We start from the raw sequence: 72,089 nt of genomic DNA on the forward strand, positions 1-72,089 counted from the left end.
CGATTCCTTGTCCAGCCTTTTGCAGCCCCTGGCCGCCCTGCTGCTCCTCCTCAAAGTGTGCCCAGTGGCTGCTGCAAGGCTGGGGGAAGGCTCCTGAGGGGCACATGGCGTGACGGCAGATGCCCTTGGGGGTCGGCCTAGACGAGCTCTGGCCCCCGAGGGGCCGGCTGGTGACTGCTGCAGCTGTGGCTGGGCCGCATCAGTCTCTCCAGCAGCTCGTTGCAGCTCCACTGGGGGAGTGGCAGTGGCGGTTGCAGGAATGGGGGCAAGCTGGCTGATGGCAGGCGCTCGCTGCTCGCCTGAGACACTGGTACTCACCCGGGCCAGCACTGCAGCATGCGCAGCAATCTGCTGAAGGACAGACCGCTGTGCTGCTGCAGCGCGGCGGGTGCCCTGGCGATGCCTGGCTGACACAGCGAGTGTGGCAGCAGTGAGTGCCCGTACTGCCCTGGTCTGTGCCCGCATCAGACCAGCCAGTGACTGCACGGCACCACTGATCACCTGGCCACTCGCTGCGTGAGCTGCCCCGAATTCCGCCCAACTCGCTGCCTGTGCTGCCCCGAATTCGGCCCGACTCGCGGCGTGTGCTGCTTCGAATTGCTCGAAACTCCTGGCCTGTGAGGCGCCGAAATCGGCCACACTATGAGCCAGGGACTCGATGGCCTCAGGCAACCGTGCCACAACCCCCATGAACTCGGTGTGCCGGCGATCCGAGTCCACGGACATTTGATCGAGGAGGCGCACCTCCTTGGCGAGGACCGTCTCCGGACTGGAGGCCGGACTCTCCCTCTGGGGAGAAGGCCGCTGAGCTGCCCGACCCTTCCCGCGTTGCTGGATGCCACTGGGCCCAGCAACTACACTCCCCTGCGACCCTTCCCCCCTCTGGGAAGAAGGCCGCCGAGCTGCCTGACCCTTCCCGCGTTGCTGCACGCCACTGGGCACAGGAGCTACACTCCCCTCCGACACTTCCCCCTGGCTCTCCTCCAGGGAAGACGTGTCCCCTCCATTGGCATCCCCTGGCGCGGCTGAGGGTTCCCCTGATGGGCCGCCTTCCTCTTCCTCTTCCTCCTCCTCCTCCTCCTCTTCCGAGGGGCTGTCACTGGCAGCTTCAGGGACCTCCTCCTCACCATCTGAAAGCAGGAAGGCACAAGAGTAGCTTTAGAGTGAGGAGAGGGCGTCAGCGAGGGAGGCATGAGTGGTGGCATTCAGCGCATTGGTCGGACAGTTGCAAAGGATGTAGATCTGAAGCGCAAGTGGGACGAGAGAGGTCCAAAAGGTGATGTCCTTACCATTGGTGCCCAGAACAGGGTCGGCATCTCCAGATGCAACGGGGCCAATCACCCGGGCACCCATGAAGCTACCCACGTGCTCTTCCAGGGCACTGAGCTGCTGGATCTGGGGACGGCCTCCCCCGGTCACAGTCTGGCTCTTCTGATTGTGTGCCAGCTTGGCCTGCAAGAGAAAGGACGGCCTCAAAGTACAGTGTGGTGCCCTGATCTTGTGTGCACTGCCACCCATGGTAGAATAGCTTGGCCAGTGTGGTGCCCTGATCTTGTGTGCACTGCCTCCCATGGTCGAATAGCTTGGCCAGTGTGGTGCCCTGATCTTGTGTGCACTGCCTCCCATGGTCGAATAGCTTGGCCAGTGTGTAAAGTGCAGAATGTGCAATTGATGTTCATGCCAGTGCCATAGCTGCTGGATGAGGGCTGGCCATTAGGGCTTTTAGGTCCCTTTGCCCATAATGTGAGGTGCACATGCAAGGATGAGGAGGACACTGGAAAGGGCACTCACCCTGACAATCCTTGTGAGGTCATTGAACTTTTTCCGGCATTGGACAGCGTTCCTGGGGACCTCGCTGTTGGATGTGACCCTGTGGGCGACCTCCCTCCAGGCTTTCCTGTAGACGCTGGTCGCAGGCTTCTTGCCACTGTTCGGGAACAAGAGTTTGCGTCTCCTCTCCAAAGCCCTAACCAGCACCCTCAAATCATGGCCAGTGAAGCGCTGCGCTCGTTCACGGGCCTTCTGCATCTTTCCCGGCACTATTTCTGTTCAGCAGCAGTGTTTAGGCCTAGCTGGAGGGCTGCAGTGTCCAGGGCGTGGCAGCAGACGAACTCGACCCTTCCCCCTTTAAGAGCTGGCCGGCGCCAGGGTGTCTGCTGTCAATCAAGAAATGACCGCACCTGCGCTGCGCCCGGCCTCGGCGGTTTAGCTCAGCACCGCCGGCTTTGCGCCTAAAGATAGTTGTGTAACGCCAGTTTTAGCGCTCGAGCAAACTCTTCGGGCGAAGCTACTGAATATCGGCGAAGTGGCCTCGACTTTGCGCCGGGCGCAAACTTTAGCGGCCGCCCGACTTTTCCGCCCCAAAAGTGGCTATACTGAATTTCTAGGCCTGAATCTATAAATGGACTATTTCAGGTAATGTGCATGTTAAAAGTGTTAATTGTTATTTGAATGTTATGGTACTGTTAATCTAAAAGGGGAGGAATTGTAGTGTATGTACCTTTAAGAGAGAACTACTTTTACAGCTCCTGTATACTGTAGTACCGGCAGTGACCACACCTGTATATATGCCTTGAGCAGGCGTCTGTACTGTTCGTTTTTAGACTACCCTCATCCAGTAAACACCTGTTGATTGTTGATCTGCAGTCTCCGTCTATTTATTGAAGAACACCATACCTTAAGATTCACGGATTCAACAGGGAGAACAGTGTTTGCCATGGAGAATATGTAAATGGAGAGCCAAGCCTGAGAATAGAAGCGTTTAATGGCAAAGACCATTAGGATTGGTGTCTAAAACACTCACAGATACACACACATGCGTTGAAACTAAGACTGAATATGCTGTAAAATCAGTGATATCCTCCAGCTTGGATGAAGGACCCTCATCTGGAACATTAAACACTTCGGTGGCAAAAAACAGGAAGGCAGATTATTTTCTGAACGGCAATAGATTGGGAAAAGGGGAAGTGCAACGAGACCTGGGTGTCATTGTGCACCAGTCGCTGAAGGTAAGCATGCAGGTGCAGCAGGCAGTTAAGAAGGCAAATGGTATGTTAGCCTTCGTAGCAAGAGGGTTTGAGTACAGGAACAAGGATGTCTTGCTGCAGTTGTACAGGGCCTTGGTGAGACCACACCTTGAGTATTGTGTGCAGTTTTGGTTGCCTTATCTGAGGAAGGATGTTCTTGCCATGGAAGGAGTGCAGCGAAGATTCACCAGACTGATACCTGGGATGGCAGGAATGACGTATGAGGAGAGATTGAGTCGATTAGGCTTATATTCGCTAGAGTTTAGAAGAATGAGAGGGGATCTCATTGAAACTTATAAAATTCTAACAGGACCAGGCAGACTAGATGCAGGAAGGATGTTCCCGATGGCGGGGGAGTCCAGAACCAGGGGTCACAGTCTAAGGATAAAGGGGTAAGCCATTTAGGATAGAAATGAAGAGGAATTTTTTCACCCAGAGAGTGGTGAACCTGTGGAATTCTCTACCACACAAGGCAGTTGAGGCCAATTCATTAAATATATTCAAGAAGGAGTTAGATATATTCCTTAAGGCTAAAGGGATCAAGGGATACGGAGAGAAGGCAGGAACAGGGTACTGAATTTGGATGATCAACCATGATCTCATTAAATGGCAGAACAGGCTCGAGGGGCCGAATGGCCTACTCCTGCTCCTATCTTCTATGTTTCTATGTTTCTATGGGTCCTCTCCACCGAGGCTGCCTGACCTGCTGAGCTTCCAGCATTCTGTGTTTTTGTTTCAGATTTCCCAGAATCTGGAGTTGTTTGCTTTTAATTTTATTGTTTAATTCACTGCCACTTCTCTTCCAGGTATTCCTACCACTGTTCAATGTGATTTATGTCTGTATCTCGTAACCTGTTCACCTTCCATGCTATCCCTGGTGCCAGGGTAAAGGGTATCTCGGAGTAACTGGAGAGGAACTTGGAAAGGGAGGGGGAAGATCAAGTTGCCGTGGTCAGTGTTGGGACCAATGACAGAAGGAAGAACAGGGAGGAGGTCCTGCTAAGGGAGTATCAGAAGCTAGGAACCAAATTAAAAAGCAGGATCCCACAGGTGGTAATCTCGGGATTACCACCCGAGCCACGAGCTAATTGGCACAAGAATAAGGAGATCAGGATGGTGAATGCATGGCTGAAAGACTGATGTGGGAAGGAAGGTTTCCATTTCATGGGGCACTGGCATCAGTCCTGGGTCAGGAAGGAGCTGAAATGCTGGGACTGGCTCCACCTGAACCGGAGTAGGACCAGCGTTCTGGCAGACAGGATAAATAGGGCTGTCAATAGGACTTTAATCTAGTAAGAAGGGGGAAGGATCTGATGGAAATATCAGAAGCCTGAAGATAAAAGATATAGATCAGAGTAAAATCAGACTCAGGTAAGGAACAGGGGTAACATAAACGGTCAGGGAACAGACACAGTTATTTAGAACATAAAGAAGAGGACTGGCAGTTGAATATTGCAAGGCATAATGTATTTAGAAAGGATCGGGAAGGAAGAAGGGGTGTGGGGCAGCTGTGCTAATTAGAGATAACATAACGGCAGTAGGAAAAGGGACATAACTAACATCAAGATAGAAACAGAATCCATAGAATTTGAGATAAAGGATAAGAAGGGGTGAAAACGCTAATCAGGGTATTCTCCAGACAACCTAATAGTGGGAGAAGTATGTAAGCGAATTTTTGAAATAAGCAAAATACATAGAATAATAATCATGGGAGATTTCAACTACCCCGAAATAAACTGGCAAGGTGAGGTAGGGAAAGGAGAAAGGGATTGGAGATTTTACAGTGGGTACAGTGTGAGGTAGGGAAAGGGGAAAGGGATTGAAGTTTTTACATTGTGTACAAGGTGAGGTAGGGAAAGGGGAAAGGGATTGGAGTTTTTACAGTGGGTACAGGGTGAGGTAGGGAAAGGGGAAAGGGATTGGAGTTTTTACATTGTGTACAAGGTGAGGTAGGGAAAGGGGAAAAGGGATTGGAGTTTTTACATTGTGTACAGTGTGAGGTAGGGAAAGGGGAAAAGGGAATGGAGATTTTACAGTGGGTACAGGGTGAGGTAGGGAAAGGGGAAAAGGGAATGGAGATTTTACAGTGGGTACAGGGTGAGGTAGGGAAAGGGGAAAGGGAATGGAGATTTTACAGTGGGTACAAGGTGAGGTAGGGAAAGGGGAAAAGGGAATGGAGATTTTACAGTGGGTACAGGGTGAGGTAGGGAAAGGGGAAAGGGATTGGAGTTTTTACAGTGGGTACAGGGTGAGGTAGGGAAAGGGGAAAAGGGAATGGAGATTTTACAGTGGGTACAGGGTGAGGTAGGGAAAGGGGAAAGGGAATGGAGATTTTACAGTGGGTACAGTGTGAGGTAGGGAAAGGGGAAAAGGGATTGGAGATTTTACAGTGGGTACAGGACTCCTTTCTTACTTGATAAGAGACCCAACAAGAGAACAGAGAATAAGAGTTAACGGTAATTACTCAGACTGACAAAAGGTGGGAAGTGGAGTTCCACAAGGATCGGTTCTGGGACCGTTCACCCTTTACATAAACGATTTGGACTCGGGAACCGGAAGTACAATTTCAAAATTTACAGATGACACCAAATTGATGGGTGGTACATTAAATACTGAGGAAGACTGCGACAAATTACAGGACAATGTTAATAAACTCGCAGAATGGGTGCGTAAATGGCCAATTAATTTCAATATTGATAAATGTGAGGCGATGCATTTTGGTAGAAGGAATAAGGAGGCCACATACACCTTGGAAAATAAAAGTCTGTGAATGGGGTAGATCAGCAAAGGGATTGGGGGTTACAGAGTCACAAATCACTAAAGGTAGCGACGCAGGTTAACAAGGCCATGAAAATGCAAAGAAAGCCCTGGGTTCATTTCTAGAGGGATAGAATTGAAAAGCAGAGAAGTTGACCCAACATTTGCGATTGGAGGCTTCCTGCGGGCGGATGCCTCCGACCTGTAAAAAATCTACGCATTTACCTGGTGGCCTGCGACATATGGAGGTTTGCGATCCTGGGCGTCTCTGGGTAGGCGCGGGCAGAGGCCCACATATCCCGGGGGCGCAGGCAGTTTGCAAGTGCCCCTGGGATCACGTGGGACGGCCCAGCCAATAAAAGAAGGGAATCCCCATTCGTACTAATGGGAGTTCCGTACGTTCGGAAACCCCATCAGCATGAATGGGAATCACTTAAAACATAGACAAACACAGGAAATAAATGTTTAAAAAATTACATATTTAAAATTAATTAAAATGCCGTTTCATTAAATATTTTAAACAAAAATGTAATTTTTTGAAAAGAAAATGTATATGTTTTAATGGGGCTAAAAATAAACTTACCTTATTGGACAGGGTTTTTAATGTATAAATGAGTGATAAAATTTTATTTTTCTATTTATTAAAACTCTTATGCTGGTAAAAGCAGGCGTAAGAATTTGACGGGCATTCAGCGGGCGGAAGTTGGGCAAATAGCGCCACTCTCCCCCCGCGGAGGCCCGTCTCCCGGGATGTGAAGGATCTGTCAAGAAGATTCTTGACAGATTGCAAGTTTCGGGTTTTAGCGCATGCGCTTCGCTCGCCTAAACCCGGAACCTGCGCGGCCCCTACAGGCACGTGCTCACCTCGTACGCACCTGTAGCGGCCGGAATATATGGCCCATGATGTTTAACTTGTATCGAACCTTGGTTAGACCACACTTGGAGCACTGTGAACAGTTCTGGTCTCCATATTACAAAAAGGATATCGAGGCACTGGAGAAAACGCAAAAAATATATTTACAAGGATGATACCAGAACTGAGAGGTTGTACCTATCAGGAAAGACTGAAAAGAATGGGGCTCTTTTCTCTAGAAAAGAGAAAAACTGAAAATAAAGTGTAGTTCAGAAATAGGAGGGATCAGACAGGGGGAAATGTGAGGCAGACTAAGTGGGGTTTATCGTGCCTGTATGTAATTGCATGGAACCTGGTAAATAATGCTGGTGAGCTGCAGGCACATGGGATTATGATATAGTGGCAATAATGAGGGGAGCAATGGGTGCTTAATATTCCTGGCTACAATGAATTCAGGAAAGATAGGGAAGGAAAAAAAATGAGGGGCTTGGCAGTATTGATCAAAGATGCTGTTACAGCACTAGAAAGGGATAATGTGCTTGAGAGTTCAAAGGCAGAAGCTATTTGGTTAGAATTAAGGAATAATAGAGGAGCTATTATGTTATTGGATGGAAGCTATAGGCCACCAAATAGCGGGAAGGAGATAGAGGAGCAAATTAGCAGGCAAATTACGGAAAGATGTAGTGGATTAGTGATAATGGGGGACTTTAATTATTTTTATATTTGTTCCTGGGATGTGGGCGTCGCTGGCAAGGCCAGCATTTATTGCCCATCCCTAGTTGCCCTTGAGAAGGTGGTGGTGAGCCGCCTTCTTGAACCGCTGCAGTCCGTGTGGTGAAGGTGCTCCCACAGTGCTGTTAGGGAGGGAGTTCCAGGATTTTGACCCAGCGACGATGAAGGAACGGCTGATATATTTCCAAGTCAGGATGATGTGTGTGACTTGGAGGAACTTGGAGGTGGTGGTGTTCCCATGCGCCTGCTGCCCTTGTCCTTCGAGGTGGTTGAGGTTGCGGGTTTGGGAGGTGCTGCCGAAGAAGCCTTGGCGAGTTGCTGCAGTGCATCTTGTAGATGGTGCACACTGCAGCCATGGTGCGCCGGTGGTGGAGGGAGTGAATGTTGAAGGTGGTGGATGGGGTGCCAATCAAGCGGGCTGCTTTGTCCTGGATGGTGTCGAGCTTCTTAAGTGTTGTTGGAGCTGCACTCATCCAGGTAAGTGGAGAGTATTCCATCACACTCCTGACTTGTGCCTTGTAGATGGTGGAAAGGCTTTGGGGAGTCAGGAGGTGAGACACTCGCCGCAGAATACCCAGCCTCTGACCTGCTCTTGTAGCCACAGTATTTATGTGGCTGGTCCAGTTAAGTTTCTGGTCAATGGTAATGCCCAGGATGTTGATGGTGGGGGGTTCATAGGATTACACAGGGTATACGGCACAGAAACAGGCCATTCAGCCCAACCAGTCCATGCCGGTGTTTATGCTCCACTCGAGCCTCCTCCCATCTTTCCTCATCTAAATCTATCAGCGTAACCCTCTATTCCCTTCTCCCTCAGATGCTTGTCCAGCCTCCCCTTAAATGCATCTATACTATTCGCTTCAACCACTCGCTGTGGTAGCGAGTTCCACATCCTCACCACTCTCTGGGTAAGAAATTTCTTCTGAATTCCCTATTTGATTTCTTGGTGACTATCTTATATTGACGGCCTCTAGTTATGCTCTTCCCCACAAGTGGAAACATTCTCTCTGTATCCACTCTATCAAAACCTTTCATAATTTTAAAGACCTCTATTAGGTCACCCCTCAGCCTTTTTTTTTCAAGAGAAAAGAGGCCCAGCCTGTTCATCCTTTCCTGATATGTATACCCTCGCATTTCTGGTATCATCTTTGTAAATCTTTGCACCCTCTCCAGTGCCTCTATATCCTTTTTATTCAGCGATGGTAATGCCGTTGAATGTCAAGGGGAGGTGGTTAGACCTTCGATTGTTGGAGAGAGTCATTGCCTGGCACTTTTGTGGCGCGAATGTTATTTGCCACTTATCAGCCCAAGCCTGAATGACATCCCGGTCATGCTGCATTATCCCAATGTAGACTGGGATAGTAACAGTGTAAAGGGCAAAGAGGGGGGGGAATTCCTGAAATGTGTACAAGAGAACTTTTTTGATCAGCATGTTTCTTGCCCAATGAGGAAGGAAGCAGCGCTGGATCTAGTTCCTGGGAATGAAGTGGGGCAAGTGGAGCATGTTTCAGGGGGAGCATTTTGGAAACTGAACATAATATCATTACGTTTAGATTAGTTATGGAAAAGGACAAAGAAAAATTAAATGTGAAAAACTCAACTGGACGAGGACTAATTTCAGTTGAAGTGCGATCTGGCCCAGATGGACTGGAATCAAAGCTTGGCAAGTAAAACAGTAAAGGGGCAATGGGAAGCTTTCAAAGAGGAGATAGTTCGGCTACATACTAGACACATTCCAATGAGGGGGAAAGGAAGGGTATCCAAATCTAAAGCTCCTTGGATGACTAAAGATAGAGAGATTAAAATGAAACAGAAAGAGAAGGCTCATAACAAATGTTGGGTTCATAATAGAGTAGAGAACCAAGCTGAATATAGAAAGTACAGAGGAGATTTAAAAAAGGGAATGGGAGGAGCAAAGAGAGTGCATGAGAATAGATTAACAGCTAACATAAAAAGGAACCCAAAAGGCTTTTATAAATATACAAATAGTAAAAGGTTAGTCAAAGGAAGGGTAGGGCCGATTAAGGACCAAAACAAGATTTTCTTGTGGACAGAGTTACCCAGTGATTTCAGTGTAATCGGAGTGTGACGGAGTTACCCAGTGATTTCAGTGTAATTGGAGTGTGACGGAGTTACCCAGTGATTTCAGTGTAATCGGAGTGTGACGGAGTTACCCAGTGATTTCAGTGTAATCAGAGTGTGACAGAGTTACCCAGTGATTTCAGTGTAATCGGAGTGTGACGGAGTTGCCCAGTGATTTCAGTGTAATCGGAGTGTGACGGAGTTACCCAGTGATTTCAGTGTAATCAGAGTGTGACAGAGTTACCCAGTGATTTCAGTGTAATCAGTGTGTGACGGAGTTACCCAGTGATTTCAGTGTAATCGGAGTGTGACAGAGTTACCCAGTGATTTCAGTGCAATCGGAGTGTGACAGAGTTACCCAGTGATTTCAGTGTAATCGGAGTGTGACGGAGTTACCCAGTGATTTCAGTGTAATCAGAGTGTGACAGAGTTACCCAGTGATTTCAGTGTAATCGGAGAGTGACAGAGTTACCCAGTGATTTCAGTGTAATGGGAGTGTGACAGAGTTACCCAGTGATTTCAGTGTAATCGGAGTGTGACAGACTTACCCAGTGATTTCAGTGTAATCAGAGTGTGACAGAGTTACCCAGTGATTTCAGTGTAATGGGAGTGTGATGGAGTTACCCAGTGATTTCAGTGTAATCGGAGTGTGACAGAGTTACCCAGTGATTTCAGTGTAATCGGAGTGTGACAGAGTTACCCAGTGATTTCAGTGTAATCGGAGTGTGACGGAGTTACCCAGTGATTTCAGTGTAATGGGAGTGTGACAGAGTTACCCAGTGATTTCAGTGTAATCGGGGTGTGACGGAGTTACCCAGTGATTACAGTGTAATCGGGGTGTGACGGAGTTACCCAGTGATTTCAGTGTAATCAGAGTGTGACGGAGTTACCCAGTGATTTCAGTGTAATCGGGGTGTGACGGAGTTACCCAGTGATTTCAGTGTAATCGGAGTGTGACAGAGTTACCCAGTGATTTCAGTGTAATGGGAGTGTGATGGGGTTACCCAGTGATTTCAGTGTAATCGGGGTGTGATGGAGTTACCCAGTGATTTCAGTGTAATCGGGGTGTGACGGAGTTACCCAGTGATTTCAGTGTAATGGGAGTGTGACGGAGTTACCCAGTGATTTCAGTGTAATGGGAGTGTGACAGAGTTACCCAGTGATTTCAGTGTAATGGGAGTGTGATGGGGTTACCCAGTGATTTCAGTGTAATCGGGGTGTGACGGAGTTACCCAGTGATTTCAGTGTAATCGGGGTGTGACGGAGTTACCCAGTGATTTCAGTGTAATCAGAGTGTGACGGAGTTACCCAGTGATTTCAGTGTAATCGGGGTGTGACAGAGTTACCCAGTGATTTCAGTGTAATCGGGGTGTGACGGAGTTACCCAGTGATTTCAGTGTAATCGGAGTGTGACAGAGTTACCCAGTGATTTCAGTGTAATCGGAGTGTGATGGAGTTACCCAGTGATTTCAGTGTAATCGGGGTGTGACGGAGTTACCCAGTGATTTCAGTGTAATCAGAGTGTGACAGAGTTACCCAGTGATTTCAGTGTAATCAGGGTGTGACGGAGTTACCCAGTGATTTCAGTGTAATAAGAGTGTGACAGAGTTACCCAGTGATTTCAGTGTAATCGGGGTGTGACGGAGTTACCAAGTGATTTCAGTGTAATCGGGGTGTGACAGAGTTACCCAGTGATTTCAGTGTAATGGGAGTGTGACAGAGTTACCCAGTGATTTCAGTGTAATCGGAGAGTGACAGAGTTACCCAGTGATTTCAGTGTAATCAGAGTGTGACAGAGTTACCCAGTGATTTCAGTGTAATGGGAGTGTGATGGAGTTACCCAGTGATTTCAGTGTAATGGGAGTGTGATGGAGTTACCCAGTAATTTCAGTGTAATGGGAGTGTGACGGAGTTACCCAGTGATTTCAGTGTAATCGGGGTGTGACGGAGTTACCCAGTGATTTCAGTGTAATCGGGGTGTGACGGAGTTACCCAGTGATTTCAGTGTAATCGGGGTGTGACAGAGTTACCCAGTGATTTCAGTGTAATGGGAGTGTGATGGGGTTACCCAGTGATTTCAGTGTAATCAGAGTGTGACAGACTTACCCAGTGATTTCAGTGTAATCAGAGTGTGACAGAGTTACCCAGTGATTTCAGTGTAATCAGAGTGTGATGGAGTTACCCAGTGATTTCAGTGTAATCAGAGTGTGACGGAGTTACCCAGTGATTTCAGTGTAATCGGAGTGTGACAGAGTTACCCTGTGATTTCAGTGTAATCAGGGTGTGACGGAGTTACCCAGTGATTTCAGTGTAATCGGAGTGTGACAGAGTTACCCAGTGATTTCAGTGTAATCGGAGTGTGACAGAGTTACCCAGTGATTTCAGTGTAATCGGAGTGTGACAGAGTTACCCAGTGATTTCAGTGTAATCAGGGTGTGACGGAGTTACCCAGTGATTTCAGTGTAATCAGAGTGTGACAGAGTTACCCAGTGATTTCAGTGTAATCGGGGTGTGACAGAGTTACCCAGTGATTTCAGTGTAATTGGAGTGTGATGGAGTTACCCAGTGATTTCAGTGTAATGGGAGTGTGATGGAGTTACCCAGTGATTTCAGTGTAATGGGAGTGTGATGGGGTTACCCAGTGATTTCAGTGTAATCAGAGTGTGACAGACTTACCCAGTGATTTCAGTGTAATCAGAGTGTGACAGAGTTACCCAGTGATTTCAGTGTAATCGGAGTGTGACAGAGTTACCCAGTGATTTCAGTGTAATCAGAGTGTGACGGAGTTACCCAGTGATTTCAGTGTAATCGGAGTGTGACAGAGTTACCCAGTGATTTCAGTGTAATCAGGGTGTGACGGAGTTACCCAGTGATTTCAGTGTAATCGGAGTGTGACAGAGTTACCCAGTGATTTCAGTGTAATCGGAGTGTGACAGAGTTACCCAGTGATTTCAGTGTAATCGGGGTGTGACAGAGTTACCCAGTGATTTCAGTGTAATCGGGGTGTGACGGAGTTACCCAGTGATTTCAGTGTAATGGGAGTGTGACGGAGTTACCCAGTGATTTCAGTGTAATGGGAGTGTGACGGAGTTACCCAGTGATTTCAGTGTAATCGGAGTGTGACGGAGTTACCCAGTGATTTCAGTGTAATGGGAGTGTGACGGAGTTACCAAATCCTGGTTTTTAATATATTGTTAGTCCATATGCTGTTGATGTTGCTGATTCCGTATCTGTCTCTCCTCCTCTGCTTCCATTTCTTATTTCCTTCCCTTCCGCTTCTCCATCCCTAAGTTTTATTGTTCTTTCTTTCACTGCCCTCTTCTGTCTATCCTTCTATCTTTCTCTTTGATTTACTTTAGGGTGGGAGCTGGCGAGTGGTATTGTGTCCTGGTCAGACCAGATGCTGTTAATAGCTCCCTTCCCATTCTCTCCCTAAGTTACTCATGCTTCCCCACACCCCTAACTCCCAAATGTCCCCGAAACCTTCACCTCCCTACTACCCATTCCTCCTCCTATCAGCCTCCGCCTCTTCTCCTTTTGAACTAGCCTCTAAACTCCTGTAAATCTTCCCTCTCCTCACTGTGCTGTTGTTCGCCTCACCCTTACTCCCCCGTCTGCTTCCAATCACACTCTCCCTCCCACTCACTCCTCCCAAGGGCAGATGGTGACAGTCCAGAGGCCTTCTCATCCTCAACATGTTTTCCTCCGCCTTCCTAACTGCTTCTTTCAAAGAGGACTCATTTGCTTTACGAAATTTTCTTTTAAGGAATCAAATTGGAATAAGAAAGAAACTCTGTCTGCTCTCTCTTTACATGTGTATGCAACTCTATTGCTCCTTTGTCTCTCTATTCATCTTTTCTAATTCCAACATGTCACAGGTAACATCATTATTTACCTCCAAGATTCAACTGATTTCTTTTTCATTGAGTTAAAATTAGCATGACGAATTATATTCTCTCTCTCTCAGTTTAATGTACTTTCTAAAATTTATTGAATACAAATCAAAAGGCTGCAACAGGCCTGTCATATCTCTCTCTCTCTTACAAACACACACAGCCTCGATTTTAAAAAGGATATTTCTATAAACTTTACCTCAGTAAAGCATTTGAAGTTTGTCCTCTAGCTTTCCTTTAAATATTTTTGTAAAATAATTAAGCAGAAATTGGTAGAGGCTTAAGAAAAATATTCCATCAGTACAGCTGACTGAATGGCACTGATTTGTCTTGACTCAGGGCACAATCCAACTTCAAATGACAGCATCTCAGCTCTGAGCAAAGTGACAGGTTCTCAGGAGAGGCCGAAGCCTTCAAGTAAAAACTTTAATGAAGACATTAAAAGAAAAAAAAAATGGATGAATTTAGTCATACTATTAGGAAATGTCTAATCTGATTTTTTTAAATTTAGTTTAAACCCTTATTTGTGAAATTTCAGTTACAGGAAAAAAAAATGGCAGCTCAAAAATTTTCTGATGAAGAATTTTCAGAAATTGGTTGGAGTCATTTGCGAAATTTAAATAACATGGCTCCACTCAGTGGCTGGATCGTGCAATTACAGGGTAACAATAGGTAGTTTCAGTTAATGTGGACATAGGAATTCATAATGGAAAGTTGACCCAAAAGAGTTTTTTGATCTTTTTTCATGGACAAGATTTGGGAATGAGTTATGTTTAAGGGTTGTGTTTTAAAACAAAGCGAATACACACAGGTTCAAAGGGACATAGGCTGTAGACTCTGAGTCACAGCTGGGAAATGTAGATTAGGATTCAGGTGGTGTCTGCTACGTGAATTCTGGGCTTCAAACACTCCCAGGGCAGGTACAGCACGGGTTAGAGACAGAGTAAAGCTCCCTCTACACTGTCCCATCAAACACTCCCAGGGCAGGTACAGCACGGGTTAGAGACAGAGTAAAGCTCCCTCTACACTGTCCCATCAAACACTCCCAGGGCAGGTACAGCACGGGCTAGATACAGAGTAAAGCTCCCTCTACACTGTCCCATCAAACACTCCCAGGGCAGGTACAGCACGGGTTAGAGACAGAGTAAAGCTCCCTCTACACTGTCCCATCAAACACTCCCAGGGCAGGTACAGCACGGGCTAGATACAGAGTAAAGCTCCCTCTACACTGTCCCATCAAACACTCCCAGGGCAGGTACAGCACGGGCTAGATACAGAGTAAAGCTCCCTCTACACTGTCCCATCAAACACTCCCAGGGCAGGTACAGCACGGGCTAGATACAGAGTAAAGCTCCCTCTACACTGTCCCATCAAACACTCCCAGGGCAGGTGCAGCACGGGTTAGATACAGAGTAAAGCTCCCTCTACATTGTCCCATCAAACACTCCCAGGGCAGGTACAGCACGGGGTTAGATACAGAGTAAAGCTCCCTCTACACTGTCCCATCAAACACTCCCAGGGCAGGTACAGCACGGGTTAGAGACAGAGTAAAGCTCCCTCTACACTGTCCCATCAAACACTCCCAGGGCAGGTACAGCACGGGCTAGATACAGAGTAAAGCTCCCTCTACACTGTCCCATCAAACACTCCCAGGGCAGGTGCAGCATGGGTTAGATACAGAGTAAAGCTCCCTCTACATTGTCCCATCAAACACTCCCAGGGCAGGTACAGCACGGGTTAGATACAGAGTAAAGCTCCCTCTACACTGTCCCATCAAACACTCTCAGGGCAGGTTAGCTACAGAGTAAAGCTCCTTCTACACTGCCCCATCAAACACTCCCAGGGCAGTGTCAGCATCGGTTAGATACAGAGTAAAGCTCCCTCTACACTGCCCCATCAAACACTCCCAGGGCAGGTACAGCACAGGTTAGATACAGAGTAAAGCTCCCTCTACACTGCCCCATCAAACACTCCCAGGGCAGGTACAGCACGGATTAGATACAGAGTAAAGCTCCCTCTACACTGCCCCATCAAACACTCCCAGGGCAGGTGCAGCACAGGTTAGATACAGAGTAAAGCTCCCTCTACACTGTCCCATCAAACACTCCCAGGACAGGTACAGCACGGGTTAGATACAGAGTAAAGCTCCCTCTACACTGCCCCATCAAACACTCCCAGGGCAGGTACAGCACGGGTTAGATACAGAGTAAAGCTCCCTCTACACTGCCCCATCAAACACTCCCAGGGCAGGTGCAGCACAGGTTAGATACAGAGTAAAGCTCCCTCTACACTGTCCCATCAAACACTCCCAGGACAGGTACAGCACGGGTTAGATACAGAGTAAAGCTCCCTCTACACTGCCCCATCAAACACTCCCAGGGCAGGTACAGCACGGGTTAGATACAGAGTAAAGCTCCCTCTACACTGTCCCATCAAACACTCCCAGGGCAGGTACAGCATGGGTTAGATACAGAGTAAAGCTCCCTCTACACTGTCCCATCAAACACTCCCAGGGCAGGTACAGCACGGGTTAGATACAGAGTAAAGCTCCCTCTACACTGTCCCATCAAACACTCCCAGGGCATGTACAGCACGGGTTAGATACAGAGTAAAGCTCCCTCTACACTGTTCCATCAAACACTCCCAGGGCAGGTACAGCACAGGTTAGATACAGAGTAAAGCTCCCTCTGCACTGTCCCATCAAACACTCCCAGGACAGGTACAGCACGGGTTAGATACAGAGTAAAGCTCCCTCTACACTGTCCCATCAAACACTCCCAGGGCAGGTACAGCACGGGTTAGATACAGAGTAAAGCTCCCTCTACACTGTCCCATCAAACACTCCCAGGGCAGGTACAGCACGGGTTAGATACAGAGTAAAGCTCCCTCTACACTGTCCCATCAAACACTCCCAGGTCAGGTACAGCACGGGTTAGATACAGAGTAAAGCTCCCTCTACACTGTCCCATCAAACACTCCCAGGGCAGGTACAGCACGGGTTAGATACAGAGTAAAACGCCCTCTACCATTGGTTTAGGTTTCCAATAGTGCTAGGTTTAGGCTATTTGTCCTTTGGGTCTCTCTACTCTGGAATGAGTCTGGCCAAACTCATTCTGATGGAGAATACCTTTACTGCAACAATCTGGGCTGGACTTGAACCTGGGTCCCAAAGATCTAAGGTGAGTGATTAACCCACTGCACCATCCCGTTTCCCCTCTTTCTTTCTGCTGCCCCTCAAGTCATGGCTTCGGAGAGGCTGGCTGCTGCATTATGTATTCATGGCAGTGACCCACTTTAACCGATATTTCATGGGTTTAAAGAGCTGGTTAACCAGCGTTGCCAACACTCGGTAATGCAGCACTCCGTCTGATGAAATGTCCCACGATAAACACAGGCACCTCGAAGAAACGCGGCTCTGGTGAACACGTCGCAGGAGCTGGCAACGGCAAAAAAGAATGAAAGTGGCCGCGGGAGCGCACGAATGGTGGACATTCGACCGGGTAACTCGATCATTCGAAATATCCCCTTCCTCCTTCTCCCGCCCTGTGCTCAGCACCATTCCTGCGGCGCTCCGGAGAAAGTGGCCAGGAATGGGCAGTCAGTACCTGCGGTGTGGGGGTGGTGAGTGCTGTGTGTTAAGGTACCAGGAGCTGTAAACAGCAGGATTTAAAGAGACAATACTGCAGTGCCCTGCACTTTTCTGCTGATGAGTAAAAGGGTTAGGAATGCGATTGAAACTGGGGATTACAAACTAGTGGCACCTCCAGTCAATCCGTCCCTGTTGAATTAGAGTGAGAGTTGCTGACACCGCTGTACACATAAAGCAAGGCTTTCATGTGATAAAATAGCATTGTCCTGCAGCTTGAGCAACAGCCAATGACGAATGTCCTGTCTGCTGTGAGTTAGTCAGCTGAATGATAGTGTGGGACCCTGTCGCCAAGCAAGTGCTGGAAAAAAACCCACACACAAACCACAGCTTTATTCTTTCGTGTTGTTTCGACTTCATGCACAAATCCCCTTTCGAAAAGCAGTGTCACACTGGGCTGCCTGGAACTTAATCATTCTGACCAAAAAAAAAAGGTTGCAGGGCTGGTTATAGATGGACTGGAACGAGCAGTACCTCAATGTCCCACACTGACATCTCTGTTCTACATGGACAATGCCCTTTCTCACAGTTTTGTTACGGATTGCTGAGCAACGACTTGGGAGCACTTGGTTCTATTCTGATGCTTGGGGCCTTGCAGGGCTGTTCTTAAACCTTCGCCAGGAAGGGCTGAACCTTCCAGGAGCTTGTCCTCTTCCGAGTGTCAGTTTAGAGGGGCTAAAAGGGTTAAATTATGAGGACAGTGGTGGGGGAGTCCATGGTCTTAAAGTCAGGAAGCACTTTTTCACACAAAGGGCAGTGTAAATCTGGAACTCTCCCCCAAAAAGCTGTTGAAGCTGGGGGTCAATTGTAAATTTCAAAACTGAGATTGATAGATTTTTGTTAGGCAAGGGTATTGAGGTTTACAGAACCAAGCCGGGTAAATGGAGTTAAGATAGAGATCAGCCATGATCTAATTGAATGGCGGAACAGGCTCGAGGGGCTGAATGGCCTCCTCCTGTTCCTATGTTCCCTTGTCTTTCAGGATAGATCAGAGTTTGATGAATAATAAACAATAACTAGGAGTTCAAAAAGAAAATACTTCAGATGCTGGAAATCTGAAATAAAAACAGAAAATGCTGGAGATACTCAGCAGGTCAGGCAGCATCTGTGGAGAGAGAAACAGAGTTAATGTTTCAGGTCGATGACCTTTCGTCAGAACTGGAAAAAGCTGGAGATGGAACGGATTTTAAAGCAAGTTTAGGGTCTGGGAAATGGGGGAGGGGATGGAAGAACAAAGGGGAAGGTCTGTGATAGGATGGAAGACAGGAGAAATAAAGAGGCATTAAGAGATATTCAAGGCGAGATGAGATGGTAATGGGACAGGTTAAGAAACAAAGGATGGCTCTAGATGAAGTGTGAATTGCGCTGACAGAATGGAAGACAGCTGCCATGTGGGAGAGAAGAACAAAAGACACTAATAAAAAGTGTGGATAAAAAATATATATGTGATAGGGGCCGAGGTTATGATCTGAAATTGTTGAACTCGATGTTGAGTCCAGAGGACTGTAAAGTGCCTAATCGGAAGATGAGGTGCTGTTCCTCGAGCTTAGGCTGAGCTTCCATAGAACAATGCAAGAGGCCAAGGACGGTGAGTGAATGTTTGTCAATAACCTATCCCCAGAGATGGAGGCGGAGAAGTCGATCAAGGGTAGGGAAGAGTCGGAGATGGATCATATGAAGGTGAGGGAAGGGTGGAAATTGGAAGCAAAGTGAATGAAATTATCTAGTTCAAGGCGAGAGCAGGAAACGGCACCAATACAGTCATCGATGTACCGGAAAAAGAGGTGAGGGAGGGGACCCGAGTAGGACTGGAACAAAGAGTGTTCCACATATCCCATGAAAAGGCAGGCATAGCTAGGACCCATGTGGGTTCCCATAGCAACACCTTTGATTTGGAGGAAATGAGTGGAGTCAAAGGAGAAGTTGTTCAATGTGAGAACAAGTTCAGCCAGGCGGAGGAGGGTGGTGGTGGATGGGGACTAGTCGGGCCTCTGTTCAAGGAAGAAGCGGAGGATGGAGTGGGAGATGGAGGTGTAGAGGGATTGGACGTCCATGGTGAAAATGAGGCGGTTGGGGCAAGGAAACTGGAAACTGTTAAATTGGCGGAGGGCGTCAAAAGAGTCGCGGATGTAGGTGGGAAGCGACTGGACAAGGAGAGAAAAGATAGAGTCGAGATAAGTTCCATGGGGCAAGAACAGGCTGAAACGATGGGTCTACCAGGGCAGTCCTGTTTGTGGATCTTGGGAAGGAGGTAGAAGCGGGCTGTGCGGGGTTGGGGAACTATGAGGTTGGCGTCTGTGGGGGGAAGATCTCCAGAGGAGATGAGGTCAGTGACAGTCTTGGAAACAATGGCTTGATGTTCGGTAGTGGGGTCATGGTCCAGGCGGAGGTAGGAGGAGGTGTCGGAGAGTTGGCGTTCAGATTCTGCAAGGTAGAGGTCGGTTCGCCAAACAACAACAGCACCACCCTTGTCAGCAGGTTTAATGACAATGTCGGGGTTGGATCTGAGAGAACGGAGTGCTGCAAGTTCAGAGGGAGGTAGGTTGGAGTGAGTAAGGGGAGCAGAGAAATGGAGACGGCCGATGTCACGGCGGCAGTTAGCAATGAAAAGATCTAGAGAGGGTAAGAGGCCAGGGGGAGGGGTCCAGGTAGAACCAGAATTCTGAAAGCGGGAGAAAGGGTCAGCCGTGCGGGGGGAAGACTCCTGGCCAAAGAAGTGGGCACGGAGACGAAGGCGGCGGAAAAAGAGCTCAGCATCGTGCCGAGCTCGAAATTCATTGAGGTGGGGGTGTAAGGGGATGAAGCTCAGGTCTTTGCTAAGGACTGATCGTTCGGGGTCAGAGGGGGGAAGGTCAGAGGGGAGAGTGAAAATGCAGCAGGGAGTGAGATTGGGAGAAGAGGGGTCAGAGGAAAGTGAAGGGGAAGAAGGTTCCGGAGGGGCATTGGTGTCCAAGAGTTGTTGAAGTTTGCGATCCTTGACACCTGAAAGGAAGAAAAAAAGTTTTTTGTTAAAGCGCCGGATGAGGCGAAGGATGGAATGGAATAACTAGGAATTGTTGGGAATAGTTCTGTGTTTTCAGAGGGGTTAAATCGATAATTTGCCAGAGGCACCAGTCAACTCTCATCATCAACAGGCTTGCAAACTTAGTAAAACATATCGGCCCAGAAATTCGGGTCCCAACGCATGAGTACGCGCGGAGTACTCACGCGTGGAGCCGATGGAAGTGCCCGTTTCTTGCATGTACTACGCATGCGCGGGAAACCGGCACTTCCGATCCTCTGAACGAAGGGGTTCAGAGGTCGAATGTGTGTGCGCGGGAGTCTGCGCGTGCGCGTTGAACTTCCTTTTTTTTATAGGTTTTTCCGTGCGGGTAAGTCTCTACATTTTAGAAATTTAAAAACCAGGCGTAAGGACTTCATTTTAAAAGGTAAGTGGTCAATTAATTAAAATTAAAACATTTTTTCCACAGGTTTATTATTTTTAAATACTTTAAAGTAAGGTAAGTGTATTTTTAGCCCCGTTTTTTATAAAATAATTTTTTTCAAAAATTTAAATTATTGTTTTAAATAGTTATTTAATGTTATTTATAGTTTATTTAAAAAGTGTGATTTAAAAAAAAAATTATTTGAAGGTTAACTATTGTTTTGGGGGCCGGAGTATTCATAAGTTTGACAGTTCTTTCTGTCAATCTTATGAATGGGCTTTTCCCTCCTCCGATTGGTTGCCCAGTGCTCATGTGATCCCAGCCGACGCATCGCACTAACTACGCCGCTGGATCACGCAAGCACAGCGCGCCGGCAGCTGGACCGGGCCACAGACAGGAAATCCACGCAGGCCCAGGCCTCAATTGCCGGCGCGCTAGGTAAGTGTAGGTCAGGGGCTTGCACCCGCGGGAAGCCCCCGACACGAATTTCTGGGCCATTATTTTGTTTGAAACTATCAGCAACTATCATCGGTTTTCTTTATCATCCCCCACCCACTTCATCCATTTTTCTCCTTGCCCCTCCTGATTGGGTTGCCAACTCTGGTTGGATGTATTCCTGGAGGTGTCATCAACATCACTTCCAACCACCCCGTCCAGTCAAACAGCTTTTTTCCCCATCTCCAATATTTTTATAACAAACATATTCAAAGAAAATGGGAAAAAAAACACACAATTTTTTCTCCCAGGTGTTGCTCGCTGCAGTGTCCAGGAGATTAATCTAAATTCCTGGGGGGAAAAATTCAGTTGGTTTGCGCCTCCCGTTAGCGCCTTAAGAGGGCGCCAATTGGGGCGCAAAGCAACTAGCGCCCCGGCACGGCGATGTTTGCGCCGCTCACAAAATTAACTAGACATTTTGCGGCAGCGCTAAACACTACCGCCACGATCTCCTGCGCCGGCAGATCGTGACATCAGTCGAGTATGCAACTCCCCGGATAATGAGTGGCGCCCCCTGCCTTACCGCCTGCCGCTAGCAATGACAGGTTGAGGGGAGGGTTTTGCGGTCGGGAAGGGACTGGGGGAGCGCTATTTAATGGCAACCGCTTCCTGCCTTTTTTTGTTGGTGACATTTTTGCACCACGCATTCTGAGAGAGAGAGAGAGACTTCTGGAGAGATTCAATGCTGTGTGAAGGAGTTTTGGGTACTGAGCAGCACTTTGCAGGTTCATTTTGATTTGCCCTTCCTTGTATCGATTTAGAAGAGACTATGGGGGCAGCACTCAGAGCTTTTTCCCTGGGCCTCTCCATTGTTCTTTCCAGCAGATTTGATGTACAGGTCTCTCCAGGCCGAGATTCAAGGCTGCAATGAGCAGGGTGTGGATGGAGAGCAAGATCAACCCTCCCCTTAAAGAACTGGCCGGCGCCAGTGTGTCTGTGTTCCATTGCTGACTGACATCACATGAGCTTCGCCAGCGCTCTGAGGTAGCGCCTCGCTCCTCGGCCTTTGCGCCTTAAGAGAGGTGTGTAGTGCCTGATTTAGTGCTCCAATCACCTCCAGGGACGATAAAAGCCAAGTTTGCAGTTGGAGGCGATAATTAGCGCCAGGCGCTAATTTTTGCGCCCGGCTGATAATTGCGCCCCAAATGGGGCGATACTGAATTTCTCTCCTCTGGAGTCTCCAGGGCAATCCTGGAGGGTTGGTAACCCTGCTTCTGAGGGACCAGCCTCTTGTTCTCCATTACCTCGCCCAAGTAACCATTGTTCAGGCAAGACGGCTTTTCTACTTCTCTATATATTCATTGTTTTATATTTACTGTGTCCAGTAAGTTTTCAGCTGTGGCTCAGTGGGTAGCACTCGTGCGCTGAGTCAGAAGGTTGTGGGGTCAAGACCCGCTCCAGAGACTTGGCCACAATGATCTAGGCTGACACTCCAGGGCAGTGCTGAGGGAATACCGCACTGTCGGAGGTGCCGTCTTTCGGATGAGACGGTGGACATAAAAGATCCCATGGCACTGTTTCGAAGAAGAGTAGGGGAGTTATCCCTGGTGACCTGGCCAATATTTATCCCTCAATCAACATCACTAAAACAGAGGTGGGCTGCGCCACCAGTTAGTGCCTAAAACCGGTGTAAAACCAGTGTAAAACCGGTGTAAAACTGGTGTAAAACCGGTGTAAAACTGGTGTAAAACCAGTGTAAAACCGGTGTAAAACTGGTGTAAAACCAGTGTAAAACTGGTGTAAAACCGGTGTAAAACCGGTGTAAAACTGGTGTAAAACCGGTGTAAAACTGGTGTAAAACCGGTGTAAAACTGGAGTAAAACTGGTGTAAAACCGGTGTAAAACTGGTGTAAAACCGGTGTAAAACTGGTGTAAAACCGGTGTAAAACTGGTGTAAAACCGGTGTAAAATTGATGTAAGCAGCTGAATCAAGAGAAAAGGTCCCGGTGGATTTGAACTCCCGGGGGTCTGTGGGATTCCTCGGCCAATTTTAATGGCGAAATGGGCGGAAAAAGGCAGCTGAGCAGCTTCGGACTGTTGAAATAGTGGAGCCGGAGACCACTCACTGGCACCAAGATGGTGGGGGGGGAGGTGGAGGCGTTCAGGGCCTTATACAGGTGGGAAGGAGGTGGGAAGCCCAGGGCAGCAGAGGCCCAGACATCCCAGAGGAGCACTCCTGCTTGTCCTAAGGAAAGTTTTTGACTTACTTTACAGACCCTCCTCTTCTGCCCTGCCAGGTTGTACAGAGCAGGGCTCCCACAGTGGCCACCCTACTCATACAGTCATAGGGGGCGATTTTGCCAGCCCTGGGGAGGCAGATATGGAGGCGGGACTGCCAGGAAAATGGCAGAATCTGGGGGCGGGTACCCATCCCGCCCTCAACCCGCCTCTGTGCCATCTTCCGAGGAGATGGGTATCCGACCCGCGCTGCGAGCCGCCTCCTCGAGGCGGGAAGGGGATTAGTGCCAATTAACTGCCTGTTAACAGGTAGTTAACAGGCAGTCTTCTGGAGAATCCCTATTTTGAGCCCTAAAGTGCGGGCTTTCCGATGGCTCCGAACCTCGCCTGGGTCAGCGAGGCAGGCCGTGGGTCTGCGGGGGTCAGAGGGGCCGAGATGTCCGGTGTGCAGGTGAGTGATGGGTGCATGTGTGCAGAGGTAAGTGTGTGAGGTGAGTCTTAAGTGTTTTAAAAGCTTTACTTATCTTTGCTTCTTCCTCCAGGCTTCAACCCTTCAGGTCTTCGGAGGTCTTCATCTCACCGGCAGAGAAAGCAAAATAGCCGTTGCATTCTCAAATGCATCAGCCTTCTGCTTTCTGCTCAGGAGAGATCTCTAAGTAAGCCTGTGTCCCAGGTCTCAACTTAGAAGACAGAATGTCAGTGTTTGACAGCTTCACAGAGCTCTCAAATGATGACAATTCATCTGTCAAAAGCTCTTGGCAGATGAAACATCACTTGCTGACGTCACCTGTAACTGGCTTTCCCTTAATTGGCCTGCTAAGCCTGCTGGGCGGGTTAACAAGATCAATCAAGGGTAAATAGCGTGGATTGGCCGGATGTCGATGGAGGCAGGACTAAAACCCGACAAGCAGCAGTCCCACCTCCATCACGTCCCCATTGATAAAATCACCCCCATAGAGTCATAACAGCACAGAAGGAGGCCATTTGGCCCATTGAGTCTGTGCCGGCTCTCTGTAGAGCAATCCAGTCAGTCCCATTCCCCCGCTCTATCCCCGTAGCCCTGCAAGTTTATTTCCCTCAAGTGCCTATCCAGTCTCCCATTGAAAACATTGAGTGTCTCCGCTTCCACCACTTCCGTCGGCAGCGAGTTCCAGGTCCTCACCACTCGCTGCATAAAAAAGTTTTTCCTCACGTCCCCCCTGTATCTCTTGCCCAAAACCTTAAATCTGTGTCCCCTAGTCCTTGTACCATCAACTAGTGGGAACAGCCTTTCCCCGTCTAGCCTATCCAAACCCGTCATAATCTTCTGCACTTCTATCAAATTACCCCGCAACCTTCTTTGCTCTAATGAAAACAAATCCAGCTTCTCCAACCTGTCCTTGTAGCTAAGATCCCCCATCCCCGGAACCATTCTGGTAAATCTCCTCTGCACCCTCTCAAGGGCCTTCACATCCTTCCTAAAGTGTGGTGATCAGAACTGGACGCAATACTCCAGTTGTGGCCTAACCAGCGCTTTATAAAGGTTCAGCATAACTTCTCTACTTTTGTACTCAATACCTCTATTTATGAAACCCAGATCCCATATGCTTTGTTAACCACTCTCTCAATATGTCCCGCCACCTTCAGGGACCTATGCACGTTAACTCCCAGGTCCCTCTGTCCCTGCACACTCTTTAAAACTCTGCCATTAAGTGTATATTGCCTCTCCCTGTTCCTTCTCCCAAAATGCATCACCTCACACTTCCCTGTATTAAATTCCATCTGCCACTTGTCTGCCCATTCTGCTAGCCTTTCTATGTCCTGTTGCAGTCGATTGACATCATCTTCACTCACACCCCCAAGTTTGGTGTCATCGGCAAATTTAGAAATTCTACTCTGTATTCCAATATCCAGGTCATTTATATAGATCAAAAAAAGCAGTGGCCCCAGCACTGACCCTTGGGGAACACCACTGTCGACCATCCTCCAGTCTGAAAAGCAGCCATTTACCACAACGCGCTGTTTTCTGTCCTTATCCAAGTTGCCACTGACCCACCTATTCCATGAGCCTCAATTTTGTTAACCAGCCTTCTATGTGGTATTTTGTCAAATGCCTTCTGAAAATCCATGTAGACAACATCCATTGCATTCCCTTCATCAATCCTCCTTGTTACTTCATCAAAAAATTCAATTAGATTAGTCAAACACGATCTGCCTTTTACAAATCCGTGTTGGCTCTCCTTAATTAGCTTAAACCTCTCCAAGTGCCCATTAATTTTTTCCTTGATTATTGTTTCTAAAACTTTACCCACCACTGATGTTAAACTGACCAGCCTGTAGTTACTAAGATTGTCCTTACACCCTTTCTTGAACAACGGTGTCACATTTGCCACTTTCCAATCCTCAGGCACCTCCCCCGCATCTCGGGAAGATTGGAAAATTATGGCGATTAAAACATCATAGGACCCCAATTAACATATATCAATAAGGCTCCCCGCCTGATTCAGGCAGGCATCACGAATGCCTAAATAATGGCCATTGAAAATGGCGGAGGGCGGGAATCAAGCGGGAACAGGGTGATAATCTTTGCACATCTATTTTAACTGTGCATCTGCCCTGTTCCCACTCTGCAGGGTGGGGTAAAATTGCCCTTCTTTTGTGCAGCCCTTTAAATGCACTGGTCAGCCTGCACAATTCAGCAGCATCCAGGGGGACATACAGGACAAGCAGATTCACTGCTTGGCTCTTTCATTTCTCTCTCCAATAAGCTCCCTACATGCCTCACCAATATTATTATTATTACTGTTGGACAGATTTCTGACCATTCAAATACCATCAGTGCCCAGAGGGCAGCAGGGCACAGAGCCAAGCCAGAGAAGAAGAATGCACAAATTCACTCATTAAGACCTCCAAGCCTTCCTGGGGGGCATTGAAGACAGGACGAACAGACCCCTTGGGCATAGCTGCTACTGAGTCTCCCAGAATTATCACAGTGTCACTGGCACTGACTCCCAACCTCCTCGTGCCCAGGACAGGCACTGACTCCCAACGCCCCCCCCTCTCCACCCCCAGGACAGGCACTGACTCCCAACGCCCCCCCCTCCACCTCCAGGACTGGCACTGACTCCCAACCGCCCCCCCCTCCACCTCCAGGACTGGCACTGACTCCCAACCCCCTCACCCCCCAGGACTGGCACTGACTCCCAACTCCCTCACCCCCCAGGACTGGCACTGACTCCCAACCCCCTCACCCCCCAGGACTGGCACTGACTGCCAACCCCTTCACCCCCCAGGACTGGCACTGACTCCCAACCCCCTCACCCCCAGGACTGGCACTGACTCCCAACTCCCCCCACCCCCAGGACTGGCACTGACTCCCAACTCCCCCCACCCCCAGGACTGGCACTGACTCCCAACTCCCCCCACCCCCAGGACTGGCACTGACTCCCAACTCCGCCCACCCCCAGGACTGGCACTGACTCCCAACTCCCCCCACCCCCAGGACTGGCACCGACTCCCAACACCCTTACCCCCAGGACTGACACTGACTCCCAACACCCTTACCCCCAGGACTGGCACTGACTCCCAACTCCCTCACCCCCAGGACTGGCACTAACTCCTAATCCTCCACCCCCAGGACTGGCGCTGAATCCCAACCCCCTCACCCCAGGACAAGCACTGACTCCCAACACCCTCATCCCAGGACTGGCACTGACTCCCAACTCCCTCACCCCCAGGACTGGCACTGACTCCCAACTCCCTCACCCCCAGGACTGGCACTGACTCCCAACACCCTCACCCCCAGGACTGGCACTAACTCCTAATCCTCCACCCCCAGGACTGGCGCTGAATCCCAACCCCCTCATCCCCAGGACTGGCACTGACTCCCAATTCCCTGACCCCCAGGTCTGGCACTGACTCCCAATAATCTCACCCCCAGGACTGGCACTGACTCCCAATCCCCTCACCCCCAGGACTGACACTGACTCCCAATTCCCTGACCCCCAGGTCTGGCACTGACTCCCAACACCCTCACCCCCAGGACTGGCACTAACTCCTAATCCTCCACCCCCAGGACTGACACTGACTCCCAACACCCTCACCCCCAGGACTGGCACTGACTCCCAATTCCCTGACCCCCAGGTCTGGCACTGACTCCCAATAATCTCACCCCCAGGACTGGCACTGACTCCCAATCCCCTCACCCCCAGGACTGACACTGACTCCCAATTCCCTGACCCCCAGGTCTGGCACTGACTCCCAATCCCCTCACCCCCAGGACTGACACTGACTCCCAACACCCTCACCCCCAGGACTGGCACTAACTCCTAATCCTCCACCCCCAGGACTGACACTGACTCCCAACACCCTCACCCCCAGGACTGGCACTGACTCCCAACTCCCTCACCCCCAGGACTGACACTAACTCCTAATCCTCCACCCCCAGGACTAGCACTGACTCCCAATTCCCTGACCCCCAGGTCTGGCACTGACTCCCAATAATCTCACCCCCAGGACTGACACTGACTCCCAACACCCTCACCCCCAGGACTAGCACTGACTCCCAATTCCCTGACCCCCAGGTCTGGCACTGACTCCCAATAATCTCACCCCCAGGACTGGCACTGACTCCCAATCCCCTCACCCCCAGGACTGACACTGACTCCCAGCCCCCTCACCCACCGGGACTAGGCAAAACAGTAATTGAACAATGATAGGCCTTCAAAGAGGAGATAGTTTGGGTACAATGAAGACACATTGTCACGAGGGGGAAAGGAAGAGCATTCAAAGCTAGAGCTCCCTGGACAAATAGGGATTAAAATGAAACAGAAAAAGATGGCTTATGACAAACGTAAGGTCCATTATACAGTTGAGAACCAAACTGAATACAGAAAGTACAGAAGAGATCTAAAAAATGAGAATAACGAGGGGCAAAGAGAGTGTATGAGAATAGATTAGCTCAGTGTAAAAAAGTCATCCGGTTTGGATGGGATGTATCCAAGGTTACTGAGCGAAGTACGGGTGGAAATTGCAGAAGCTCTGGCCACAATCTTCCAATCCTTCTTGTATATGGAGATGGTGCCAGAGGTCGTGCTGGAGGATTGCAAATGTACACCCCTGTTCAAAAACGGGGCGAGGGATAAACCCAGAAACTACAAGCTAGTCAGCCTATTGTTGGTGGGGAAACTTTTCGAGACAGTAATCTGGGACAAAGGTAATTGGCATTTAGAAAAGTTTTGCCTAATAAATGAAAGTCAGCTCTGATTTGTTAAAGGAAAATCGTGTTTAACTGACTTGATTGAGTTCTTTGATGAAGTAATGGAGAGGGTTGATGAGGGTATTGTGTATGGTGATGTTGTGTATATGGACTTTCAAAAGCCGTTTGACAAAGTACCACATAATAGACTTGTTAGCAAAACTAAAGCCCATGGGATTAAAGGGACAGTGGCACTGTGGATACAAAATTGGCAAAGGAACAGAAAGCAGAGAGTTGTGGTGAACGGTTGTTTTTCAGTCTAGAGGGAAGTGTGCAGTGGTGTTCCCCAGGTGTCGGTATTAGGACTACCGCTCTTTTATATATATTAATTAATGACCTGGACTTGGGTATACAGGTGACATGAAATTCAGAAATGTAGTAAGCAATGAGGAGGATAGTAACAGACATCAGGAGAACATATACAGACTGGTGAAATGGGTAGACACGTGGCAGATGAAATTTGATGCAGAAAAGTGAGAAATTATATATTTTGGTGGGAAGAATGAGGAGAGGCAATATAAACTATGTGGTAAAACTTGAGAGGGGCAGCGGGGATAGAAAGACCTGAGGATGTATGCACTCAAATCTTAGAAGGTTGCAGGACAAGTTGAGAAAGCTGTTAAAAAAGCATATGGGATCTTTGGCTTTATTAATAGAGGAATAGAGTACAAAAGCAAGGAAGTTATGCTGAACCTTAATAAAACACTGGTTAGGTCTTAGCTGGAGTATTGTGTCCAATTCTGGGCACCACACTTTAGGAAGAATTTCAAGACCTTGGAGAGGATGCATAATCCTGGGACGAGGGACCTCAGTTGTGTGGAGAGACTGGAGACGCTGGGGTTGTTCTCCTTGGGGCAGAGAAGGTTAAGAGGAGATTTTATAGAGGTGTTCAAATCATGAAGGGTTTTGATAGAGTAAATAAGGAGAAACTGTTTCCAGTGGCAGGAGGGTCGGTAACCAGGGGACACAGATTTAAGATGATTGGCAAAAGAACCAGAGGCGACATGAGGAAAAAAAATTTTACGCAGCGAGTTGTTGTGAGCTGGAATGCGCTGCCTGAAAGAGTGGAGGAAGCAGATTCAATAGTAACATTTAAAAAGTAATTGGATAAATACTTGAAGGGAAAGGGCTATGGGGAAAGAGCTGTGGAGTGGGACTAATTGGATAGCACCAAAGAGCCGGTACAGGCACAATGGGCAGAATGGCCTCATTCTGTGCTGCACTATTACGATACTAAGGCCAATCCTTCCAGTGCCCTAACTCTCCCATAAAAGCCCAACCCATTTAGTTTCATAACTCTGCCATTTTGAATGTCCCTAATGACTTGTCTCTCCAGACCCTAGAGCTTCAGCCCTGATAATTCTTCCTCACAAGCCACCCCCTTGACACTAGGGATCAGTCTTGTTGACCCTCTTGACACTAGGGATCAGTCTTGTTGACCCTCTTGACACTAGGGATCAGTCTTGTTGCTACTCTCTGCACCCTCTCAATGTAAGTATATGTCTTATGTGGAGCTGTGATCAGAGCTGAAGTGAGGTCTGCCCAGTGCATTATAAAGTCCCAGGGGTCTCACACTCTACTGCTCTGGTTGGATGTATCCGCACTCTATTAGGTTTTTATGATTTATTCACCAGACATTGAAGAGCCCACCATCACTCCCAGGTCCCTTAAGGAGAAAGGGAGATGATTGTTGGGCCTTTACTGGATCCTAAAAATTCTTCTCTTCTAATTTCCAGTCAGTGTAACGAGTCAACAACCCCAAGTTCTGGGTTTGTGAATTAATTTGGTTACCTAACGATGTTTAATTACACAAAGGCTGTGGACAGCTGGCACTGTTCATGGTCTCACAGTCAACACAATCCGATGAATGACATGCCCATTACCTCATGCTTTCAGATAAAAGACCCATTGAGCCGCAGCAAAGTGTTGATGTTCCATTACCTCTCTCCCAGTCCTTTATAAAGGAGAGACATACTTCAAACCTGATTTACCTCACGAAGCTCATTGTAGAAACTGTACCCCTGTTTAATTAAAATAAAGATTCAGTCTCATCTGATGGCACAAATACTGGCTACACAGATCAAAGGAACTGAGAATAAAAATAAATTAAACATGGTGATGCTTTAAAAAGGGGAAAAGAAAAGGCATCAATTGTTATTCCAGACACGCAGTAGAGACTTTCAGGAACTGGGTCACGACGCCTGCATTTTTCATAGAAAAGCGATGAGCATACAAGGAGTGGAAGGGTCAGAGATTACTGCATCTCTTTGAAACTAGTCTCTGTGTTGACGCCTCAGATGGAATAGTTTACAAAGAAGAGCAAAAAAAGGAGACATAAATCTGACATCAAGGGGATTCATGTAGCCTGTTACTGGAGTCTGTGTACGAGCGGGCCGAAACTCACAGCCGTCCAATAGGAAGCGGGATTAAGGGTTTCTTTCAGATTGGCTCCTGTATCCTAACGGCTGGGTGCAATGAGCAGTGAACTCTCTTCAGCACAAACTGCGTGCGTTTGCAGTTTGCATCAGAGGTCGATGTTTGTCGTTCAGGGAACACAGGAATCAGAGCCACAAGCTCCCTGGGTGTAAATTACTCTTGTTGTATTATTCCTATCCTATTACTCCAAGGGTGCAACTGATTACTATCTTATTCCATGGGTTTAATGTTTCAATACATTTTCTCAGGATGTGGGGATGATCTATCCTGGTCAGCAGCTTTCTACACCACTCCAGAGGACATTAAGAGTCCGCTACATAGTGTGGGACAGGAGTCACATGCAGGCTAGACTGGGGAGTGGCCGCAGGTTCCCTTCCCTGAAGAACATTAGTGAACCAGTTTGGTTTTCACAACAACCCGGCAGCTTTAAGAGTTAGGCTTTCTGGTGCCAGTTCACATTAGCAGATTTATTGAATTCAGTTTCATAATTTGACAGCTTGGGATTTGAACTCATGGTTGCTAGTCCAGTACCAGAATCACGACACTACTGCATTCATACAGGCCATTCGGTTCAACGTGTCTATGCTGGTGTTTATGCTCTACACGAGCCTCCTTCCACCCTACTTCATCTCATCTTATCAGCATATCCTTCTATTCCTTTCTCCCTCATGTACTATTATCCCATCTGCTCTCTCAGGTGGACGTAAAAGATCCCATGGCACTATTTCGAAGAAGAGTAGGGGAGTTATCCCCGGTGTCCTGGCCAATATTTCTCCCTCAACCAACATAACAAAAAAACAGATTATCTGGTCATTTTCACATTGCTGTTTGTGGGAGCTTGCTGTGCGCAAATTGGCTTTCGCGTTTCTCACATTACAACAGTGACTCCACTTCAAAAAGTACTTCATTGGCTGTAAAGCGCCTTGGGCCGTCCGGTGGTCGTAAAAGGCGCTATATAAATGCAAATCTTTCTTTCTTTATCTAGCTTCCCCTTAAAGGCATCTATGCTGTTTGCCACGACCACTCCCTGTGGTAGCGAGTTCCACATTCGCACCACTCTCTGGGTAAAGACGATTCTCCTGAATTCCCTATTGGATTTATTAGTGACTATCTTATATTTATGGGCCCGAGTTCTGGTCTCCCCCACAAGTGGAAACATCTTCTCTACGTCTATCCTATCAAACCCTTTCATAATTTTAAAGCCCTCGGTCAGGTCATCTCTCAGGCTTCTCTTTTCTAGAGAAAAGAGCCCCAGCCTCTTCAGTCTTTCCTGATAGGTCTAACTTCTCAGCTCTGGTATCATCTTTGTAAATCTTTTTTGCACCTTCTCCAGTGCCTCGATATCCTTTATGTAATATGGAGACCAAAATTGTTCACATTGTGGTCTAACCAAGGTTCTATACAAGTTTAAAATAACTTCACTGCTTTTTAATTCCAATTTAAATCCAGGGCAGTAACAGCATGGGTTAGATACAGAGTAAAGCTCCCACTACACTGTCCCATCAAACACTCCCAGGGCAGGTACAGCACGGGTTAGATACAGAGTAAAGCTCCCTCTACACTGTCCCATCAAACACTCCCAGGGCAGGTACAGCACGGGTTAGATACAGAGTAAATCTCTCTCTACACTGTCCCATCAAACACTCCCAGGGCAGGTACAGCACGGGTTAGATACAGAGTAAAGCTCCCTCTACACTGTCCCATCAAACACTCCCAGGGCAGGTACAGCACGGGTTAGATAGAGAGTAAAGCTCCCACTACACTGTCCCATCAAACACTCCCAGGGCAAGTACAGCACAGCATAGAAACAGAGTAAAGCTCCCTCTACACTGTCCCCATCAAACACTCCCAGGGCAGGTACAGCATGGGTTAGATACAGAGTAAAGCTCCCTCTACACTGCCCCATCAAACACTCCCAGGGCAAGTACAGCACAGCATAGAAACAGAGTAAAGCTCCCTCTACACTGTCCCATCAAACACTGCCAGGGCAGGTACAGCACGGATTAGATACAGAGTAAAGCTTCTTCTACACTGTCCCATCAAACACTCCCAGGGCAGGTACAGCACGGGTTAGATACAGAGTAAAGCTCCCGCTACACTGTCCCATGAACCACTCCCAGGGCAGGTACAGCACGGGTTAGATAGAGAGTAAAGCTCCCACTACACTGTCCCCATCAAACACTCCCAGGGCAGGTACAGCACGGGTTAGATACAGAGTAAAGCTCCCTCTACACTGCCCCATCAAACACTCCCAGGGCAAGTACAGCACAGCATAGAAACAGAGTAAAGCTCCCTCTACACTGTCCCATCAAACCCTCCCAGGGCAGGTACAGCATGGGTTAGATACAGAGTAAAGCTCCCTCTACACTGTTCCATCAAACACTTCCAGGGCAGGAACAAATATTCTCAGGGCTGGTGTACCATGGGTTAGATGCAGAGTTATGAACCCTCTACATTAATTAATGATTTCATTAATATATACATAGTAATGGCATTTTTTGAGAATTCATTATTTAAAACTGTGGCTTGAAAGATGATCATGAAGGCCCCAATATGTCGTGACGTTCATGCACTGATTCTGTACTCGGGCCAAAAGCAGCCAAACCAGCGCTCTTTAAAGAGCCGCTGAAGGCTACTATCAAAAAGATAAGTAAATAAAATGTTAATTACTTGAATGTAGAGACAGGAGGAGCAAGAGAGCTCTTCCGGGCTCTGCATTAAACCTGTGGGCCACTGCAGGCCACCACTCGCCCCCACCTCCCCATCTCCTCACTCCCGACACTGGCTCCTGGGGCGGGACTTAACCAATTTCATGTGGCCCTCTTACACCTCAGTTTCATGGGGGTGCGGAGCTTGTGGCCCCCGCTGTGTTTGCAGCTGAAGGTGGGCACGAACAAATGTCACGGCATGTATTCCAGCAGTAAGTCGTGCCCCAGCCTCAGAGCAGTGCCCCTACTGCGCCAGTCTCACCCACCGCACACCCCGTGGACAGCCTCAGCTTTTGGATTAGCCGGCAACGGGCAGCACCGGACTCAACCTCACAGCTGGCATTGTGCCGCAGGAGCCCGGAAATCTGGCACAGCCTAAACTATCACCAAACAACCCCTACGCCGGTCTGGTCACTTGTAAAGAACATAAAGGGGTGATTCTGACCTTTGGGTGATCGTTCGGAGTGTGCGCTGATTGACCTCCCATTCTGGGGGTGAAGGCTCTGGCCTCATTTACATTCACCAGGTGAGCTGCAGGGAGCCAATCAGGCGTGCCAAGGCAGCTCACTAGATTCAGCGCAGGAAGACAGGCCGGAACTGCTACCAGCGAGGTAGCTTGTGGGAGGGGATCCCAGGGAAGGGGGTCCCGAGGAGGGGTGTCCCAGGGAGGGGTGTCCCAGGTGGGGATTCTGGGGGAGGGGGTATCCCAGGCGGTCCGGGGGAGTGGGGGTCTTGAGTTGGGGGTGTTCCAGGGGAGTGGGGTTCCGGGGGAGCAGGGGTCCCAGGTGTCCCAGGGGAGTGTGCTTCCTGGGTAAGGGGGTTCCCGAGGGAGGAGGGGTCCTGGGTCCTTGTTAGGGGGTCCCAGGTAAGGGGGTGTTCCCAGGGGAGGAGGCTCCCAGGGGAGGGGGTCATGTGGAAGGGCAGGGTCGGGGGATGGGGGTCCCAAGGGAGGAGGGTCCCAGATTTGGGAGTTGCAATCAATGACGGGGGGATCCTGGGGCAGAGGCCGCCCAGTTTATTTTTGTTGGTATCTGAGGTTTACTCCTGCTCCCCCGGGGCCCACAAAATTAATTCAACATCTACCATTAGCTGGCCTCTTCTCCTCGATCGCCTGTGGAACTGGTCGAAGGGAACACTGTGCTGGCTCCAACCAGTTCTGAACTAAAATGGCAATTGAGGCCCTATTTACATCATCGGCCCCGATCCACATATTAAAAGGGGCCCATCACCTGAATCAGGCAGGCTCTTTGGACATCCTAGTGTTGCCAACGCTCCAGGATTGGGCTGGAGCCTCCAGGAACTAAAGATTAATCTCCAGGACACTGCTGCCAGCAAAAAGCCAGGAGAAAAATCATCGGGGCATTAAAAACAGAGTGGTTATTTCATTTTCTTTGAACAGTTTTATTTATTAGTTATACATTACAACAGTGACTACTCTCCAAAAGTACTTCATTGGCTATAAAGCGCTTTGAGACGTCCGGTGGTCGTGAAAGGCGCTTTCTTTCTTTCTTATAAAAATATTGGAGATGGCAAAGAAAGGCTGTTTGAACGGGCGGCGTGACTAGAGGCGAGGGGTCATGTGATGAAACCTCCAGGGGTATCTCCGACCAGACTTGGTAACCCTACCCGGTGGGAATCCCCTTTAAAATGGCGCCGGCCGCATCTCCGGCGTTAACGGGGTGGTAAGGCTGCCGACCCTATTGTGAAATTATTACCGCCTTGTTAACGGCAGACGAAGGGATTGTAAATTGAGCCCAATAATCATTTTGGGCTGACATGATGCTAACGTTGGTCCTGTTTGGATTTAGACGCCACTAAGTAAATGTCGCCTTTATTTAATCACTGAAGCTGTGCGTTACTCCGATAGCGTAGCGATAGGGAATCAACGAAGTCCATGGATTAGCGTGAAGCTGTGAACTGCTACATTGAAATCGGAACATCAGGGCCAGCTACAGAATGCTGAGCAAATCATAGGGCAGGAGGGACACCTGCAGGTGGATTGGGCACAAACAGCACACTCTGATTGTTTCGCTGAGTAAAGCAACTGACTGTTCCCACACAGATGATCTCCTTTAACATTTACATAGTTCCTCAGGGCAGTGTCCTAGGCCCAACTATCTTCATCAATGACCTTCCCTCCATCATAAGGTCAGTAGTGGGGATGTTTGCTGATGATTGCACTGTCTTCAGTTCCACTCGCAAATCCTCAGATAATGAAGCAGCCCGTGCCCTCTTGAGGGTTTCATGTTCAAATATCTCCATGGCCTCTCCCCTCACTATATCTGTAACCTCCTCCAGCCATATAACCCCACCTCCCCACCCAAACTCTCCGCTCCTGATTCTAGTCTCTTCTTCATCACCTTCCTTTCTCCCCACCATTGGCACGCCCGAGAACATCCAGGCTTGGGCTGACAAGTGCCAAGTAACATTTGTGCCACACAAGTGCCCAGGCAATGACCATCTCTAACAAGAGAGAGACTAACCACCTCCCCTTGACGTTCAATGGCACTACCATTGCCGAATCCCCCACCAGGGACATCCGGGGGTCGCCATTGACCAGAAACTCAACTGGAACAGCCACATAAAATGTAAAAGAGACTGGGAGAGACCTGGGGATAAGCTGGGAATAAGAGGCAAGGAGTGGGTGGGCATTTCAGGATTGTGGTACAAGTGTGCAGTGCACCGGAGGTGTAGCTCATGGTGTCGCAGAGCAGTAGGACTGTGGCTTGTGCCCATGATTTTCCACAAACTAAGTTAACTGTGCTGACACCGAGCGACGCCACATGATTCATGCGAATACCACCAGCACTGCTCTCGGTGTGTCTGAGTGGCATGCTTGAGAGTCTCATGCTCAAATATCTCCATGGCCTCTCCCCTCACTATACCTGTAACCTCCTCCAGCCATACAACCCCACCTCCCCACCCAAACTCTCCGCTCCTGACTCAAGTCTCTTCTTCATCACCTTCCTTTCTCCCCACCATTGTCATCTTTGCTTTCAGCTTTCCAAGCCCCACGCTCTGATATGCCCTTCCGAGCCCTCTGTCCATTTTCCTCTCCACCTTTAAGACACTCTTGAAGACCTAACTCACTGACCACGTTTTTAGTCACCTTTCTGAATATCCCCTTCTTTCGCTCGGCATCCATTTTTGTTTGATTGCACCTCTGTGGATCACCTTGGGATGTTTCTCTGCGTTAAAAGCTCTCTAATAAATGCAACTTGTTGCCATCTTCATCTGTGATGACCTGGGAGCCCGTCATGTCTCCAACCCTCTTGGCCGAGAGTGGTATGTGGCATGGAGAGACCCGAGCAGAGAGAGACTGTCCCTCAGAGAACGAGAGAGCTAGATCCCCTTAGAAACTTATTCATTGCAAAGCTGAGCCATGAAAACCAGAAGGTCCCAGGTTTGATCCCCAGCTTGTGTTGATGTAGCAAATTTCCGTCAAGACAACAGCAGGAGCTGCTCAAATTGGTCTTAATGCCCCTGGGTTAGGGAGAGGGAAGCAGGCCAAGGTCCCTGGTCACTCTATCCAGTGGTTCCTGCTGGTAAGTGTGGACATCAGATGAGGATGGTCACTATGATCACATGGCCTCCATTTATTGTACTGTGCTCAAAAACTAAGGGGCACCTTTACTCCTTTTTCCCAAAACAAAGTTTAAAGGCCCTTCCTTCATGGATTCTAACATCTCTGCATCAAAATAGCGGATAACCATGGCAACCAATCAATCATGGTCTGACTGGTGGCTGAGGTACCATGAGCTGCGGGTGCCCATTGATCTGTATCCCAGCAAGGCGAGGAGGAGAAGAATTTGGTTAGGAACACAGAGTGCTACCCTTGGGCACGCAGAGTATCCGAGCACTCCGTAGCAGGCCGTGCTTGTTGAATCATAGAATCATAGAAAGTTACAGCGCGGAAGGAGGCCATTTCGGCCCATCGTGTCCGCGCCGGCCAACAAAGAGCTATCCAGCCTAATCCCACTTCCCAGCTCTTGGTCCGTAGCCCTGCAGGTTACAGCATCCCAAGTGCACTTCCAAGTACTTTGTAAATGTGGTTAGGGTTCCTGCCTCCACCACCCTTTCAGGCAGTGAGTTCCAGACCCCCACAACCCTCTGGGTGAAGAAATTTCCCCTCAAATCCCCTCTAAACCTTCCACCAATTACTTTAAATCTGTGCCCCCTGGTTTTTGACCCTCTGCTAAGGGAAATAGGTCCTTTCTATCCACTTTACCTAGGCCCCTCATAATTTTATACACCTCAATAAGGTCTCCCCTCAGCCTCCTCTGTTCCAAGGGAAACAGACCCAGCCTATCCAGTCTTTCCTCATAGCTAAGATTCTCTACTCCCAGCAACATCCTTGTAAATCTCCTCTGTACCCTCTCTAGTGCAATCACATCTTTCCTGTAATGTGGTGACCAGAACTGCACGCAGTACTCTAGCTGAGGCCTAACTAGTGTTTTATACAGTTGAAGCATAACCCCCCTGCTCTTGTATTCTATGCCACGGCTAATAAAGGCAAGCATTCCGTATGTCTTCTTAACCACCTTATCTACTTGGCCTGCTACCTTCAGGGATCTGCAGACATACACTCCAAGGTCTCTTTGTTCCTCTACACTACTCAGTGTCCTACCATTTAATGTGTATTCCCTTTCCTTGTTAGCCCTCCCCAAATGTATTACCTCACACTTCTCCGGATTGAATTCCATTTGCCACTGTTCTGCCCACCTGACCAATTTATTGATATCTTCCTGCAGTCTACAGCTTCCTTCTTCAGTATCAACCACACAGCCGATTTTAGTATCACCTGCAAACTTCTTAATCATACCCCCTATATTCAAGTCTAGATCATTGATATACACCACAAAAAGCAAGGGGCCTAGTACTGAGCCCTGCGGAACCCCACTGGAAACAGCCTTCCAGTCACAAAAACACCCATCAACCATTACCCTCTGCTTCCTGTCTCCGAGCCAGTTTTGAATCCAACTTGACACTTTGCCCTGGATCCCATGGGCTTTTAACTTCGTGACCAGTCTGCCATGTGGAACTTTATCAAAAGCCTTGCTAAAATCCATATACACTACATCAAACACACTACCCTCATCTACCCTCCTTGTTACCTCCTCAAAAAATTCAATCAAGTTTGTCAGACATGACCTTCCCTTATCAAATCCGTGCTGACTATCCTTGATTAATCCGTGTCTTTCTAAATGAAGATTTATCCTGCCCTTCAGAATTCTTTCCAATAATTTTCCCACCACCGAGGTTAGGCTAACTGACCTGTAATTACTCGGTCTATCCTTTTCTCCCTTTTTAAACAAGGGTACCACATTAGCAGTCCTCCAGTCTTCCGGCACCACACCTGAAGCCAGAGAGGATTGGAAAATGATGGTCAGGACCTCTGCTATTTCCTCTTTTACTTTGCTTAATAGCCTGGGATACATTTCATCTGGACCTGGGGATTTATCCACTTTTGAAGCTGCTAAACCCCTGAATATTTCCTCTCTCACTATGTTTATTTCATCTAATATTTCACACTCCTCCTCCCTGATAGCAATGTCTGCTTCGCCGCTCTCCTTTGTGAAAACAGGTGCAAAGTATTCAGTAAGAACCCTACCGACGTCTCCCGCCTCCACACACACATTACCCTCAGGATCTCTAAGAGGCCCTACCCTTTCTTTAGTTATCTTTGGGTTTTCCTTGATTTTACTTGCCAAGAATTTTTCATGCTCTCTCTTTGCTTTCCTAATATCCATTTTAATTGCACCCCTACACTTTCTGTACTCCTCTAAAGATTCTGGAATATTTAGCCCTCGGTATCTGTCATACGCCTCCCTTTTTTTCTTTATCCTACCCTGTATGTCCCTAGACATCCAGGGGGCTCTAGATTTGTTAGTCCCACCTTTTTTCTTTAAGGGCACATATTTGGTCTGAACCCTCCGGATCTCCTCCTTGAATGCCTCCCACTGCTCTGACACTGATTTACCTTCAAGTAGCTGTTTCCAGTCCACTATGGCTAAATCCCCTCTGAGCTTAGCAAAATTTGCTTTTCCCCAATTTAGAATTTTTATTCCTAGTCTATCCTTGTCCTTTTCCATAACTACCTGAAATCTAACAGAATTATGGTCGCTACCATCAAAATGTTCCCCCACTGATACGCTTTCTACCTGCCCAGCTTCATTCCCTAAAACTAAGTCCAGAACCGCCCCATCCCTTGTTGGGCTTGCTACATACTGGCTAAAAAAGTTCTCCTGGATGCATTTTAGGAATTCCGCACTCTCTATACCCTTCACACTAATTTTATCCCAGTTAATATGGAGGTCGTTGAAATCCCCTACTATTACTGCCCTATAGTTATTGCACTTCTCAGAAATGTGTCTACATATTTGTTCTTCTATCTCCCTCTCACTGTTTGGGGGTCTGTAGTACACTCCCAGCAGTGTGATCGCCCCTTTTTTGTTTTTCGATTCGACCCATATGGCCTCGTTTGATGATCCCTCCATCTCATCCCTCCTCACAGCTGTAATAGTTTCTTTAATCAATACCGCGACCCCCCCCTCCCTTTTTACCTCCCTCTCTATCCCATCTGAAAGTCCTGTAACCAGGAATGTTGAGCTGCCATACCTGCCGCTCTTTCAGCCACGTCTCTGTAATAGCTATAATATCCTAGTCCCAATATCTACCTGTGCCCTCAGCTCATCTGCCTTGTTCGCTATACTCCTTGCATTGAAGTAGATACCATTTAGAAATAACAACAGAAAATGCTGGAAAAACTCAGCAGGCCAGGCAACATCCGTGGAGAGAGAAATAGAGTCAACGTTTCAGGTCGAAACCCTTTGTCAAGACTGAAAAAACACAGGAAATGAAACAGGTTAAAAGGCCAGTTTGGGGGCTGGGAAATGGGGGTGAAAGAACAAAAGAAAAGTGAAGAGACATTAAGAGGTATTCAAAACCAGACGAGATGGTGATCGGACTAGTGGAGACAAAAGACGGCTCTAGATGAGGTGTGAAATGCGCTGGCGAAATGAGAGACAGCTGCCATGTGGGAGAGAAAAAAAGGGGGAAGGACCAAAACAAAGGTGTGGATAAAAAATATAAGTAAAAATATAATGGGGGCCGAGGTTATGATCTGAAATTGTTGAACTCGATATTGAGTCCAGAAGGCTGTAAAGTGCCTAATCGGAAGATGAGGTGCTGTTCCTCAAGTTTACACTCAGCTTTCATGGAACAATGCAAGAGCCCCAGTACGGTGAGGTCTATATCATTTAGTACAGGCAAACCTCCTTGTTGACTACTATCAAGCCTTTGATTCCTCTGTCCTTCCAATTTACTTTCTACGTTTTTGTTTTCCAATTCCAGTTTTTCTTCCCTCCCTACTGACTCTATTCTTAGGTTCCCATCCCCCTGCCAAGCTAATTTAAATCATCCCCAACAGCACAAGCAAACCCGCCCATGAGGATATTGGACCCATTCCCGTTGAGGTGCAACCCGTCCGGCTTGCATAGGTCCCACCTCCCCCAGAAACGGTTCCAATTCCTCAGGAATCTAAAGCCCTTCCTCCTACACCACCTCTCCAGCCATGCATTCATCTGCTCTATCTTTCTAGTTCTGTACTCACTAGCACGTGGCAGTGGTAGTAATCCGGAGGTTACTGTAAAGTCTGTGGGTTGTGCAGTTAATAACGACACAGACTTCAGGAGTAACAAACAAACAGGACTTTACTATTCAAAGGTCAGGGCGAATCTGCCCTATAAATCATGCCACAGCACTTATATACCGGTGTGGTCACCGTCAGTATTACCGTATACAGAAGCCAAACAAGTAGTGCCACACCTAAAATAGTTCTCTTAAAGGTGAACGGTTACATACAATAGTCTCTTAAAGGTAGACGGATACATACACGACAATCCTCCCTTTTTAGCTTACAACATACGTATTCCCCATTAAACATAACATATATTCAACTTCATGTAAAACAATTTACAGATATAGTCTCTGCGGAAAACAGTTCACAGGTTCAGTCTCTGTGGGAACAGTTCACAGATTCAGTCTCTGGTCTTGACTCGGTCCGAACAACATCTCTGTGGTGTAGCCGGTTCACATTGCTAGCGTGACTCATCCAATAGTCTTTCCCTTGACATAACAGCTTGAACTTCCGTCCTGCTGAACCAGCAGTGCTGACTTTTACAAACAGCTGGACTGCCTTCGTAATTTTTCCCTACTTTCCCATTAGAAGTAATAATGATTTAGATGGTTATCATCTTCGGCTTCGTCTTTTCCTTTTTTGCTTCTTGGAGACTCTCGGGGCTCCCTTATCAGCTGCCAGCTGTAGCGCCACCATCTCCCTATGTTCTTTAGGCTTTAAGTGCTTCATCCTGATTTCTGCACTTTGGGAGTTTTCATCACAAGCTGGGCAGACCAAGTCCTCGTAATATTCCGTGTCACTCAACAGGTCATGGTAATATTCGGTGTCATCCTGAGCTAGTCTAACGAGAGGGCCTGCTACTTCTTCCTTACCCAACTGGACGTTAGCCGACTGTTGTTCCCTCCCTAGACATCTTTCCTGAAGAGACTTCTTTATGCGTTCATATTCATCCCACTCTTCCTGGGTTTCCTGCAAATCCTTCACTAATGACTTCAATACTTCCCCTTCCATCAGAGATTGATTGATCGGGCTATTCAATCCTTCTACTGGAGCATCTGTTTCAACAGTCTGTTGTTCCCATTGACGTGATTCAGCGTACTTTTGACATCCCAGTAAAATCCGTGTTGCACCCTCAGCTATATCCGTAACTTTTGAGAGCTCCGAACTCCTTCCCTCTGAAGATTGAAGCTCGTGTTCAGATTGTTCCCATTGCAGAGTCTTGTCCCTCAACATATGAAGGAGTTGGCTGACCGTTAACTCTTCCGCGGGAACACTGTGAATCAGAGTCTTCTCCATTTCATCCACCTTTTCCTCCAATGCTTTCACCTTCTTTTCCTCTTGGACTTTGGCTTTCAGCGCTCGGAGAAGTTGTGCCATGATGCTATCTAGCTCTTGTGCCATGATGCTCTCTAGCTCATGTCTTACAGTCTCTGTGTTTCTTACAGTTTCCTTTTCTTCCGCTGAAAGGATTCCCAGTTGAATCTGTTCTTCAAGTTGTTGAACCTCGGTCATTGCCGCCTCATATTTGTCTTGGGTTTCCTTCAATAATTTTCTGAGTTCTTGGACATCTTGCCTTTCATGTTCTGCCATGTCTTTCACCTCTAATTCCTCCTCTATGGATGGAACTTCTACCGATGAGTCTGTCTTGGCCTTGAGCTCATCAAGAATTTCCTGCAGCCTTTGGACTTCTTGCTCATGTTCAACCTTTAGTTGCTCATATGCTTCTACTAAAACTAGCTTTTCGGAGGTTGCCGAGTTAACCCCCTCCAGAATTGTAGCCTGGGCCTGTTCATACTGTTCTTTCAACTTCTCACACTCTGCTTGTAAGGAGTCGTAGAGAAGAACTGGAATAAAATCCTGGCTTCCTGAAGATTCCTCTTCATTTGCTTCTTTCGCAATTTTCTGTTGGAGTTCAGCCAAGGCTGCTATGCTATCTGCCTCTCGAAGTCTCACTGTCATCAAATCTTCTTTATTCTTGCAGTCTATCTCAGCCATTTTCCCTTTACTTTCATTTAACTGAGTGAGTAGTCCCTTATTCTGGGCTGAGAGATATTGCACCTTCTCCTGTAGACCATTGCACTCCTTCTCTGCTCGACATAGCTGGTTACTGCTGATTTGGTTCTGTGTTTCAAGTTCCAACATCCTTTGCTTAGCTTCTTTCAGTTTCGCCCCTATAAGCTCCTCTTGCAACATGGCCACATTATTCTCATCAGGTAAAGAAGCGTTTCTCTTTTCTATGTCCAAGATTTTTTTCTGCATCTCTTTAAGTGCACACTGCGATTCAGCTTCTCTTAACCTTGCCTGCACTAGCTCCGTCTCCAATTGCAGAACAAAATCCTCAGTGTGGCGTGGTTTGCCTTTATGCTGTATCTCTAGATCATGCAAATATTCTAACTCCTGAACATAATAAGGGAGATGTGATCGGTAATTGGTCACGATGGCTCTATGGTTGCTCTCTGCTTGAGCTAGCTGCTTCTGTTGTCTTTCCAGATTCGCCCATTTGGTGTCATAGAACTTTTTCATTGTTTTCATCTCTTGTACGAGACGGTAACTCAATTGTTCTAATTGTTGTCGTTGTTCGGTGGAGTTCTGTTCTGAAACTTTGTTCTTCTCTGGAGCATAAGCCTTTATGCATGCCTTCGTTTTTCCAACCTTCGTCGGCAAGTCCATTTCAGCCTTGTCTTTCATATTTGGGTTGGTCTTATCGTCATCCGTTTCAGAATCTGAGCTGCTTGTCTGCACCGAGTCCTCACTCGTTATGGCTTTTAGATAGTGCCATTCCATGTCTATTTTCTTGATCCACTCCCGTCCTAGAAGTGGTGGTCCTCCCTCATGTAGTACGTATAAGTTCATTCTTGGGTGTTCTTTACCCCTATCTCTCACTTTGACTCTTATCTTTCCCATGGGGTATACTTTATGCCCCGTGTATGTCTGCAATACGAACTTGGTATCTCTTAAGGGTATATGTGAGAATAGCCGGTGGTAATCCCTTCGATTTATGACTGATAGAGCTGATCCAGTGTCCAACTCCATTTTCACTTGGATTCCAGCTATTTTCAGCATGACCCAGATAGTTTGTAGGTCAGCTTCCTTACTCACATTGTGAATTCTCAGACTACCCAGCTCCTGGCCGTTTGGGTCTGAGTCTGAATTCTGTTCGTCTGAACTCTTCTCAGCCACCTTGTGTACCTTGTTGTACCTTTCCTGTGATGGCTTCCTTTGGTTGTTGGTCCTTTGGTTGTTGGTCTTCTTCCCTGACCGGCATACCTTAGCTATGTGACCCAGTTTGCCACATTTCCTACATTCCTGGTTCTTAAACCAGCATTGGTTCTGGTCGTGTGTTGTCTTCCCACAACGATAGCATTTTGTTGTTGTCGAGGTAATTTGATCCACACTTAGTGCTGCTGTCTTTAGCTGCATTTCCGCAGTTCCCTTCGCTGCGGCTTCGTGCAATGCTGCAATAAGGACAGCCCTGTCAAGTGTAAGGTCATTCTCTTCGAGTAGTCGCTTTTGCGTTCCTTCCTTTGCCAACCCGCACACGAACTTGTCTCGCAATGCCTCTGTCAGATTCCCTCCAAACTGGCAGTATTTCGCTAGTCTACGCAGTTCGACCAAGTATTCTGCGTTGCTTTCGTCTTTCCGTTGCGTTCTCGCATAGAATTTGAATCGTTCAGCCAACATCAACGGTGTAGGGTTCAAGTGGTCCTTCAGGACAGCCACAATATCATCGAAAGTCTGATCCGCTGGTTTAGCTGGTGCTAGTAGATGCTTCAAGAGCCCGTATGTCTTTGCGCCCATCGAGTTCAGCAAGGTTATAGCTTTGTCATCTTCTTCTATTTTATTGGCCTCACAATAGATCTCAATGCGTTCCACGTACGTGGCCCAGTCTTCTACCTCGGAATTAAAATCGTTGATGTTACCACGTTTAGGCATCTTCCTCTCTTTGGGAACAACACAAGTATTTCTTTAAATTATTATTTCTTTTTTTTTCTAAGATGGCGGCTTTTCCCGCGAAAATGGCGGTTTCCCGCTCTTTCCTTCTCTCCCCGCCCCTTCAATGGCGGTTTCCTGCATCTGTCGTCTTCTCCGCCTAATGGCGGCTTCCCGCGTTTCTTCCCTGGTGGGAGGGGTACGCTTTCCCCACAGCGGACAGGTTCAGCCGCTGGGCTGGCTCTCGCACAGTTCCCCTTACTCGGCTCTGTCTCTCTCTCCCGCTCGCACGGCTCTACCGGCTCTGGGTACACCCCGTTGACGGAAAACAGTTCAGCCGCTGGACTGGCTCTCGCGCAGTCTCTCTCCCCTTGCTCGGCTCTGTCTCTCTCTCTCCCGCCCGCTCGGCTCTACCGGCGCTGGGTACTCCCGTTGGCGGAGAACAGTTCAGCCGCTGGACTGGCTCTCGCGCAGTCTCCCTTGGTCGGCTCTGTTTCTCCCGCACGCTCGGTTCCCATTCGCCTCCCAGCCCTCTCGCAGTCCGGTGCTTCCCTCCCCGGCTGCGGCTGAGTTTCTCTCTTCCCGTGCCTACGCTCCCGGTCTCAGTGCTTCGTGGCTTCGGTCGCTGCCCGGCTTTCCCGCCGATCGCGGTCTGGCTGTCTCACGACGCCGTTGGACCCGACTTTCCATCCGGCTCCTTTCCCCCTCGACCGTGGTCGAGTGCACAGCCCTTATCCTCCGGATATTCTTTACACTTTCCCTTACTCACAGTCTCCGTGGCCGCCTTGCTTCCTGCTGATCGGCTCACTCCGCACCGTGGCAGAAGGGACAGTCAGTGCCTGTTGCTGATGGAAGCTTTTGTTGCTAAAGTCTTCCTCCTTTCTATTGCTGCAGCCTCGTGTTTTCTCCCAGCAGAACGACGAGGGCGGATGCCTCTCTTCGACGCTCTTTAGTTGCTTTGGTAGTCTTGCCGCAGGGTACGATCGGACTCGTCGCCACTGTAAAGTCTGTGGGTTGTGCAGTTAATAACGACACAGACTTCAGGAGTAACAAACAAACAGGTCTTTACTATTCGAAGGTCAGGGCGAATCTGCCCTATAAATCATGCCACAGCACTTATATACCGGTGTGGTCACCGTCGGTATTACCGTATACAGAAGCCAAACAAGTAGTGCCACACCTAAAATAGTTCTCTTAAAGGTGAACGGTTACATACAATAGTCTCTTAAAGGTAGACGGTTACATACACTACAGTTACTACCTTTGAGGTCCTGCTTTTTAAACTCTTTACTAGCTCCCTAAACTCTGCCTGCAGGACCTCATCCCTCTTTCTACCTATGTCATTGGTACCGATATGGACCACAACCTCTGGCTGTTCACCCTTCCCCCTCAGAATGCCCTGCAGCCGTTCAGTGACATCCTTGACCCTGGAACCAGGGAGGCAACATATCAACCTGGAGTCACGTCTGTGGCCGCAGAAACGCCTGTCCCTCCCCTAACTATTGAATCCCCTATCACTATTGCTCTCTCTCTCCTTTCCCGCCCCACCTGTGCAGCTGAGCCTTCCATGGCGCTGTGGACTTGGCTCTGGCTGCACTCCCCAGAGGAACCATCGCCCTCACCAGTACTCAGCACCGAATACTGGTTGGTGAGCAAGATGGGCTCAGGGGACTCCTGCACTACCTGCCTGGTCCTCCTCTTCTGTCTGACGGTCACCCATTCCCTCTCTGCCTGCACACTCTTACGCTGCGGGGTGACCACCTCACAAAACGTGCTATCCACATAGCTCTCAGCCTCGCGGATGCACAGCAGTGACTGCAGCCGCCGCTCAAGCTCCGTTGAGTGAGTTGAGTGTGAGGCTGAGGTGCAGTGTCGATGGTTTGTACAGTCTCTATTTTCTATGCTGGTTACTGGGTTTGTGGGCGGGTGGGGGCGTGGGGGTATTCTGAGAGAAAAAGCAATTTGACATCGTAATCTCCCAAAAAAGGGGATTGAGTCACTGCCGCACACTACTTTGAGGGATTAGGTATTTTCTGCAACTCACTCAGAATGACCAGGATAACTGACTAAACAAGATTTATAGGTTTCGTTAAATAAAAGTGCTGACATTCGTTTATGGGATCAGGGCGTCGCTGGCAATGCCAGCATTTATTGCCCATCCCTAGTTGCCCTTGAGAAGGTGGTGGTGAGCGAAGGTACTCCCACAGTGCTGTTAGGGAGGGAGTTCCAGGATTTTGACCCAGCGACGATGAAGGATCGGCGATATACTTCTAAGTCAGGATGGTGTGTGACTTGGAGGGGAACTTGGAGGTGGTGGTGTTCCCATGCGCCTGCTGCCCTTGTCCTTCTAGGTGGAAGAGGTCGCGGGTTTGGGAGGTGCTGCCGAAGAAGCCTTGGCGAGTTGCTGTAGTGCATCTTGTAGGTGGTACACACTGCAGCCACGGTACGCCAGTGGTGGAGGGAGTGAATGTTCAAGGTGGTGGATGGGGTGCCAGTCAAGCAGGCTGCTTTGTCCTGGATGGTGTCGAGCTTCTTGAGTGTTGTTGGAGCTGCGCTCATCCAGGCAAAGTGGAGAGTATTCCATCGCACTCCTTACTTGTGCCTTGTAGATGGCGGAAAGGCTTTGGGGAGTCAGGAGGTGAGACGCTTGCCGCAGAATACCCAGCCTCTGACCTGCTCTTGTTGCCACAATATTTATGTGGCTGGTCCAGTAAAGTTTCTGGTTAATGGTGACCCCCAGGATGTTGATGGTGGGGGATTCGGCGATGGTAATGCCATTGAATGTCAAGGGGAGGTGGTTAGACACTCGCTTGTTGGAGATAGTCATTGCCTGGCACTTCTGTGGCATGAATGAAGGAATTTCAGACTGGGCTGGATATAGCCAGACCGAAATAAAACCAGAAAATGCTGGAAATACTCAGCAGGTCAGGCAGCATCTAGTGGAGAGAGAAACAGAGTTAACGTTTCAGGTCGATGACCTTTCGGCAGAACTGGTAAAGGTTAGAGATGTAACAGGTTTAAGCAAGGGCAGAGAAAGGGGCGGGGAGGGGAGGAAAGGACAAAAGGGAAGGTCTGTGATAGGGTGGAGGGCAGGAGAGATTTAATGACAGAAGGGATGATGGTGTGTAGGGGGTGGTGTGGTGTGGTGCGTACGCCCAGTCAGTTATGCCTCTGACTGTTTATGAGCAGTTCGAATCGCTCCCACGCCCAGGGTTCTTGACACCGGACTCAGGTACAGGCGGCGATACAGAAAAGACTCGAGTAGACAGGTGGTTTGGATGTAAGAAAACCAAGATTTTATTAAACAGAAAATAACACGATCATACGAAAAGTTACTAGTATAAAAATTATAGGCAAGTACAAATAACTATATACTTATACAGGGAATGGGGAACACACGGCACATCGAGGGAAAACAAACTATCTTAACAATCCCCTTATCCTTATCCCACCCCCTATACCTAATTAGATTAAGCTATGAGGGGCCAGAATTCATGCTCACCAATCCGAAATAAAAGCCAACTGTTAACAATTGCGAGTTTTAAAGTCTGGTCTCTGGTCCTTCTAGGTACCCCGTCGCCACGTGGTCTTCAAGGGCGCGGTGCTGGGTCTGCTACTGCGACTCACCCTCTCCCCTCCGCTACCGTCATTGCCTCGTCTCGATGGGTTCTCCTCTTCTTCTCCCTCGGGCGGTCGTCGGCGGTAACGTTATATTTATTGAACAGTCATCAGTCGTTACCGTTTAGATTTTACTAGCCTTGCATCAAACGCCTGTATATTCGTTGCGGCGTAGACACCTGCGTTCTTGCAGTGTTTAACAAGATGTTTGTCTTCACCGTCCACAAGGACTTTCTTCCCCCAGCGTCAGCTTATAACTAGGCGCTTGGTTTACTTATCGATACGTTTTTCGCTGCCCTGCTCTGCCCTTGTTGAGTTATTATCGTCTTCTTCGTTTCCACTCGTCTCGTCTCGTCGGACTACTATACAAGTCCTGGGCTACCTGCTCAACTTCATCTCGCCCCTTTCTGCGGCCTGGGCGTCCTGGATGGCTATGGACTTGGGCCTCGTTCCCCTTCCTAGCAGTTGGTATGGTGTTACTGACTACTGAAAATCTGCTCCGGGGAGAGAACCCGCCATGAGGCCAGGGCACGAGTATGAGCGGCAGCCCAAGAGGCCAGAGCCGCGAGAGCAGAGAGCAGAGTCAAGGGCAAGAGCAAGAGTCAAGAGAGCGATTGCTACCCGGGGCCTGCAGTTATACTCCTTACGAAAACCCTTATCTGCGCGCCAAATCAGGTTGGTTCATTGTCCCAATCTTGGCGGGCTAGTTTAAATAATTGTAGCAATCTAAACTAACTGTTTTTAGATGGCCGGTAATCACACCTACTGGCCCGATTCCTGAGTTGCTTTTGTTATTAATACATCTTAATCGGCCTGACCAGCTTGGATGGCTTCCCTAAGCTGTTTCCGATTATTTGTGCAAACAACTTGATGGCCTCAAGTATAGGCCTCACTGGTTTTTGATCTGTCTCCGATTTGACTTAATGCATAATTCAAAGTCCTGTCTGCTTTCAAAATACAAAAGTCCTTCTTCACAGAAATTGTATTTTAGGTTTTGATTTCTCCAATAGCTGCTTGTGTCACAGAGTCCAGTGCTTTTAAAATCTTGCAGGCTTTTGGCCACGAGGTGCGGACGCCATCTTTGGGTGCCCTTTTCATTTAAATGTCCACGCAGGGTCCCTTTTATTACTAATAACCTTTGGGGAAATGTAGACATTTTGCGAATCTTACAGGTGTGATGTGTGGGAACAAGGGTTCACACTACTTGGGTACCTCGTTATTCTTTCTGCGCAGTCTGTGGGACAATAAAAGAAACAAAAGATGGGTCTAGTGGTGTAAATAGGAATATCAGCATCATCAGCAACATTTGCCATCTGAAAAAATGAGGGCAGAGGTTATGGTCTGAAATTGTTGAACTTGATGTTGAGTCCAGAAGGCTGTAAAATGCTTAATCGAAAGATGAGGTGCTGTTCCTCGTGCTTACGTTGAGCTTCATTGGTACTGTGTAAGAGGCCGAGGACAGAGAGGTCAGAGTGTGATTGGGTGGAGAATTGAAATGACAAGCTCAGGGTCAGGCTTGTGGACTGAACGGAGGTGTTCTGCAAAATGGTCACCCAATCTGCATATGGTCTCCCCAATGTAGAGAAGACTGCACCATGAATGGCAAATACATTATGCTAAATTGAAAGATGTGCAAGGAATGGGAACTGTAGCACAGTGGTGAGGAAACTGGACTAATGATCCAGACTAATTCAAATCCCACCATGGCAGCTGGGGAATTTAAATTCAGCCAATTAACTAATCTGGAATAAAAAGCTAGTATCAGTAATGATGATTGTTAAACTATCGGATTGTCGTAAAAACCCATCTGGTTCATTAATGTCCTTTAGGGAAGGGAATCTACCGTCCTTACCCGGTCTGGCCTATATGTGACTCCAGACCCACAGCAATGTGGTTGACTCTTAAATGGCCTAGCACGCCACTTAGTTGTAACAAACTGCTACAAGAAACAATGAGAATAAAACTGGACGGACCACCCGGCACCGGCTACGGACACGACAACTGCGCACCCAGCCCAGTCGACCCTGCAAAGTCCTCGTCACCAACATCTGGGGACTTGTGCCAAAATTGGGAGAGCTGTCCCACAGACTAGTCAAGCAACAGCCTGACATCGTCATACTCACTGAATCATACCTTTCAGCCAATGTCCCAAACTCCCCCATCACCATCCCTGGGTAGGTCCTGTCCCACCGGCAGGACAGACCCACCAGGGGTGGCGGCACAGTGGTATATATTCAAGAGGGAGTGGCCCTGGGAGTCCTCAATGTTGACTCTGGACCCCATGAAGTCTCATGACATCAGGTCAAACGTAGGCAAAGAAACCTCCTGCTGATTCCCACATACCGCCCTCCCTCAGCTGATGAATCATTAATCCTCCGTGTTGAACACCACTTGGAAGAAGCACTGAGAGTAGCAAGGGCACAGAATGTACTCTGGGTGGGGGGCTTCAATGTCCATCACCAAGAATGGCTCGGTAGCACCACTATTGACCGAGCTGGCCGAGTCCTGAAGGACATAACTGCCAGCCTGGGCCTGCGACAGGTGGTGAGAGAACCAACTCAAGGGAAAAACTACTTGACCTCGTCCTCACCAATCTACCTGCCTAGAGGCATCTGTCCATGACAGCATTGGTAGCAATGAACACCACACAGTCATTGTGGAGACGAAGTCCCATCTTCACACTGAGGACACCCTCCATCGTGTTGTGTGGCACTACCGCCGTCCTAAATGGGATAGATTCAGAACAGATCTAGCAGCTCAAAACTGGGCATCCATGAGGCGCTGTGGACCATCAGCAGCAACAGAATTGTATTCCACCACAATCTGTAACCACATGGCCCGGCATATCCCTCAGTCTACCATTAACATCAAGCCAGGCAACCAACCCTGGTTCAATGAGGAGTGTAGAAGAGCATGCCAGGAGCAGCACCAGGCGTACCTAAAAATGAGATGCCAACCTGGGGAAGCTGCAACACAGGACTACATGCATGCTATAGACAGGGCTAAGTGATCCCACAATCAATAGATCAGATCAAAGCTCTGCAGTCCTGCCACATCCAGTCGTGAATGGTGGTGGACTATTAAACAACTAACGGGAGGAGGAGGCTCCATGAATATCCCCATCCTCAGTGATGGTGGAGCCCAGCACGTGAGTGCAAAAGACAAGGCTGAAGTGTTTGCAACCATCTTCAGCCAGAAGTGCCGAGTGAATGATTCATCTCGGCCTGCTCCTGAGGTCCCCACCATCACAGAAGCCAGTCTTCAGCCAATTCGATTCACTCCACGTGATATCAAGAAAGGGCTGAGTGCACTGGATACAGCAAAGGCCACGGGCCCCGACAACATCCCGGCTATCGTACTGAACACTTGTGCTCCAGAACTAGCCGCCCCTCTACCTAAGCTGTTCCCCAGTACAGCTACCACACTGGCATCTACCCGACAATGTGGAAAACTGCCCAGGTATGTCCTGTCCACAAAAAAAAGGACAACTCTAATCCGGTCAATTACCGTTCCATCAGTCTACTCTCAATCATCAGCAAAGTGATGGAAGGTGTCATCGACAGTGCTATCAAGCGACACTTACTCACCATTAACCTGCTCACTGATGGCCAGTTTAGGTTTCGCCAGGACCACTTGGCTCCAGACCTCATTACAGCCTTGGTCCAAACATGGACAAAAGAGCTGAATTCCAGAGGTGAGGTGAAAGTGACTGCCCTTGACACCAAGGTAGCATAGACATAGACATAGAGATAGGAACAGGAGTAGGCCATTCGGCCCTTCGAGCCTGCTCCGCCATTCAATGAGATCATGGCTGATCTTCGTCTGAGGTCATAGCTGATCTTACCAGTTCAGTACCCCGTCCCCGCCTTTTCTCCGTAACCCTTAATCCCCTTAGCCTTCAGAAATATATCCAATTCTCTCTTGAAAATATTTATTGAATTAGCCTTCACAGCCCTCTGTGGCAGGGAATTCCACAGGCTCACCACTCTTTGAGTGAAGAAATTCTTCCTCATCTCTGTTTTAAATGATTTGCCCGCTATTTTTAGACTGTGGCCCCTGGTTCTGTGCTCCCCTGCCATTGGAAACATTCTCTCTGAATTCAGCCTGTCCAGGCCTGCCATAATTTTATATGTTTCGATGAGATCCCCTCTCAATCTTCTAAACTCCAGTGAGTACAAGCCCAAACTATTCAATCTCTCCTCGTAGGTCATTCCCGCCATTCCAGGTATCAGCCTGGTGAATCGCCGCTGCACTCTTTCCATGGCAAGAACATCCTTCCGCAGATGGGGCGACCAAAACTGTACACAATACTCCAGATGCGGTCTCACCAGCACCTTGTACAGCTGTAGTAAGGTATCCCTATTCCTATACTCGAACCCCCTTGATATGAAGGCCAACATACCATTTGCCTTCTTAATCGCCTGTTGCACCTGCATGCTCTCCTTCAGTGACTGGTGCACAAGAACACCCAGGTCCCTCTGCACTTCCCCATCTCCCAATCTATTGCCATTTAGATAATAATCCACCCTCCTGTTTTTACCCCCAAAGTGGATAACCTCGCATTTATCCACATTATAGTGCATCTGCCACGTATCCGCCCATTCCCCCAACCTGTCCAAATCGCACTGTAGCCTCCTGACATCCTCATCAGAGCCCACCCCTCCTCCTAGTTTAGTGTCGTCAGCGAATTTGGAAATATTGCATCCAATTCCCTGATCCAGATCATTTATATATATTGTGAACAGCTGGGGTCCCAGGACAGATCCTTGCGGCACCCCGCTGGTCACTGCCTGCCACTCCGAAAACGAGCCGTTTATTCCAACTCTCTGTTTTCTATCCGCCAGCCAGTTCTCTATCCACGTTAATACTTTGCCCCCAATCCCATGAGCCTTAATTTTGCATGATAATCTTTTGTGTGGAACCTTATCGAAGGCTTTCTGGAAGTCAAGGTACACCACATCCACTGGCTCTCCCCCATCTATTTTACCAGTTACTTCCTCAAAAAATTCCAGCAGATTAGTCAAACACGATTTACCCTTTGTAAATCCATGTTGACTCTGTCCGATCCTTTCCCCATTTGTCAAGTGCTCCGCTATTTTATCCTTAATAATGGACTCTAGCATTTTGCCCACAACCGATGTAAGGCTTACTGGTCTATAATTCCCTGCTTTCTCTCTACCCCCCTTTTTAAATATTGGGGTAACATTAGCTACCCTCCAATCCACGGGTACTGTTCCCGAGTCAATGGAGTTCCGGAAGATGATCCTTAGAGCATCTGCTATCTCCAGGGCCACCTCCTTAAGTACCCTAGGATGTAGTTTATCAGGCCCCGGGGATTTGTCGGCCTTCAGTCCCCTCAACTTACCCAACACCATATCCCTAGAGATACTAATTTCTGTCAGCTCCTCCCTCTCATTAGTCCCTATGTTTGTCGATATTCCTGGGAGGTTATTTGTGTCCTCCTTTGTGAATACAGAACCAAAGTATGAGTTTAATTGGTCTGCCATTTCCTTATTCTCCATTATATATTCTCCCGAATCGGACTGCAAGGGACCGACTTGGGATTTTACCAGTCTTTTCCTCCTGATATACCGATAAAAGCTTTTGCAGTCTGTCTTTATGTTTGCTGCAAGTTTACTTTCGTATTCTATTTTCCCCTTCCTGATTAATCCCTTTGTCCTCTTTTGCTGTATCCTGTACTGCCCCCAATCTTCCGGTCTGGTGCTTTTTTTTGCCAGTTGATATGCCCTTTTTTTTGATTTTATGCTGTCCCTAATTTCCCTCGTTATCCACGGTTGAGTCACCTTTTTAGGTTTATTTTTATGCCAAACCGGTATAAACATGTTCTGGAATTCTTCCATTCTATCTTTGAATGCTTGCCATTGTCTATCCACTGTCAATCCCCCCAGAAACACCACCCAATCAATCTTACCCAATTCCCGTCTCATACCCTCGTAATTCCCTTTATTTAAGTTCTGGACCTTAGTCTCTGATTCAATTTCCTCACTCTCCATCTCGACTGAGAGCTCGATCATATTATGATCGCTCTGACCCAAGGGGCCTCGTACAAGAAGATTGCTGATAAGTCCCTTCTCATTGCACAATACCCAGTCTAAAATGGCCTGATCTCGAGTCGGCTCCTCGACATATTGGTCCAGATAACCGTCCCGAAAACATTCCAGGAATTCCTCCTCCTCAGAATTTTTACTAATTTGGGTAGTCCAATCAATATGTAAATTAAAGTCACCCATGATGACAGCTGTGCTCTTATCGCACGCTTCTCTAATTTCCCTTTTTATGCCTTCCCTCACCTCCATATTACTATTTGGAGGCCTATATATCACACCCACTAACGTTTTCCTCCCCTTGCTATTTCTCATTTCTACCCATACAGATTCCGTTTCACCCGAGTTAATATCCTTCCTTTCCATTGCATTAATCCCCTCCTTTACCAGCAATGCTACCCCACCTCCCCTACCTTTTTGCCGATCCTTCCTAAATATTGTATATCCCTGGATGTTAAGTTCCCAGCCTTGCCCACCCTGCAGCCACGTTTCTGTAATCCCAATCAAATCATACTTGTTTACCTCTATTTCCACAACTAATTCATCCACCTTGTTCCTAATGCTTCTAGCATTAAGATACAAAGCCTTCAGGCTTGCTTTTTACCGAATGTGGCATCAAGGAGCCCTAGTAAAATTGAAGTCAATGGAAATCAGGGGGAAAACTCTCCACTGGCTGGAGTCATACCTAGCACAAAGGAAAATGGTTGTGGTTGTTGGAGGCCAATCATCTCAGCCCCAGGACATTGCTGCAGGAGTTCCTCAGGGCAGTGTCCTAGGCCCAAACATCTTCAGCTGCTTCATCAATGATCTTCCCTCCATCATAAGGTCAGAAGTGGGGATGTTCGCTGATGATTGCACAGTGTTCAGTCCCATTCGTAACTCCTCAGATAAGCAGTCCATGCTCGCATGCAGCAAGACCTGGACGACATTCAGGCTTGGGCTGACAAGTGGCAAGTAACATTCGTGCCACACAAGTGCCAGGCAATGACTAACTGACAAGCGAGAGTCTAGCCACCGCCCCATGACAATCAAGTCATTATCATTGCCGAATCCCCCAATATCAACATCCTGGGGGTCACCATTGACCAGAAACTTAACTGGACCAGCCACAAAAATACTGTGGCAACAAGAGCAGGTCAGAGGCTAGGTATTCTGCAGCGAGTGTCTCACCTCCTGCCTCCCCAAAGTCTATCCATCATCTACAAGGCACAAGTCAGGAGTGTAATGGAATACTCTCCACTTGCCTGGAAGAGTGTAGCTCCAACAACACTCAAGAAGCTCGACACCATTTAGGACAAAGCAGCCCGCTTGATTGGCACCCCATCCACCACCTTAAACATTCACTCCCTCCACCACCGGTGTACCGTGGCTGCAGTGTGTACCATCCACAAGATGCACTGCAGCAACTCTCCAAGGCTTCTTCAGCAGCACCTCCCAAACCCGCGACCTCTTCCACCTAGAAGGACAAGGGCAGCAGGCGCATGGGAACACCACCACCTCCAAGTTCCCCTCCAAGTCACACACCATCCTGACTTGGAAATATATCTCCATTCCTTCATCGTTGCTGGGTCAAAATCCTGGAACTCCCTCCCTAACAGCACTGTGGGAGCACCTTCACCACGTGGTCGGCAGTGGTTCAAGAAGGCGTCTCACCGCCACCTTCTCAAGGGCAATTAGGGATGGCAAGAAATGCTGGCCTTGCCAGCGATGCTCACATCCCAGGAACCAATAAAAAAAATAAATCGCTGTTTCACCTGGAAGGAATGTTTTTAGCCCTGGATGGTGAGAAGGGAGGAGGTAAAGGGCAGGTGTTGCATTTCCTGCGCTTACCTGGGTAGGTGCCATGGGAAAGGGATTGGGTGTTGGGGGTGATTGAGGAGTGGATCAGGGTGTAGGATTCGCAAAATCCAGGAAAATACAGCCTACATTTTAAAACCCCTGAAATGGCCACATTTTTAAGAACACAAGATGGAGTCGGCAGATCACATGACTCATTTCAGAAGGACATACCACTGCAATACCTTAAAGAAACCTGAGTCACCACCGATTGGAAAATTCCAGACTGACTGCAATTGATATGGTAATAAAGGTAGCAGCAGTAACGAAGTCAAAAACAAAGGACTTGCACTTGAAAAGGTCATGTTAATCGCCAGATAAACGTAAACCCATCACTGAAATCACAGAGCACAGACAAGACCCATTATCTGCATCAAACTCAGCGGGACACGGGACATAACCCATCAGTTTGGTTTCGGCCACGATTAAAGTCGTTAAACTAAAGTACCAGCTTTTGTCAAAGTAGCCGGCCCAAAACTTTGACAAAAGAAAACCCCTGATTTGGCGCCAAAGATAAGGGCAAGGAAACGGTATAACTGTTGGGGGAAAATCGACGGGCAGAAGGTACGATCGGAGGCAGAGAACAACAAGAGGTTAAGGTTAAGTTGAACGGTTCGAGTGGAGAGGTCCCATTAGGAGGTTCGATTACGGTTCGAGGAGCACGGAGGTTCTACAAGTTCGAGCAGGAGAGCAGGTTCAGGAGCCCGTCCCAGAAGGAAGATCAATCGGGAATCCCGGAAGCTACAGGAGCACCAAGGTCGAGGACAGTTTTAAAACCCTGGTGAGCATAGAGGCCCAACTCCACCTCGCTGACCTAGTAGAGGGATACTTTAGAGACGGGAGGGTTTTAATATTAAGGGCTTTGTAATCGGGAGTGTTATTTATCCTTCGTTGTACCACGCGCTTTCCCCACCCCCGTTTTATTATACCGCAGCTAATGAATTGATGTATTTTAAGATAGTCAAAGTAATTCTTGTGTGTTAAATTTTAGTTCCCATTGGGAGGCGTGTTAATGATTTTGTCTGTGTTGTTTCTTTGTTCCCTGTGTTTTTATTCTCCTTATAAATAAAGAAACCATTAATTTTAAAACTTACCTTGTCTCACCTGATCCATTTGTCTTCCGAGTCACAAGTTGGGCCAACACGTCAAGATAGTCTGGCAATAAGTCCAGTGTCTAGAATCAGTGAGGGGGGAGTGCTTCATAACCGCTCACGAGCAGTGTGAAATCAAGAATCGATCTCGCACACCACAAGCTCGTTAAAAAGACCCCTTACAAGGGTGTCACGGAGGGAGCTGTCCTTTCAGAATGCTGAAAGGGGAGGAGAGGCGAAGATGTGTTTAGTGGTGGGATCACGCTGGAGGTGGCAGAAATGGCAGAGAATGATTTGTTTAACATGGAGGCTGGTGGGGTGAAAGGTGTGGACAAGGGGAACCCTATCATGGTTCTGGCAAGTGAGGGGAAGGGGTGAGAGCAGGAGTGTGGGAAATGGAACGGACACGGTCGAGGGCCCTGTCAACCACAGTGGTTGGATAGAGCCAGGCTGATGTGGATAGAGCCAGGCTGATCTGGATAGAGACAGACTGAGCTGGATAAAGACAGACTGATCTGGATAATTGTAAAATGCATGTCTCTGACGTTGTTGATTGTATAATGGAGTAATGTGAGGGCTTTTTTGGTGAGATGGGGCAGTCAATAAACATGCTGCAGAGAAAGAGCTTCAAAATACATCACAGTGTGTGAGAACCCGCACTCTGCTACTGTGAGGAACTGTACGGAGATCTGGAAAACATTTCATGATTCAACACTAAAATACTGCTGTAAAATAAGGGCAAAGGACAGAAATGGAAATTAAGTTAAGAGATTTTGGCCTAGAAATTCAGTGGGCTTTGCGCCCAGTTAAGGCCCAAAGAGGGTTTCTGCGCCAGTGTAAGAGGGTGCGCTGATATTCAGCGCTGCGGTAATGGCAGCGGTAGCCGGTAGCGCTGCGCCGTCACCGATGACGTCATCGGTATGTGCAGTGCCCCGGTTCCGCCCCGCTTCCGGCCCAAACCCCATATTTAGTTGCGGCCGCCTCTTCTGCAGCGACCGCAAACAGCGATTGAAAAACGGGGCCGTACTGCTGCGCTACTGGGGCGCTTTAAGGTGGAGGTGCGGCCGGCCGCTTTTTCGGCGGCCGCCTGCCCGCACCTCCTTCCCCGGCCTCCTCCACCACCCCCCCCGCGGCATTGCCGCCTGCTTTCCGCGAGCCCGGCTCTTCTCCGTGGTGCCGGGCTCATTTGCCGGCACAATCCAGCGGCGATCTCGCTGTTGCAGGCACCTCCCCCTTAAGAGAAGGAGGAGGCCTGCAGTACCGCAGCCTGCCGCTCCGCAGCGGGTGGCGCAGCGGGGCCTACAGCGCAGAAATTCAGTTTCAGCGCCCCAAGCGGGGGCGGGCACACCCTGGAATAGCGCCCGGTTCCGACTTGGGGCGCAAAAGCCGAATATCTGACGGGCGCACCTGGCTCCGCGCGCAGCGCTAACTTTTGGGCGTTAGCCTGCTGGCGGGCCTTAACTGAATTTCTAGGCCAATGATTTATTTGAACAAAAATACTATATACACATATTCCCTTAGGCCAGATCATCCTATCTTAATACAAACGACATATTTGGTAATGAGGTTCAGTGGTTGTTATTATAATGTATGCAAATAATGATACTGATGCAGAAAATGAATGAGCTTCTCTGGAGTGGAGATGATGGACACATATGGAGATGAACTGAAGTGGAGGTTGTCACAGATATGTACAAAGTAGACTATCCTCAAACAGGCAATGAGTAAATTATCAAGGGGACGATACATAATGATCAGGATTTATTTAAACAAGTTCAGTTCCAATTAACCGAAGGGGACAATTTCATCCATGAGGTAAATTTTGGCAAGTGTCAAATCACTCAGGCTTAATCTGCACTACTCTTCTGCTTAAAGACAAAACTCAAACATTACAAGAAAGAAAGACTTGCATTTGTATAGTGCCTTTCACAACCTTAGGACGTCCCAAAGTGCTTTACAGCCAATGAAGTACTTTTGAAGTGTAGTCACTGTTGTAATGTAGGAAACGCGACTGCCAGTTTGTGCACAGCAAGCTCCCACAAACAGTAATGTGATAAATAACCCGATCATCTGTTTCAGTAATTTTGGTTGACGGATAAATATTGACCCAGGACACCAGGGAAACCTCCCCTGCTCTTCTTCAAAATAATACCTTGGGACCTAATGTGTATTCGCAATGAATATACATTCCCTTAAGGAATAAAAACAACAAGGGTAAAATGGTTCAACCATGGCTAAGAAGAGAAATTAAGCATCGTTTTAAATTAATGGAAGAGGCTTATAATGTTGCCAAAAAGAGTAGTTACCCAGAGGATTGGCAGGATTTTAGATTTCAGCAAAGGAGCACCAAGAAATTGATAAAGAAAGTGAAAATAGAATAAGAGTAAACTAGCGAGGGACATAACAACTGACTGTAAAAGCTTTTATAGGTATGTAAAAAGGAAAAGATTAGCAAAAGTAAACATGGGTCCCTTACAGGCTGAGACAGGAGAAATTATAATGGGGAATAAGGGAATAGCAGAGAAATTAAACAAATACTTTGTTTCTGCCTTCTCAGAAGAAGACGCAAAAAACCTCCCGGAAATAATGGAGAACCAAGGGTCTAGCGAGAATGAGGAACTGAAAGAATTAGTATCAGTAGAAAAAAATACTGGAGAAATTAATGGGACTGAAAGTCAATAAATCCCCTGGACCTGATGGCCTACATCCTAGGGTTTTGAAAGCGTTGACTATAGAGATAGTGGATGCATTGGTTTTCATCTTCCAAAATTCCATAGATTCTAGAACTGTTCCCACAGATTGGAAGTAGCAAATGTAACCCCACTATTTAAGAAAGGAGGGAGAGAGAAAATGGGGAACTACAGACCAGTCAGACTGACATCAGTAGTAGGGAAAATGCCAGAATCTATTATTAAGGACGTGGTAACAGGGCACTTAGAAAATAATAATAGGATTGGGCAGAGTCAACACAGATTTATGAAAGGGAAATCATGTTTGACAAATCTGTTGGAGTTTTTTGAGGTTGTAACAAGCAGAATAGATAAGGTGGAACCAGTGGATGTGGTGTATTTGGATTTTCAGAAGGCATTCGATAAGGTGTCACACAAGAGGTTAGCAAAAAAAATTAGGGCTCATGGGATTGGGGGCAATATACTGGCATGGATTGAGGATTGGTTAACGGACAGAAAACAGAGAGTAGGAATAAACAGGTCATTTTCGGGTTGGCAGGCTGTCACTAGTGGGGCATCGCAAGGATCAGTGCTTGGGCCTCAGCTATTCACAATCTACATCAATGATTTGGATGAGGGGACCAAATGTAATATATCCAAGTTTACTGATGATACAAAACTGGGTGGGAATGTAAGTTGTGAGGAGGATGCAAAGAGGCTTCAAGGGGTTATAGACAGACTAAGTGAGTGGGCACGAACATGACAAATGGAATAAAATGTGAAGAAATGTGAATTTATCCAATTTGGTAGGAAAAACAGAAAAGCAGAGTATTTTTTAAATGGTGTGTGCAATGATCAGTAACATGTCATTCTAGAATGGTACAATAGGTGGAGCTGTATGTTTAGTAGCAGGCTCCCCACAAGGCAGCAGTCAAGATGGATGCCTGTACACTAGTCCACATGGCTGAATAAATGACTAGCTCAAGCTAGCAGTTCATAATGAAAACGTCTATTTATTTATGAACATAACATGGTACCAGGAGTGGTAATATCTGCTGAATATTGTGAAACGCCACATGGAGAATTTGAAGCCACCGGAGGGTCTGAAACTCACGGGGAATGTCGACTGCAATTGGCGGACTTTCAAACAACAATTCGAACTCTACATTGCTGCCATCGGGTTCGGTACGAAGCCAGACGCAAGGAAAATAGCGTTACTGCTCATGGTTGCAGACCCGCAGGTGATAGAGGTATTTAATACGTTTGTATTTGATCAAGAGGAGGACAGAGAAAAAATGGACGATGTGCTAAAGAAGTTTGATACACATTGTTCTCCCAAAAAGAACGAGACCTATGAGAGGTACGTGTTCCGTTCACGGACACAGCAGCAAAATGAGACTTTTGATAGCTTTGTGACCAATCTGAAACTGAAAGCACAGACATGTAATTTCTCTGAACTGAAATCATCCATGATTCATGACCAGATTGTGTTTGGTATTCATGATAAAAAGGTCAGGGAACGTTTGTTGAGAGAAACCGAACTAACATTGGAGAATGCTGTGAAAATATGCCAGGCCAGTGAGCTAGCTCAACCGCACGCAAAGACTTTCAGTGAAATTAATAATGATGCGACTGTAATGAGTGACTGTGCTGCTGCCGGTGCTGTGTCCTACAAAGGGAAGAAACATGGGCAGAACAGAAATGCAAAGCAATCGGAGGATGGAACTTTTAATTGTAAACACTATGGTTACCAGCACCAGCCAAGACAATGCCCAGCATTTGGAAAAATGTGCACAAAATGTAATGGAAAGAATCACTTTGCCAAAAAATGCTTTTCAAAAGTAAAAACAAAGAAGGGCAACAAGTCAATGTAATTGAGGACACTGATTTAAGTGAGACATTTTTTGTAGGAATGGTGTCATGTGACAATATAGAAAAGGATACAGAAAATGTGTAGCCCTCAGGAATGGACAATGCTGAACATAAAGTTAATGCAATAAAAGAGGACAAATGGATAATGCCACTGCAGGTAAATGGAGCATTAGTTACATTGAAACTAGACACTGGGACAAAAGCAAACTTAATCAGTATGAGTGACATAAAAAATATGAAAGAAAAGCCCAAAATACAGAAAAAGTCAGTACTACTGAAGAACTATAATGGACAGAAAATAGATAGCTTAGGTGTATGCAGACTGAAAGTGACAGTCAAAGACAAAGTGCATCATCTCATATTTTCTGTTGTGGCTGAAGGACTTGATTCACTACTAGGTGACAAAGCTTGTGAGGACTTAAAACTGGTCAAGAGAGTCTACCATATAAACTGTGCCATAAGCAGACCAGATGACTGTGGATTCTGTAGTGAGTAATTTCCAGGATGTGTTCAAAGGATTTGGAGTTCTACCATTCACTTACAAGATCCAACTAAAGGAGAACGCTCAGCCAGTGGTACATGCTCCACGGAGAGTTCCAGCACCCCTGTGTGACCTGCTCAAGAAAGAACTGGACAGAATGACCCCACTAGGAGTCATCAGGAAAGTCGAAGAGCCAAAAGACTGGGTTAACTCCATGGTATGTGTAAAGAAAAAGAACAATGATCTAAGAGTATGCATGGATCCAAAGGACTTAAATGCAAACATAAAACGTGAACACTACCAGATTCCCAAGCGAGAAGAAATCACCAGTGAAATGTCAGGTGCCAGATACTTCACAAAGCTCGAAGCCTCACAAGGATTTTGGCAACTAAAACTGGATGAAGAGAGCACCAAATACTGTACCTTCAACACACCATTTGGCAGGTATTGTTTCCTCAGAGTGCCTTTCGGGATAATATCTGCATCTGAAATCTTTCATAGAGCGATGGAACACATAATTGAAGGTCTGGAAGGAGTTCGGGTCTATGTTGATGACATCATCATCTGGGGCTCCACACTGAAAGAACACAATGAGAGATTGACTAAAGTGCTACAGAGCATACGCCGGAATGGACTGAAGCTCAACAAAGCCAAGTGTCAGTTTGGCGTCCAGGAAGTCACTTTCCTAGGAGATAATCTATCTGGTAAAGGAATAAAACATAGAAACATAGAAGATAGGAGCAGGAGTAGGCCATTCGGCCCCTCGAGCCTGCTCCGCCATTCAATGAGATCATTGCTGATCATTCAAATTCAGTACCCGGTCCCTGCCTTCTCCCCATATCCCTTGATCCCTTTAGCCTTAAGAAATATATCCAACTCTTTCTTGAATATACTTAATGAACTGGCCTCCACCGCCCTCTGTGGCAGAGAATTCCACAGGTTCACCACTCTCTGGGTGAAGAAATTCCTCCTCATTTCAGTCCTAAATGGCTTACCCCTTATCCTTAGACTATGACCCCTGGTTCTGGACTCCCCGGCCATCAGAAACATCCTTCCTGCATCTAGTCTGTCCAGGCCTGACAGAATTTTATAGGTTTCGATGAGATCCCCTCTCAATCTTCTAAACTCCAGTGAGTATAAGCCCAATCGACACAATCTCTCCTCATACGTCATTTCTGCCATCCCAGGTATCAGCCTGGTGAATCTTCGCTGCACTCCTTCCATGGCAAGAATGTCCTTCCTCAGGTAAGGTGACCAAAACTGCACACAATACTCAAGGTGTGGTCTCACCAAGGCCCTGTACAACTGCAGCAAGACATCCTATTTCTTGTACTCGAACCCTCTTGCTACGAAGGCCAACATACCATTTGCCTTAACCGCCTGCTGCACCTGCATGCTTACCTTCAGCGACTGGTGTACAAGAACACCCAGGTCTCTTTGCACTTCCCCTTCTCCCAATCTATTACCATTCAAATAATAATCTGCCTTCCTGTTTTTGCCACCAAAGTGGATAACCTCACATTTATCCACATTATAGTGCATTTGCCATGTTTCTGCCCAATCACCCAACCTGTCCAAATCGTGCTGGAGTTTCACGACATCCTCCTCACAGCATACCCTCCCACCCAGCTTTGTGTCGTCTGCAAATTTGGAGATATTACATCCAATTCCCTCGTCCAGATCATTAATATATATTGTGAACAGCTGGGGTCCTAGGACCGATCCTTGCGGTACCCCACTAGTCACTGCCTGCTACTCGGAAAACGACCCGTTTATTCCAACTCTTTGCTTTCTGTCCACCAATCAGTTCTCTATCCAAGTCAATACCTTGCCCCCAATCCCATGTGCCTTAATTTTGCACGCTAATCTCTTATGCGGGACCTTATCGAAAGCCTTCTGAAATTCCAAATACACCACATCCACTGGTTCTCCCTTATCTATTTTACCAGTTACATCCTCAAAAAATTCCAGTAGATTAGTCAAGCATGATTTACCTTTTGTAAATCCATGTTGACTTTGTCCGATCCTGTCACTGCTTTCCAAGTGCTCTGCTATTACATCTTTTATAATGGACTCTAGCATTTTCCCCACTACTGATGTCAAGCTTACCGGTCTATAATTCCCCGCCTTTTCTCTACCACCTTTTTTGAATAGTGGGGTAACATTAGCTACCCGCCAATCCATGGGTACCGTTCCAGAGTCTATCGAGTTCTGGAAGATGACCAGCAATGCATCTACTATTTCTAGGGCCACTTCCTCAATTACCCTGGGATGTAGATTATCAGGCCCTGGGGATTTATCGGCCTTCAGTCCCATCAATTTTCCTAACACCATTTCCCTACAAATACTGATTTCTTTCAGTTCCACCCTTTCATCAGACCCTATGTTCCCCGGCATCTCTGGGAGGTTATTTGCGTCCTCCTTTGTGAAGACAGAACCAAAATATGTATTTAGTTGTTCTGCCATTTCTTTGTTCCCCATTATAAATTCCCCCGATTCTGACTGCAAGGGACCTACCAATTGACTTCACCAATCTTTTTCTCTTCACATATCTATAAAAGCGCTTACAGTCAGTTTTTATGTTCTCTGCAAGCTTACTCTCATATTCTATTTTCCCTTTCTTAATTAATCCCTTTGTCCTCCTTTGTTGAATCCTAAACTGCTCCCAATCCTCAGGATTATTGCATTTCCAGCCAATTTATATGCCCTCTCCTTGGACCTTATGCTATCCCTAATTTCCCTTGTTAGCCACGGTTGGGTCACCTTTTTTGTTTTATTTTTATGCCAAACTGGGATGAACAAATTCTGTAGTTCATCCATTCGGTCTTTGAATGTTTGCCATTGTCTATCCACCGTCAACCCTTTGAGTGCCATTCCCCAATCAATCCTACCCAACTTGCTCCTCAGACCATCATAGTTTCCTTTATTTAAATTGAGGAACCTAGTCTCCGAGTCAACTACTTCATTCTCCATCTTAATGAAGAATTCGATCATATTATGATCGCTCCGACCCAAGGGGCCTCTTACAACAAGATTGCTAATTAATCCTTTCTCGTTACATAATACCCAATCTAAGATGGCCTGATCTCTGGTTGGTTCCTCGACATATTGGTCCAGGAAACCATCCCGTAAACACTACAGGAATTCCTCCTCCACAGTATTGTTACTCATTTGGTTGGCCCAATCTATATGTAGATTAAAGTCACCCATGATGACTGCTGTGCCCTTATTGCACACTTCTTTAATTTCTCTTTTAATGCCATCCCCAACCTCCGCCTTACTGTTTGGAGGCCTATAAACCACTCCCACTAATGTTTTCTCCCCCAGATATAGAGCCAGATATTGGAAAAGTAAACGCCATACTCAACATGCCCCGACCCACTGACAAAAAAGGAGTGCTACGCATCATGGGGATGATAAGCTTCATTGGAAAGTTCATTCCTAACTTGTCAGTCAAGACAGCCTGTCTGCGAGACCTGCTACATAAAACAAATGAGTTCGCATGGACAGAAAGACATGGACAAGAGTGGATGAACCTCAAAACAGTGCTGACAACCACACCTGTACTCACCTTCTTTGACCCAACAAAGAGAATCAAAGTGTCAACGGATGCATCAAAAGATGGCCTAGGCGCGGTCTTGCTACAAGCAGAGGGTGAAGATTGGAAACCTGTTGCCTATGCCTCCAGGTCTATGACTGATTCTGAGTGTCGATACACCCAGATTGAAAAGGAATGTCTAGGCTTGGTAGTTGGACTAGAACAGTTCCATGGCTACATATATGGACTTCCCACCTTCACAGTTGAGACAGACCACTGCCCACTGGTTGCCATTTTAAAAAAAAACTCTGAATGAGATGTCTCCAAGGATTCAAAGACTCATGATGAAGCTGCAAAGATATGACTTTGAACTGATCTACACACCAGGCAAACACATAGTGTTAGCAGATGCACTATCCCAAGCACCCACAATGAGTCATGTGAGCTCTACTGAGGAAGACGTGGATGTTCATGTGAGTATGGTCACTGCTGCGCTGCCCATGTCAGACACAAAATCAAAGCAAATAGCAGAAGAAACAGTAAAAGATACAGTGTTACAAACAGTAATAGAGAACATTCATCATGGTTGGCCAAAAGGTTCCTGTCCAAAGTACGATCACATCAGGTCAGAGTTAAGAGTTGCAAGTGGACTATTACTAAAACAGAACAGAATAGTCATTCCACAGGCTCTACATCAAGACATGCTCAAAAGGATTCATGAGGGACACCTTGGAATTGAAAAATGCAAAAGGAGAGCAAGAGACACTGTTTATTGGCCTGGCATAAATAAGGACATTGTGAACATGATAGGCATATGTGAGACATGTCAGAAACAGCAAAACAAACAAGCAAAGGAACCAATGATAGTAGCTGACTTACCAACAGCACCATGGCAAAAGGTTGGTATGGACCTCTTTCATTTGAATGGTAAAAACTATCTAATAGTGATTGACTACTATTCTAACTATCCTTAGATGGCGCTGCTCTCAAGCACATCAGCAAGCAATGTCATAATGCATGTTAAATCCATCTTCACCAGACATGGAATTCCCAGGATTGCCGTTAGCGACAATGGTCCGTGCTTCAACTGTAAGGAGTAGCAACAGTTTGCAGCACATTATGGCTTTCAACACATCACATCCAGTCCCCTATATGCTCAGTCGAATGGTAAGGCAGAGAAAGGTGTTCAAGTTCTCAAACAGCTACTGAAGAAAGCAACAGAAAGCAAGTCTGATCCTTATCGCGCCCTGCTGAGCTACCGAGCCTCACCTTTAGACTTTGGTTCTTCACCTACTTAACTCCTATTGGGTTGCAAGTTGTGCACCACGCTACCCTGCTGTGCAAAAGAAAAGCAGAGTAAGGAACTGAGACAGAGACTTCAACTGTTAAAGCTGAAACAGAAATCACACTATGACAAGTCATCCAAAACTCTGAAACCATTGACAAGGGATGATGTTGTCAGGATTGAGGATCCAAATGCATGGGACAGGAAAGCTACAGTTCTTGAGGAAGTAGGACCAAGGTCATACTCTGTTAGAACTGAGGAAGGACAGATTCTCAGGTGGAACCGCTGTTCCCTCCTGAAAACACAAGAAACTATCCAAGAGCAAATCGATGACAATGCCGCAACTGAATCTTATCACTCACCACCAGAACAATCTAACACAAACACACATACAGGCTCTCATGCAAACACATCAGACTTACCTGTGCTGAGAAGATCCACATGTGAAGTAAAAAAGCCTGATAGACTTAATCTTTGAGTACAAAGAAAAATAAAATAAAAGAATGAAAAGCTTGGAGTTCATAAAGTAAAGGTTTGAAAATGTGTTGACTGTTGTGAAGATGTTTATGTCATTATGATTGATTGATATTGATTGATATTGATTTTGTTTAACCTCTAAGGAAGGGGGGATGTAATGATCAGTAACATGTCATTCTAGAATGGTACACTAGGTGGAGCTTTATGTTTAGTAGCGGGCTACCCACAAGGCAGCAGTCAAGATGGATGCCTGTACACTAGTCCACATGGCTGAATAAATGACTAGCTCAAGCTAGCTGTTCATAATGAAAACTCTATTTATTTATGAATATAACAGTGTGAGATTAGGAAATGTTGGTCAGAGGTACCTGGGTGTCCTTGTACATGAATCGCTGAAAGTTAACATGCAGGTACAGCAAGCAATTATTAAAGCAAATGGTATGTTGGCCTTTATTACAAGAGGATTTGAGTATAAGAGTAAAGGTATCTTACTGCAATTATATAGGGCCCTGGTGAGACCACACCTGGAGTATTGAGTACAGTTTTGGTCTCCTTACCTAAGGAAGGATATACTTGCCATAGAGGGAGTGCAACGAAGGTTCACCAGACTGATTCCTGGGATGGGGGGATTGTCCTTTGAGGAGAGATTGAGTAGACTAGGCCTATATTCTCTAGAGTTCAGAAGAATGAGAGGTGATCTGATTGAAACATACAAAATTCTTACAGGGCTTGACAGGGTAGATGCAGGGAGAATGTTTCCCCTGGCTGGGGAGTCTAGAACCAGGGGTCACAGTCTCAGAATAAGGGGTCGGCCATTTAGGACTGAGATGAGGAGAAATTTCTTCACTCATAAGGTGGTGAATCTTTGGAATTCTCTTCCCCAAAGGGCTGTGGAGGCTCAGTTGTTGAGTATATTGATAGATTGATAGATTTTTGGATGTTAAAGGAATCAAGTGATAAGGGGATAGTGCAAGAAAGTGGAGTTGAGGTAGAAGATCAACCATGATCTTATTGAATGGCGGAGCAGGCTCGAGAGGCCAAATGGCCTACTCCTGCTCCTATTTTTTATGTTCTTATGATCTGTTATGTCCACTTGAGAAGGCAGATGGAGATGTGATTTAACATCTCATCTGAAAGACAGCACCTGCAACAGTAATGCACTGAAGTATCATCCTGGATTATGTGCTCAGGTATCTGGAGCGAGACCCACAACCTTCTGCCTCAGAGGTGAGAGTGCTACCCACTGAGCCCTGGCAGCAGATAAGGAGCAGAGCAAGTGACTGGCCAATGTAGGAAAGATCAGCTGGTTATTGGCCGGGCGGGGGGGAGCTCCGGCCCAAAGCAGGCTGGACCTTCAGCTGACCTTTACAATGGGAGTGGAGGCATCCTGCACATAGTTTCCCAGCATGTTAAACACGACCCACTATTCCTTTCTCCTGCTCTTGTACCCTGGGATTTGTTTGTTTCCTTTACTTGTCAGAATTACCTCATGGAGGGAAATATCCCATTCAGTTTATTGAAAGTGAACTTGTTTAAATAAATCCTGATCATTATGTCACTTCTCCTGTTTCTTGCAGCAATTATGAACATCATGTCTAAATGTTTCTAAAAACACACGAGAAAGTCGACATAATTATTAATTCAGAGAACAATCTTCATGTGATTTTCTCCCTGACTTGCGGGTATTGATGTTCTAACGGATAATGTTGGATTGCTCTGACACGCAGTGACTCATTGGTCCCAAAGGCAGCATTGGAGCCTGGACTCACAGCTGTCCCTCGGCTGACGTTGATATTCTGTGGGCTGGATCAAAAGTGTCTTTCAAATTCTTCTGAAGGTATAGCCTTTGAGCTGGCGGATGCCTCTACTGCTGGGCTTAGAGTTCCTTGGATAGTTCGGAGAAAACCATGCACTATTTTGAACCAAACCTGCCCCGAAAGGAACAGGGCGAGCTCACGTTGGACACCTGTTTTTCACCCCACCTGATTTTGCACTGTATTGAAGTCAAGTGAGTAACAAATCGGGCGGGGTGTAAAATGGGGTGTCCACCTGAACCCTCTGTCACCACTGGGCAGGTTAATTAAAATCAGGACTCCTGCCTTTTACTGATCACATAAGAACATAAGAAATAGGAGAAGGAGTAGGCCATTCGGCCCTTCGAGCCTACTTTACCATTCAATAAGACCATAGCTGATATTCTACCTTAACTCCACCTTCCCGCAGTATCCCCATCCCTTGATTCCTTTAGTATTCAAAAATCTAACGCTCTCTGTCTATAATATACTCAACAACTGAGTATCTCCACAGCTCTCTGGGGTAGAGAATTCAAAAGATTCACAACCCTTTGAGTGAAGAAATTCCTCCTCATCTCAGATCTAAATGGCCGACCCCTTATTCTGAGACTGTGCAGCCAGAGGAAACATCCTCCCAGCATCTACCCTGTCAAGCCCCTTAAAAATTTTATATGTTTCAATGAAATCACTTCTCATTCTTCTAAGCTCTGGGTAATATAGGCCTAGTCTACTCAATCTCTCCTCATCGGACAATCCAGGACTCAATCGAGTGAACCTTCGTTGCACTCCCTCTATGGCAAGTATATCCTTCCTTCGGTAAGGAGACCAAAACTGTACAATACTCCAGGTGTGGTCTCACTAGGGCCCCATTTAATTGCAGTAAGACTTCTTTACTCTTATACTCCAATCCCTTTGTAATTAAGGCTAACATACCATTTGCTTTCCTAATTGCTTGTTGTACCTGTATGTTAATTTTCAGTGATTCGTGTACAAGGTCACCCAGGTCCCTCTGAATACCAACATTTCCCAATCTCTCACCTTTTAAAAAATATTCTGCTCTGCTATTTTTCCTGCCAGAGTGGATAACTCCACAATTATCCACGTTATATTCCATCTGCCACATTCTTGTCCACTCACTTAACATCACTTTGCAGCCTCTTTGCGTCATCCTGACTTTCCCACCTAACTTTGTATCATCAGCAAACTTGGAAATACTACATTTGGTCCCCTCATCCAAATCATTGATGTAAATTGTGAATATCTGAGGCCCAAGCACTGATCCCTGCGGTACCCCACTAGTTACAACCTGCCAACCTGAAAATGACCCGTTTATTCCTACTCTCTGTTTTCTGTCCGTTAACCAATCCTCAGTCCATGCTAGTATATTACCCCCAATCCCATGAGCCCTAATTTTGTTTAATAACCTCTTGTGTGGCACCTTATCGAATGCCTTCTGAAAATCCAAATATACTGAATCTGCTGGTTCCCCCTTAGCTACCCTGCTAGTTACAACCTCAAAAACTCTAACGGATATTTCAAACACTATTTCCCTTTCATAAACCCGTGTTGACACTGCCCAATCATATTATGATTTTCTAAGTGCCCTGTTAGCACATCCCTAATAATAGATTCACCATCCAGTAACTGCTGCTGGAAGGTACATTGGCTGAAGACAGGATCAGGCTTGGCTGTGATGCTACCCATAGTCAAATAGCTTGCCAATGCACACTGCCACTGATGGAGTACTGGAGGACTAGTGATGCTGGTGGAACCCTACCTCAAGAGGAGCTACAATATTTAAGAGCGATGTAAGGGGAGATAATTGAAGAGGAATGAAAGTAGAGTCATGACTAATGTCAAAGGCAGCAACAGAGAGGAAGAGACTGAGATGGATGACAGGGAAGAGAAGGCACCATAGAAGGAGGAAGTTTGCATTCATCTGTCCTCCCTCAGGCAACTGTACAGGCGGTGGAGAGGTTTTGAGGGCCTAGCCCAGGATCAGTGTCTATGTCACTTGAGGTTCCTCAATGATGTGGTGAGGGAATTTTGTGGCCAGTTTTATGAAGGCCATTAGCCACATTCCCAGGTGGACACTGCTCTATCTGTGCAAGTCAAATTCACAGTAGCCTTCAGTTTCTTTGCAACTAGCTCTTTCCAGTGAGCATCATGTGATTAGAGTTGCATGAGCCAGACTGTTGACCATTGATGCATTACCCCAGTCATAAAGCCCATATTTAAGAGGGGACCAGTACATCGGCTTCCCCTTGTTCCCTTAAGAGCAGCAGGCTAAAGCTTGTGCCTATTTCCACATAGCAGACTTCCCCAGAG

This window comes from Somniosus microcephalus, chromosome 24, assembly GCF_052327205.1.
Source record: "Somniosus microcephalus isolate GS21.2 chromosome 24, FLI_Smic_1.0, whole genome shotgun sequence".
Lineage (NCBI taxonomy): Eukaryota > Metazoa > Chordata > Chondrichthyes > Squaliformes > Somniosidae > Somniosus > Somniosus microcephalus.